Source organism: Panicum virgatum, chromosome 1N (genome assembly GCF_016808335.1).
Source record: "Panicum virgatum strain AP13 chromosome 1N, P.virgatum_v5, whole genome shotgun sequence".
NCBI lineage: Eukaryota > Viridiplantae > Streptophyta > Magnoliopsida > Poales > Poaceae > Panicum > Panicum virgatum.
The window spans coordinates 34,320,608-34,392,696 of NC_053145.1; the positions used below are offsets into that span (position 1 = coordinate 34,320,608).

At 46.5% G+C, this 72,089-nt stretch overlaps 2 protein-coding genes and 1 pseudogene across 2 annotated transcripts; 1 reads left to right on the plus strand and 2 right to left on the minus strand.

Moving 5' to 3' along the window:
• Positions 1-11,165: 11,165 nt before the first annotated feature.
• LOC120655663 (U4/U6.U5 small nuclear ribonucleoprotein 27 kDa protein-like) lies at positions 11,166-14,607 on the minus strand. Its single transcript, XM_039933606.1, has 4 exons — positions 13,843-14,607; positions 11,899-11,986; positions 11,720-11,798; positions 11,166-11,645 (listed from the first exon to the last, which is right to left on the minus strand). Exon 1 carries the CDS (start codon positions 14,463-14,465, stop codon positions 13,854-13,856), a length of 612 nt encoding a protein of 203 aa, XP_039789540.1. The 5' UTR covers positions 14,466-14,607; the 3' UTR covers positions 11,166-11,645; positions 11,720-11,798; positions 11,899-11,986; positions 13,843-13,853.
• A 15,800-nt stretch (positions 14,608-30,407) lies between these two features.
• Positions 30,408-34,010, minus strand: LOC120655664 (leucine-rich repeat extensin-like protein 3). The gene is made up of 4 exons (XM_039933607.1): positions 33,483-34,010; positions 33,284-33,381; positions 30,831-30,899; positions 30,408-30,737 (listed from the first exon to the last, which is right to left on the minus strand). Exons 1-3 carry the CDS (start codon positions 33,871-33,873, stop codon positions 30,834-30,836), a joined length of 555 nt encoding a protein of 184 aa, XP_039789541.1. The 5' UTR covers positions 33,874-34,010; the 3' UTR covers positions 30,408-30,737; positions 30,831-30,833.
• Positions 34,011-34,485: 475 nt separating this feature from the next.
• LOC120653467 lies at positions 34,486-36,501 on the plus strand (annotated as a pseudogene).
• Positions 36,502-72,089: the final 35,588 nt, after the last annotated feature.

The following is a 72,089-nucleotide window of genomic DNA, read 5'->3' on the forward strand; positions in this document are numbered from 1 at the left end:
CGTGGCAACGGGCGCCCATTTCGCTCCTCCCACCTTCATTGCCTCCCCCGCTGCCACCTAGGGATGGTAATGGGACATGGCTCTAGTAGTCTCTTCACAATTCAAGTTGATCCTTATATATATTTAGTTCAAAATTGTATAAGATTTGAGCCTGGCCCTTTTAGAGACCGGCCCTTAGATAATCCAAGTCAAATTTTAAGGCCCTTTACTAGGCCTACCGCCACCTCCGCTACTCCTCCTTTCACCATCTCTTGCAGCGTGAAGTGGCTGGCAAGCGGTGAGCCACGGGCGAGCAGGGCTGGCAGACACGCTGGTACGCGGGAGCAGCGGCGTGCGGGAGCCGGCAGGCTAGTGGGGCCAAAGACTGTGCCAGCGTGTAGAGTTTTTTTTGTTTTTTAACTGGCGTCACCGCTGCTTTTAAATCTAGTGATGTGCCACCCATCACTGCCGACCCATATCCAACGCACGGCCAAACCGCCGATGATGCCGATTTTGACCTGATGGTGATTGGGTGGTCTGTACTCGTGTAGGGGCACTAGGGAAAAGATCAAGTACGATAGTGCGAAAACTTTTGGACTATAAAACTTCAAATAATTAAAAAATAATTTTAACCAAGATTAGATCCACTGTAACTCATAGAGACCCACTTGCCAGTCCTTAGGGTTTAAGAAAACAGTGTAGATCCATATTTTGGGTGAAGGAAAATATTTCCATCCAAAACTAAACTTTTTCACACTTCCGGTCCAGTGTCATCTTTCCTTTTCATAAGCGCTTGCCAACCAAGTTTCCACTTTTCTTGTGTTGGCGTCAATCAAGCATCCTCATAATAGCATCTCCAAGAGCTCCTTATAATTTCTTCTCTATATTTGTTGTTTGCCAACTCCCTAAATATCTATGAGGAGGTAAAAAAAAAGTTCAACTCCAATAGTTCCCAATTTTTACTCCAAAAACAGAAATTATGGCACGAATCCTATCGTCCGCCACCCCTCCGCTGCCTGCAACCTCTCTGCCGCTGCGTGCAGCATGACCCCTGCTGCCTGAAGCCACCTGAAGCCCTGCCGCATGCCCCCTGCTGCATGTCCCCTGCCGCCTGCCCTTGTCTACCGCCTTGCTAGTCTCACTTGCATAATTTTGGTGCAAAGGTTTAGTGAAGCAAGAGTTTACAAACACAATGATAAAGCAAATGGTTCACCGAATCAAACTAAAATTTTTCTTTCAAACAAAATGGCAATAAACTATTTCTAATTGGACAGGCGACGAGCAACAATCTTCTCTTGCATAATCTGATAGTACTGCAGCTGCGTTATGGTCAGTGAGGATGAGGTCATGCCCATTGACATAATTTTGTCTTCCTTCTCCATGAGGTCCGACTCAACCTTTTTCTCCTCCAAGGACAGACGATACTTCTCTAGCTCTAGTGAAGCCAGGTATCTTTCCTCTTTCTTTTTTTTCTTTCTCCCTGTCAAAAGCCTCCTTCTTTGCCCACATCTTATCCAAAGCCTCCATACAAGCCTCACCACCTCCTCGCTTCAGAGCTTCTTTTGCCTTCTTCTGACCAGGCGGCCTCTTTTCTACATCTTCTTGTACAAGTGCACCTTCTTCTCCTGCTTGCATAGGTGCATCGTTATTTGCTTGTCCTCTAGTCTGTTGCCTCGGAGTGGACTATGCGTTCACCTTCTGCTTCTTGTTTTTGTTTGTTTTATTTTGCTCGCCCATCTCCCTCCTCTTTGCCTGCCACTTCTCTTCATCCTTCAACTTGTTCCAATAGTGGATTAGAGTGAACGACTTGTTCTCTTGGTCTAATCCCTTGTACATCTCTGCTGCATTAGATATCTAAAGAGGATATAAATACTTGTCAATGTGGTTGTCTTGACATACGAATGAAATGGAAAAAATAATAGAAATACAATTACCTTGTCCTGAATAGTTGCACCACTTTGATTCCTACGCTCTATTGCTTCATAGCATCCACAAAACTTGTTCACTTGACCCAAAATAGTCATCCACCGATGCATAATGGAACTCTCTGATCTTGAAAAAGGAGTGGTCTTGTTCTTCTCAAAGTAAGAATGAATCCTACTCCAAAAAGTTCCTTTAGATTGATTAGCTCCATGCACAGGATCTTTGCTCACATTAAGCCAAGCAGAGACCACAACTAAATCCTCCTTCGAGTCAAAATTTTTAGACCTCTTCGAGTTTGGCCTTGAACTGCGAGAGCGTGGAGCCACAATATCGCCTTCCACATCAATTCCTTGAACTCCAGTAGTTGTCTCATCAATTTATTGGGTCTCATTTGTTAAAGAAAAATTTAAATTCTCCAAACTAGGAATATCTTCTTCTCCCCGGACCATGTTTGTCCAAAATAAATCATCGGACACTTGATACATCCTACAAAAAATTATAAAATCAGCAATGTGGAAAACTATGTATTGAGCATCATGTATTGGGAAGAAAAAGGCAACAGCCAGCCAGGCCTGCAGCACGAATTGAGCACCAATCAATCTTCATCTTTCCTTTTGAGACGTCAATCAATCATCGAATTTATTTCTTGAGGACATCAATCACACATTGATATTTTTCCATATATGTCGTTGCTTGTTTCCTAAAGTCATCCATCACGGAGACGTCTGAAAGTGCATCTAGGTCCATATGGGTTTTGGTGAGTTGCTGAATGACAACATGATTAAAGGAATAATATTTTTGTTGAAGATATCATGACCAGGGATTCATTTATAAAAGAATTAACGGCATTGGCTCATGTAATGAAGAATCAAACAAAAAGGGAAATATCGTTGAAAGTCAAGCATATTGTGAAGGAAAAACAGAAACAAGTGTTCATGCTTTGAACAATGATGGTTTCTAATTATGGCTTAGCATAATGAAGAGTTCTTTATCAAAAGGATCAAAGGTTCATGATTACAACACAAGACAAAGATATAGAGATATGAGAATGAAAAATGAAATTCATTGTTGATGTGCAAAGCTTAAGTCAATAAGGTGAAGGTAGGTGGTGAAGACCAACCGAGATGACTAGTGCGAAGGACTAAGCAAGCATTGGTGAAGCAACGGCTTGCCATGTGCGAATTGTTAGGGTGAAGTGGCTAGTAACCGTGGGGTTTTCGAAGTATCATATCTAAACCTTGTTGGGAGAAGTAATGCAATGCATCAAATACTTTTTGGAGTGACTTAGAGCTCTAAGGACAGATTTACAAGTATGATGGAAATTCAAAGTTACTAGTTCAAGTATAGATTTTGCTCAAGAGAAGATGCAACGTTGAAGTCCCAAGGTTGACAAAGTCAAAGATAGCAAAGCTGAAGTGTTTTAGAGCTCAAGTGGTTGAATAGTGATTTATGTTTAATCTTGAGTATAGCTATGTTATACTATCAAGAGGGATGCAACATTGGTTGTTTAACAATGGTCAAAAGTGCTCACAGATCACCCAAGTGAGAAATCTGAGAGAAAATCCCATAGAACAGACTTCAAGTTACTTGGATGATCAAGTCTGGACTTGGTGGACCAAGTGGAGCATTTTATCTTAAGTTTGGGTTATCTTTGGAATAGACTGGTCTGACCGATCTAGGGGACCAGTCTGACCGGTCCTGCCTCTAACGGCTAGTTACTCAGCTAGATCGGTTTGGGGGACTGGTCTGATTGGTCTGGGGGACTAGTCTGACCGGTCTAACCGGTCTGCACTGTTAGTTCAAATGGCCAGTTTTAGGAAGTTGGGTATTTATACCCCTTGGCTCTCTCTTTCGTGGGCAGCTGATTCCCTGACATTTCTTGAGCTTCTTGAAGTTTTCCTTTGACCAGCAAGCTCTCTCCAACACTCTTTGTGAGTTGTTCGAACTAGTTTTGATATCATTTTGTTGGGTTGAGATTAAGCGTGTGTGAGCTTTGTGAGCATTGTGAGATAAGGATCAAGATAGTGGAGCGATGAAAGGGGTGGAAGAAGATCTAACTCGGTGGAAGTGAGTTGAATAGACTCACGTTCCTAAAGAGTTCCTCAACTGAGACTAGGATTCACTTTGGTGAATCTGAACTTTAGTCAAACAAATATCGAGTCTCCTTTGTTGTTTATCTCACTACTTGTGCTCTAGTTTTATTTGTACTTCCGCTTTGATCTACTTTGGGGTGTTGTTTCTGTGTTTGTAGAGACTTGAAATATACTTGATATCACCTATAGAAGTACTACACCAAGTTGTATTTGTGCTAGAGCTCGAGGAGGAGTATACTCTGATATTTGTGCAGGTTCTGAAGTAGACTGGTCACTACAACCGGTCTGACCTGTTGGGTGTTCTCTGCCTGACCGGTCAATGTGCTGACATTTCAAGTTTTGTAATTTGCAGAATTTGTAGAAACACCTATTCAACCCCCCTCCCCCAGGACATTTCAAGATCGCGGCTAGCGGCCAATCTAGCCCATACATGTAGAGGAGGCTCATCTCCCCTCTCTTCTTCTTCCTCCCATTCTCTTCTTCTTCGTCTCCCCTTCCTCTTCATTCCATCCCAGAGAAGAACTTAAGGAGGTATCCATCCCCCCCCCCCTCCCCACACCCCCCCAATCCTCCCCTGATCATGGCAACAAGGGAAAAGATGACAACCACTAATCACCTTGGTCAGTCCTTCTATTTTTTTTATTCCCTGCGATTACTCCTATCAGGCCTACAATCCTTCTATTTTCTATTTGTTATATTTTTTGTCAATCACGTTAATGGTGCACTTTCCATTACCAACTATCAATCAAATTTTCTAATCGGCGTCAATTGATATCTGTATGGTTAGTTTCCTTATTTTATAGTAGTGGACTGAAATTAAAAACTCAATTAGTGATTTGTGCAATCAAGGATTGATACCTACCTAAATTATTTTTTCATTTTATAGATATACATTATATGCGCCAAAGATTTTCAAGATCAGTGGGCTAAAATTAAGGATTGTATAGTGCTTTATACAATTGATTAGCTTTGTAATGTTCTTTCAGTTACATGGTATTTTTCCATTCGTGCATTTACAACAATCAATTGTGCTCAATTATTTATCGATTGTAAATTTGATCATGTAAGTGACCGGGTATCACTTGTCAATTTATTAGCACTATTTATTATTTGTTGCTGCATTTACTATGACCTACATTAAATTGTTGTTTGTGATTGTTTTGTTAAATTAGTGTGTATCATATCATCAAATGATTTTTTATAAATAAATTTCTTAATTCTAAATTTGAGAATTGGTGATTGGCTGACAATTATTAAGGTCCAGAAATAATTGTTCAAAAATGTTGCTTGATCCCATTGAATACAAAACTTTCTTGGTATTAACTTAATACATTAAATAATTATTAATTTATTATAAATATATTTTTTCTATTATATTTTGAAATCACGTGCATGTGCCGCGTAGGTCTCCATTGGTATGTAATATCGAGCAAATTTCATAGTTGGGTTTTAAAATAGGGCCAACTATGCAATTATCTCAATACTTTAGTGGCTGTGGATCCCACTTATAAGGCTGAAAACTCTTCGCTGGTTCAAGTTATTGATCTAGGCTTTATTCTTTATTGTTTTCAATTCTATGCCCACAGTTTTATGGTTCGTCACCCTCTTAAAACCCCGGTAGCTTTACGATCGTTTGAGAATTAATTTGCTAGGGCGAAAAGAATCAGTGTGCCCATCCTAAAAGGGAAAAGGTGAATTAGGACACTTTTCTGCGTAAAAAGGATCTACACCTACGTTACTGGAATTTTGAATTTCCCTATACGAAGGTAGATGAACTTGTGCACAAAGAGGAAAGGGTTATAGCCACTGGGCCGTGGCTAGTCGTCAGCCTATATTTTTTTTCCACACTGCAACATTGTGGTATGAATGTCCAGTTCAGGCTGCACAGTTGGCCCATGGAGTAACCCAGGCGTTGGGCTGGCCTAGCTCCGCCTCTTAGTGGTTACTAGTAAAGTGCACATGCTAACACCACAGATAACTTGCAAATTACAGGGAAAAAAACACGGGTTTCAAATATCCAACCGTCACAGCCCAAGAGTCCACGATTGGCAAAAATGTGTTGAAAGCTATACGACAAACAAAACTGCAATGTAAGTCAATTAGTCTAGCCCCTTTCTATAAGTGAAACACACAGACCATGATCAACATCACCTATCCATAACTGGAGTTTTTACAAGAATCATCAAACCAGATCATACACGGGAGTTTAGGACATGATAGGCTAATACAATCTCATATCTTCAGTTGGACATGTTGAAACTATTCAAAATTTGAATCAAGGAACTGAAGAGCAAATTAAATGGATATTGATCAAGCCAGATCATACACGGGAGTTTAGGACATGATAGGCTAATACAATCTCATAGATATTACATGAAAACCTTCTTTACACTGTTTATTGATCCACTTGTAAGGGAATGATTCACTAACCTTGTATGATTGCTGAGTGCAAGGAGTTCCTGCAATAGTGAAAATATACCACCCAAAACTATATAATATTTGGCCCTGATGCTTTATAAGCAATGCCACGGCGATAAAAATGAAAGTTAATAGGCAAAGTCCAAGAGAAATATTAGGATATTTTTTACAGTTAATTGGAAAATGGTCAGAAAATGGAGGTTCAAGCCACACGCACGAATAGTAACAAGAAATAGTAACCTTCATACCTTTGGACATAACAACTAACGAACTTCCACTGGTTAATCCAGCAAATGCTGTTATGTATTAACTTTTCTCCCACTGCTCCATTATCCAGTCTTGGGTATAGAAATAGAGTTAGGTTTCCGCAATAAACCATTTATTCAGCATTTCATGCTTGTAACAGATAGTACTGTACTTCTTTTTAGGTTGTGAAACCTGCTTCTCCAAAACATCAATATGACAAAAAAAAAGGCAATTATATTGACATAGCCATGCTCTCAATTCCAAATCTGCATCATAGATAGCAGAAATAGTGGCATTAAATAAGCATTGTAATGCGCTACGAGGCTTCTGATCACTAAAAAAAGTTGCAAATAGGGAGGGCAAGCATTTAATACCAGTTGCAAAGAGGGATAATCAACAACAGAAATAACACCATACAATGTGAGTACTTCTAACATAACAATTTAAATGGCCAAGTTACAAGCTACTTTGAATATGCATACAGAAATTTTAGGCAAATAAAACTCCACGTACATATTCATTTCTAAAATAAAATGATTGCAACCACAGCATCACTCTCACAAATTTGAGATTTGGTTAAACCTGAGAAGCTGATATGTTGTTGTTGTTGTTGAGAAGCTGATATGTTGACTACAATCAGGTCATCCAAACCCATATATGAGCAGCTCAAGAGTCAAGACTGATTGGGGATTACCTTTGCAGCAAACATCAAGAACTTGTGAAAAATAATGTGCTTAGACAATAATGTGCTTGGATACCCCTAGAAAAGAGAAGGGTAAATTATATAATCTGACAGATGTAAATATAAATCAACACCTATACACATTTTTTTCTACAGAGGTCAGGACTATATACATCAAGTACCACATATAGTTTAAGTCAAACAAAAATATCAAGAACTTCAGCTATGTGGTTAGTGGCATGGGGAAAATAAAAAACTCATCTATCACTTTGAACAAGAGGCACAACAAATTTCCTAACAAAAATTATTCAAACGGACAACCGATCAGGTGCATCTACAAATTTCACTTAACAGCGTGTTGCAAAGACTTGCATCCATAATTGATTGAGAAAAATAAAAAATACTTGAAGTGTCTAAAAAGGAAAAGAAGATAAATGATTGTATATCAAGCAGTTTCACGAACAACTAACAATGCCAAAAGAAATATTTTGCAAAGCTGAGTTTATTCTTGCATCAGACAAGAGGCATATAAGTATCTGTATGCATATGCAAGCCAAGATCCTCACTAGTTCAAGAACGTTCTCATCAATGATTAACAAATACTCACCAGAGAAAAGCATCAAGAGCATCTATGCATGAGAGGTGCCATGAGTGATGCTAATGGCTCGTTAACCACTCAGAAAATCAATTATCATCCTCTCTTATCTGCAGGCAGCGGGCAAATTTTGATTAGGATTAGGAATCAATTCAATCACTAATCGATCACTCACCATAAAATTCAAGAAAACTATTGGATTCTCTGAAACCATGCCTGTAAATTCACAAATCAATACTGCTGCTAATCTGAGTAGCAACCTTCTCTAGGGAAGAATTAACCTATAGCAACCTCACCCACCACGAACACGGAGAATCAATCATCCCAACCAAAAACAAAAACAAAAACAAAAAATCCTCCGGGCTCCGGCGAAACTGACGAGGTGTGGAGTTATCTGTACCTCATCGAAGGGACGGACGCCACGGCGGCTGCGGCTGCGGGCGGCGGAAGGTGCGAGGAGAATTCTTGGTTTGCGCCTCCGTTGGGGCCTGCTGCTGTCCCCGCAGCGCATGGAGCTCCGGCAGGCGGAAGGAGGCGCGGCGCGGGCGGCGGCGACCCCGGCCAGATCTGCGGCAGGGTGGATGATCTCGTGCGGGTGGCGCACGGCGGCGATGCAGCGGGCCTTGGCCGGCGCTGAGACGCGGGGCGGGGCTGGGTGGGAGGGGCTGCGAGCCCCATGCCGCGAGCCGCCGGCCGACCCGCACCCGGTCCCCACGTCGCACCCCGCCTTCGACACCGCGCGGGGCTCCCAAGCCGCCTGCCGCCGGCCGAGCCGCGCCGGTCAAGGCGGCCCGCGCAGCCGTTCGGGCCCCGACCGCGTCGCCGCTCCCCTACTGCCGGATCGATGCGCCCGAGTGCCGCCGCGCCGTCAGAGGCCGCAACCTCAATGCGGCGTGAGGCGGCTGCAACGGCCGGCGATTTACGGCGGCGCGGCCGAAGGCCGCATACCGGCGCGGTTGAGGGCGGCGGCGGCGCGGGTGTCACCGTCTGCAGCCGCAGTCCTAGGGCGGCGCGGGTGTCGGCGGCGTGGAACGGCAGCGGCCCGAGGCGGACGGCGGCGCGGGTGTCGGGCGGCGTCCGGCGGCCCAAGAGGCGAGCGGGTCACGGCCGCTGGAAAGAACAGAGAAGCGCGGGTTCATCCGGCTCAAGGGAGGAGCGCGGGAGAAAAAAAGAGAAAGAACAGGGAAGGGTTTTTTTGAAAAGTGAAGGGAAGGGTTTTTTGGTTGGGTGCGTGAGACGGGTTGCGGGAGGCGGGATTCGAACGCGCGGCGCTGGGTGTGCAGGAGAGGAGGTGGACGCGGGGTGGAGGCGCGCGCGTTGAAGCGGGCGTTGAACCGGATGATTCTTATAAGCTCATCCGTTGGATCGGGTTGAGGGTTGGTTTGGAGTGCTTGGAGCCGTTGATTTTCTACAGAGTTGAGAATCTGTGTACAATGTTGTTGGTGCACTGCGTGCCGAGCCTCTCAGCGGGGGTCGCGGGGTGGTGGTTTTAGCCAAATTTGCATCGATGCTTTAGGAGTAGGGATAATATTATTCATGGTCCCAAGATCATCGTAGTCCACGTCTGTCACTAAATTCAATCGAAGCTTGAGCCACAAATGCAAGGGCCTTCAAAGTCCAAATCCATACGGGTGCAAATGACTCTCGGGTGGACCTTTAACTCTCTTTAATTTAAATATTTTAAAAAATAGTACAAATATTTAAATTAAAAAAGTTGAAGGTGCATCTAAGGATCACCAATTTACGCTTCTGATCCACACCATAGAACTCATGGATGCATGACAATGGGAAAACTCTTTGTTTCAATATATGCAAAAATTGTCTCTATTCAACGCAGCTACGTACTATCTCTAGACTAGGAAAAGCACCTCAACCTAGGAGGCTAAAGCACTAGGCAAAGCCTCACCACCGACCTATGGCCGATCGCTTTTAAAAACATTATTAGTAATTTATGCTCCCTATTGAATTTGAGCGTCTACCGATCTTAGCCCACGCAAAACTCCCTTTCTTGAAACCTCTCCTGACAGCAGTTCTCACCTTGTCCAATGTACTCAACTGTAGGATACTGATGCACTGTTGAGCTTTAATTTTTTTTGTTTAGATAATCTAAGGACCGGGCTCTAATTTTATATAAATTTGAACTAAAAATATTATGAATTCAATTGGATTGTGAAGAGAGTATTAGAGTCATGGCCCTACATTCCATTTTTAACAGAGGAAAGTCTGCACCCTGTTGTCTCCGTTGCCCTCTTCACGAGCCACCGGATTACGGGTCACCTGCCGGCTGCTGCGTTTTCAAACCCTTTAATTTACGCGGCGCGCCCACCAGACAATTTTGGGTCCAAGTAATCTAGTACGGTAATCCTCCTCAAATCAAGTAATGTTTTCTTTTTATTCTAAAAGGAAAGGAAACAGACCTACTAGCCAGAGCCAGCCCCAGCCTGTGGCCGCCACTCTCATGCTTCACACAACAGTAACTGCCACGAAATGGCCGGCCACGTCTACTGATTTTCCTCGCCGTGACCTTCAAACCAAAGCACCAGGAACGAGAAGAAAAGCCGGCCGGCTCCCTTTGACATCAGATCACTCCCACACATCAGCATCCCCCAAACCCAAGCGTTTGACCTGCAAAAGGCAGCACTGGCTGAAACGATCACTACCAGCTCTATATAATAAACACACCTCACCTAATGGAGCACTTGTCACGAGCACAAACCGACCCTAATCGCCTAAGTAGTAGCCTTGCCTTGCCTAATTAGAACCACCCAGCACTGGCCAGAAAAACCGCAGCTCTGATCCTGATGGAGCATCAGAAGTCGAAATCCATGGAAATGGACAGCGCCATGTGGCAGCCGTCCGCGCAGCTGCAGGCCGCCGGCAGCGACAAGCTGGGGCAGTCCTGCCGGGTGTACTGTCCGGCGACGGGGAGGGTGCCGTTCGAGTGGGAGGACGAGCCGGGGAAGCCCAAGGGCTCTGCCAGGATGGACGTCGTCCCGCCGCTGTGCCCCTCGCCAGCCATGCAGAGCGCGCGGATCACCGGCCGGCGTGACCGGAGCCGCAGGGGCAAGCATAGCGACGGGACGGCAGCGGGCTTCGAGGGCTGCATCCCGCTGAGGTTCCATCTGGCCCGGGCGATGAAGAGGTGGGTGTGAACAAGCCCAGACTACAAAGAGCCTTCTCATCATGGAATTAGATGTGTAGTACATGTTTAATAGTAGAACGATACATATGCTGAAAGCTTGCAGCGGGTGTAAAGCTAAAGCATGTAATGAAACTTTTACGGCTTGTTATGTACATGAATCAATCAGGTTGGGAGATAACATCCAGATTCAGATGTATGATACCGTTGAATCAAAAAAAAAAGATGCATGATACTGAATCAATATAATAAAAACCTAGCACCATGTATGCAACTGGTCCTATCACACCCTCCCAACAATAAACAGCTAAATCTGCCAAGGTACTAGATCCTGCGTCAAAGGCAACAGTCTGCACTTCCGTTTTTACAAGAGTTGTTCCACATAGTATTGATTGATGGAACTGGCACTTAAGATTCCAGCTAAAGCTCAGCAAAATCTTGGAAACTTATAATGACACTGCTGCATTCACAACCATTACCAACAATTTCATTGCAAAGCATACAACTAAATGCACAAGTTGTTTCGCTTGGCAATCCATGTGGTGCATGCCTGAGGTCCTGAAACAAGTGCTAAGAAACAAACACAAATGTAAGCATAGGAAATCGAGAAACAAAGGACTGCACAATCATTGCTTGGGGCTCACCAATTGCATGGAGAAAGCCAGAAACATCATGTAAAGTTGTAAAGCCATAGTTTCAAAATGAGCCACCAAGCTCTGTTTCCTGGAATGCCGACAGAACAAACGATGACTAAAGAAGGATAATGGAGAACAGGATGTCAGTCTACATAGTTTTGCGAAGTAACTGGCCGTCGAGGTTATACATGCCCAGCAGTAGTTCATCTCCAACACTGTCCAGTAACAGAGTAACTGCGACCTGACATCAGCACATCTTTGCATTGGCACATGATCCTGTAAAACATTTAAAAAAACAGTTGATATTATGCATGAAATAGCCAACAAGTTAGCTGGCAAAAAAACTAACCCCTTATCATTTTTTTATAACAAAAGTAAATACAGATAATAACAGTTAACTCTTTATAACACTATTGTTGTCATTTGGGAATATAAAAACAATAAATACAAAATCATAGTTTGCTACCATGACAGTTGCATCATTTAGAAATAAAATAATGCACATTCTATCCCTAAAGCAGCAACCCAGATAAACTTATAAGTGCATTCACAAAGGTCATATCCCAAAAACAGCATCTAGAACATGTGCGATGTGAAAATTAAATAGACACCATACCCTTAGCTAGAGCGGGTAAAGATTATGGAGGACCACAAAAAAAATCATAGAGAAATCCTACGTACCTTCAATCAGTTGAACAGTGGATTTATGTATAAAACTAGTTTGGTTTGCTTAATATTAAAGGTGATCTGGATTGAGCCAAATCCAAGAAAATCAACACTAGATGTTCATCAGATCCATATCTAAATCCAAGCATACAAAATAAAACAAACTTTTTGGGAGGAAAACCATTGATGTGCATTAGCTTATATATTCTCTTTATTCCATTGTAGTTGGTCTTATAACATTAAAGAGATTTGATATACAAAATCATATTGCACAAACCAGAAGTAAGCTATGATTTCTTTCCCCAACTTTGTCTGCCGAAGTGAACACTTCCTCAAGCAATCAACAAGAAAACAAAAATGGTGCAGAAACGTTAAGAGATCCCTCAAGGAACCAGGTAGTATAGGAAGGATTTGGAATTTGGATGGAAATCAACAGGATTGAGTTTAAATTCAAGCTAAAAACTAGAACAATAAAGAAACAAGATATGTAGAAAAAGAAAGATCTAACAGACTACCTGCTAGACAGGAGGAATTAAGATAAAATTAAACCTGAAAATTCCTGGGGCAATCCTCTTAATCCAAACAGGGGGTGCACGTTTTCCAAATTTATTGAAAACGAACAGAAGGCACCAAAAAAATTGTGAAGAACTAGATAGATAATCTCTACATAAGTCAAAGCAACAAGTTTACTTATATCTCTATCATCGAAGGACTATATATTCTACATCAATAGTTCCTTTGTAGTCTCTACCAACCTATACAAGTGTCCTCATACTTATAGAACTGATTGGTAGACAATCAATCCAAATAAGCAAGCAACTCACAACGGTGTCACAATCTTTCAACCCCCTCTCCTCCCCTTGTAAGGTGCTAAGCTTCTATGTTTACATACTCCATACATGAGTTCGCCACTCCATCAGTTTTAAACCTTTCCACGCCTTCCATCTCTCAATAATTGTGCTAAGATTCAATTTACATACATGATCATATAGTATCATTAATACTCATTAACCATATTAGACAGGCTAATTAGAGGCCAAACAGCACGATATATGGCCATCCACGAGTTTGCCTGACACTGTCAATTGGGTATTGTACACTCCGTGTAGCTCAGTTAGCCGTAACACAGTAGTCCATAGTTTAAATAGCTATATCTCACCAGATTCCAATACACAATCAATACATGACCATTAGGGCACAAAACAAATACATCCCAGGTATCAACCAGGGAGCAGATGCCCAGGTTTGTCATACATACAAGCAGTATTCCCAAACAGACAACCAAAATCACTTCCTAGCTCCGAGATTGGAAAGCCCCCAATCAATTGAACACAAAATTCTACAAACAATAGAACCATGACTTATGTTTTTCAGCAGAGTGCAAAATCGAGCGGCAATAGCTAGTCAATTAAATGTTAATTGAAATAATTTTAACTATCAACATAGGGACATGGTGAGATTCAGACCTTTTCCATCCTCAGCGGTTCCGCTCCGGCGGCAGGGGCCGGTTGAACCCACCGCGGCGATTCATGTACTGGCGCGGCTGGCGCTTGGTGACGACGCGCACGCCGCTGACGTCGGCGTCGGGCACGTGCTTCCCCTTGGTGGAGTCGAACCCGACGGGGATGCCCATCATCTTCATCATCTCGAGCTCCTCCGCATCCACGTCCCCGTCGCCCACCGCTACGACCGCCGCAGGGTCCCCTCCGTCCTTGGGTGGCGCGAGAGGATCGGCGGACTTCTTGTCCTCCCTGTGGTGGTCGGCGGCGGTGGGGGACGCGTCGCGGCGGCGCTTGTGGCGACCGGCGTCAGGGGAGGGGGACGAGCGGCCTCGGTGGCGGTGCGAGTGGGAGTGGCGGAGGTGGGAGCGGTCCCGGTCTGCTGACGGGGAGAGGGACCGGGAGCGCTTCCGCTCGCGGTCGCGGCGGCGGTCGCGGTCCCGATCGCGATCCCTATCCCTATCCCTATCCCGGTCCCGATCCCGATTCCTGTCCCTATCGCGATCCCGGTCACGATGGCGGTCGAGGTCGCGGTCCTTTTCACGGTCGCGGTCGCGAGGCTTCTCCTTGTCGCGGCGGCGGTCGGACATTTCGCCGGCGACGAGGGGGTGGGGTGGGGGAGGAGAGGAGAAGAGGTAGGGTTTGCTGGTTTCTCGGGGCTTTTGGTCTTTTGCCTCTTTGGGGCCAGGTATTATCGAGCTTTGAAAAGCTCTTTGGCCCAAGTATATTTGGAGCTTCGAAAAGCAGTGTACTATAATAATAATAATATATGAGTTTCGTCAGGAATTTCAAAGATTGGATTGTTCTTACAAAATCATTAAAAATTCTACAGTTTATCCTTGAAATCACTGAAATTCTACAATTTACTACTATTATAGTTTAGAAATTTCACATGAATCGAATCCATTGAGCTTCATCCAAATTTTTCTCTATTGCTAAACAAGGCAAAATGTTTGCATCAAATATTATTCGGAAGGGATTGTCATACCCTAATTTTGATTATTTTGTACAAGTACGAATGCCATGCTTGTGGCTAAAAATGAAGTTTTGTCACAAAATGTTTGCATCAAAAAATATTTGGAGGACCGCATTTGGATAGAATTTAAACTCAAAACATGCATTTGTCCTAAAAAATTGTTTGGCCTAAATCAAGTGGCACTACTCTGCGTGAAAATGCTATTTTGAAAAGATTCACTCCATTATTAGCTCGGACAATCAAAGAAAAAATATTATGAATGGACAGACCAAAATACACACAGCACCATGATGCTCGCGGCTAGCTAGTGTTGAGCACCGTAGCATTGGGGCTAGGGCTACTTGGCCAAGCTAGAATTCGGCTGTGCTACTGCTTTGGTTTGTGGTCAAGATTTGTGAAACCTCACGATATTATGACCAATCAAAACGATTCCTTCGCAAAGCCACGGTATTGTCTGGACCACTAATTTCCTACAGTCCCAATCCTCCAACTCAGTTGGTTTTCATAGCATTAAATATGGTGTCATGTAAGCAAAAAGCTAAATTGGCACGAGAGAAGAAACGGGATCTCATACAAGAAATCATGTCTACGCGAAAACCATGATAAAAGAAGAGAGGATGGGAGGGAGAAAAGAGAGAAGAGAAATATGATTGGATAGAAATTTATTTTGAAGAAACTTTTCATTGGGGATGTAGTTTCTATGAGTAGTGTCTATATAGCATGGCAGGTATAGAAACTAATAGTAGTGTCTCGGGTTGGAATTGCCCTAAGAGCAATTATAATAACTGGCCGAATGATGAGGTGGAGCAGAGAGCAGAGGAGAGAGACGAAGCGGGCTGGAAGCTTACAGCCGGCTTCGATAAAAAAATAAAGAAACTTTGTGAAAGAGATAAATGGGTCATATATTAATAGAAAATAGCTAACTAAGGTAGCTATATCACTGACATTTCTCTAATAGTAAAGAGCTAACTATAATACAAGTGAACTGAGAGATATGCTCCAAAGATCTTATAGCCAGCAGTCGGCTATATTATTACCCTTTCTCTAAGAAATTTAGAGGGCAAAACTGAAGGCATGGGCTAAGATAAAGTGTATTTATTTCTCCAAGATAATAAACATATTATTAGATCTCTTCATACTTTAATTTACATTTTTTCAAGCTATTGCAATTTTTTCAATTAAACCATCGAAACAAGATCCATATTGATTATATTATACTCATTCAATTCCAAATTATAGGTCGTTTTGGTATTTTTTAGATCATAATTTTTTACTATACATCTTGATATACACTATGTTTAGCTACATAGAAAAATTATGCACTTAGAAATACCAAACCGATATATAATTTGAAATGGAGAGAGTACTTAAACTTTGCCACCTTCCAAACATCTATAAAGTGATCTAATTTTGATCATACCCTTATTTTGGTTTGGCCAGCGAGGGCCAGCATCCCAACATACCCTATGTTTCATGCTTCACGGACATCAACTAGGAAGATTGGCGCGCTTCGCTGCGCCGGTGGTGCATGTGCGTGCTGGTGTGTGCCATACGGTGATACGGAAGGCGCAGGGATGTGCTAGAAGTCATCCAAGCAACTAAAAGCAAGGCCCCATTTTAAGAGCGGCAAACTAATGCACAATACAAATAGGTATCAACTATCAAATGACACAAAAGCATAGAACATTAGAAGTCAAGAACTGGTTAAGGCCATGCAATTATTCATTACAAAGATAGGTCAATTACAATTGTAAATGATAAAGCACAAATGACTGTATATGTTATGGCTCTGAGCAGCATGTGCAAGATAGTGGCGATATGTAGTGCCGGCCTGCTTCAAAACTAATAAATGAAAGTGAATTAGAGCTGATATATTATAGCATGAGACGATATTGATGGTTTCGGCAAGGAAACAGCATGAGATGAAAAAATATGGCATCGTGCGAGAATATGTAACCATTCAAAATATGAAGAACCCAGATTACTGCCTCAATTCCTAGAACCCAAAGAACTTGCAAGAAAAGCAAGTAATGAGAAAAGAAAATGAACCTTTCACCCAAAGGGCCAAACATTTAGAATCAAAGACTAAACTGATACCGCATACCAATTTCATGATTGCACCTAAAATTTCCAAAAAGGATCTTGTTCATGGTTCTTGTTCTTTGGAATCACAATTTATAAGGTAAAGTCTAAAAAAAAGATATATGTAAACGAAAATAGTATCCCCTTGTAGCTATATGTCGTTCATGCCTTGTAGGGTTCCTTGAGCAACATTACAAATTCAATGCTTTAAAGAAATAATCTGATACTGCCATGGGAGAACATAATACTACGAAAAATAGAAGAGGAAATGAGAAAAGAATCAATCTGATTGTACGTTCTATGGTTGAAAACAAAAACGAAAATTTTCGATTACCGGGAACTGTTTTTGAGATTTTTACCGAGATTCTGGTGTAAATGAAAATAAAAACGGCTACCGAAAATACAGAAATGAAAATGGTATTTTTATCCGAAATTGAAAGCGAAAATGATTTCAGCCTCTACCAACCATTTTCGAAAATTACCGAATTTATGCAGTAATTTACCGCCGGTATTACCGTATTTTAGGGATCCTACCGTATTTGAAGCACAGCCCAACACATATTTTCTCGTCCCAATAGTGTCATACTATCGTGCAACTTTGTGCCATACTATCGTGCATGCTACTGTGTGTCAGTTATCACGGATTGGTTCGATATTTGGATTAATATCTCAATCGAATCTTCACTACTTGCATATGAGATGTGTCAAGTCATATTGTTAATGTTATGCTCTATTGTTTGATATGTTTATCGTTTTTTAAATACCATTTTGATGGGTTTCGACCGTTACCGATGTGTTCTCGACCGTATATTTCCGTTTTCGAAATCACCGGAATACCGGCACCATTTTCGTTTCCGAAAATACCGTACCGCTTTCGTTTCCGATAAAAAAATGTGAAAGTAAAAGTGGTGGAGTCTTTCGCCGACTGTTTCCGACCGTTTTCATCCCTAGTACATTCCTATCTTATGACATTCTAGTATACTAAAATACATATTAATTTGAGATAGAGCATTCAGAACATTCAGTATAGGCATGTAACTTAATTAGACATGTAATCTTTTTACTATCTTGGCTATTTCGGAACATTGAATTACCACAAAGAGCTGCAATATAGAATACTTCAGAACATTTAGTATGTTCTGAAATGTTCTTTATTTTTAATGAGGAAAAGACACAGTCTACTTAAATGTTCTAAAAAGTTATACCATTGCACGGTCTACTGAACTACACACTGCAACTTTGTCTTGTGGAAATTGGTTGTCCATGGTCCATCCTAGCCAAACAGAGGTAAATAAAGCTACAGGGATCAAAGCAACATGATGGGGAACAAAATCTACAAACCTAATAACAGTGAACTAAATAGCTTCTATAGCCAAACTATATACCCCGTTTAGCATTCAGATGTAGTCAAAACTATTCAGATGATTTTCCAATATTGAAAGCAAAGTCAAAGATGATTTATATGAGGTGATATGGAAAGTATAAGAGTTGATGTGCGGCAGGTGCTAGATTTATGGTAGGTTTCAGAGTAACAAAACTTGCCAAAAACCTCCTTAGTTAAATAAAAAAGAAACTTATTTCAGAACAATAGAAATTGGTAGATGAACATATTTAATCATGTTGATAATAAGATTTGCAACATTAGCAAAAATGATGAAATACATGTAGGTTATCACCTTTCCTTTTGCTATTCAATTTATTAATCACCCACAGAGATGCCTCATTGGGAATCGCTGCATGTGTTCGAGCACATATGCTTGACAGACCTGTAGCAAATCATGAGCACACAAAATGCTGCAGGCAGAATTGCAGATCAATTTGGGGAAATAAAAGAGTGTACAAAAAGGATTTTAATCAACCACACTACACCATTTGAGGAGAGAGAGGGCTAGTTGTACCTAGAATTGGCACTGGACTCAGTGATGAGCAAATGTGATAAGATGGGTTAGGCCTAATTAGCTGAATTGAGGCAGACAACCTTCGCCGGCACAAGTGGATCGGAGACGTAGCTGCAGCAGGAGGTTGCTTCGTGAAGGACCCTGACGACGATACGTCAAGGCAAATGAGCCGCAGCGGCCGCGGAAGGCGGTGCCGGAAAAAGTAGGGCCCGCGTCGGGCGTCCCTCCCCGTTGGCGTCCCTCCCCACTGGCTCTGGCAAAGCAAGCGACGTGGCGGCCCGTGAGCGACGGAACAGTCCCAAGAGCGCTCCCACGCCTCCACAAGCGACGTGTCGGCCCGTGAGCGACAGAACAGTCCCAAGAGCGCTCCCACGCCTCCACTTCCGGGGTGTATAGAGTATAGAGTATACGTCTATAGGTTCCACTCCACAGATGCGTGATGGTGCTAGATAGGAGAAGCCATGGCGACAACGCGGTCAATGTCAAGTCTGTCACAGCCGTCGTGGCTACCAAATCAGCCTCTAGCAGGGGAGCCGACGGGAATCGGCAACGGCGAGATTGCCGCAGATGGTTCGCTTGCTAGAGATGGGTCCGTCACCGTGAGAGGGTCGCGGCCACCGCGGTGTTGGAGTGGAAGGAGGACCGCAGCTCCGGCGGCTTCCTCGTGGTGTCCCGCCTTTCGTACGAGCTACCTCTCTCTTCTCGGCGTCTGTCGCTCAGACGGATCCACCATAGTGCACTCCTGCACTCGCACATAGACGCCACGGTGAGCTGCTGCCTGCTAGCACCGCAAGATCGAAGTCAATGAGCCCGATTTCTATGGAGATGGAGCAGGCACTAGTAGGCAGCAGAGCGGCGAGTTGAGGTTCGGTCACTTCGGTGGAGCCAAGAAAGCGAGGCACCCGCGCGGTGCGCCCGCACCCACCGTGGTGGTGGTTGCCAGGCGGCGGAGGACGGACCACCGAGATTGGAGAAGCTTGGCTGCGGCGCTGGAGGCGAGGACCGCGATGTGAGAGTGTGGGCGGCGTGTGTGGCTAGGTATAATCGAATTTTTGGGCTTCGAAGAACGACACGAAAGTTTTCGTGCAGGTGGACCGGCGGCATGAGCTCTGTGGCGAACTGCGTGGAGCCGAGATGAGCCTTGAATGGTAGACACATGGAGAAGCTGGGCCCACACCACGGGCCCCACGTGGTAACAGTAGCTGAGGCCTCCTGTTGGTGTAAAACACTCTCCGGGACGAAGAGGTCACAACAGCCCAAGTAGTTGGAGGCGAAGACTCTCCGAGAAATGGAGACGGACAATAATGACACGAAAATCAAAGCAATAGCAAGTTTGCTCTGTATTCCATAATGATTTGTACAGTTACAGGGGGTATTTATAGCCCAACGGCTCACCTACCCACTTGCCACAATTCCCATATTACCCCCTAACTGCCCCAGATACAGAATATTCCACGGGTTATTTGGTATTATCAAACATGCAGACTCAATGGATTATAGCTGGCCCGACACGTGGGTCCTAGTCTTGTTCCAGATCCTTCGCCGCCCGACATCTTCGATCAGGGCTTCGGAACCGGGCCTACGCCAAGCGAGTCCGTCACTCCTCTTTCGCTTGATTTCCATCCGCCCTTGTATCTTCGCTTCGGGACCTTCGCTTGGGTACCTTTGTGACTTCGCAGGACGTGAGTCGTCAGCAGCGACGGCGTGCGGGGTCTTCGCTGAGGCTACTTCGATTTGAGGTCTTCGCTTCGGGGTCTTCGCCAGCGCCTTGTCACGAATCGACATCTTCGCACCCCACCGAAGGTGGCTTCCCCAACAGCAGCCCCTCGAGGCTTCGGCTGCTCCTTGGGGCATTCGAAGGCTCGATCATCCGGTGCGTGGAACGCAGCCTTAAGCGCCACCCTTCGGGCGTGCGAGCGTGCGAGGACATCCTGAACTTGTGAAGTCATTAGAAGAGGCCAAAAGATAACCTGTTGTTGAAGTCAGGTATTGTTTATGTATTTTCAAATAATTGATTATTTAAACTGGAAAAAAGACACGGATAAAACTTAAGGGAAAAGACACCGCTTCCCCGCGACTCTTCGGATTCTTCTTGATTTGTGCAAGGGCAGAATCGACATTTCACACTGGCGGCGGGCTCTCCCACGCGCCACGGCTGGGGGGCCGGCACTATATATGCTGACCGCCGGGGGGCAAAAGCTCACCCCCCCAATCTTCAGCCCCCAGCCCCTGGCCTTTCTTTTGTTCTTGCTCTCCAAGACCTTCGCAAGGCACGGATTGACTGAATCGCTTCGTATTTCTTCTTCGGGCACGACGGATTCCTCTGAGGAAATGGCGTCCCGTGACAGGACTCGCTTCCCTCCAACGAAGATTCTCGACAAGAGCTACATGACCCGAGGCATGATCGAAGACCTAGAGAGGTGAGGCGTCCTCGAAGCTGGTATGGTGCGGTCTCATCCAGACGGTGAGGTTGAAGCGAAGCCTCAGCCTGATGAAGTCGTTGTCTTTCGCGACTTCTTCATTGCGGGCCTTCATTTCCCGCTTGATCCAGTGGTAGTGGAGATCTTCAAGCTCTTTGACGTCTACACTCACCAGATGACGCCGACAAGCTTCATTCGGCTGAACTTGTACATGTGGCTGTCGAAGACCTATTAATTGAAGCCTACTGCCACTGGATTCGCCCGTCTCTTCAAGTGCCACTTTTAACTGAAGACGATGTTTGTGAAGCCGAGCGAAGACACTGAACCTTCGGAGGCGGACCCCCAATTCGGTGTTTGTGCTTGCTGCGCTTGATGGAGCCGCTCCGTGAGGCATGCGTCGATTCTCTTCATGGCTCGGATGTCTTCGGCGGAGATGCCGAGGTTGTGGAGGTCGACCTCGAGGCCTCCGTCAGCGAGGTCTTCGACCTCGAGGTCTTCGCCATGGTCGTCGATGTTGTCGCTGTTTGTCGTGACGATGGTGTTGTTGTACGAAGGCAGGGCTTCGGTCAAGGCGTTGGCCTCCGAAGCCCCAGGGTTTGGCTTCTTCTTCGTTGCCATGTGGTCGTGTCGAGGACGAACCGCGGGTGGGCGCCAAAACTGTTGATGTAAGACACTCTTCGGGACGAAGAGGTCACAACAGCCCAAGTAGTTGGAGGCGAAGACTCTCCGAGAAATGGAGACGGACAATAATGACACGAAAATCAAAGCAATAGCAAGTTTGCTCTGTATTCCATAATGATTTGTACAGTTACAGGGGGTATTTATAGCCCAACGGCTCACCTACCCACTTGCCACAATTCCCATATTACCCCCTAACTGCCCCAAATACAGAATATTCCACGAGTTATTTGGTAATATCAAACATGCAGACTCAATGGATTACAGGTGGCCCGACATGTGGGTCCTAGTCTTGTTCCAGAACCTTCGCCGCCCGACATCTTCGATCAGGGCTTCGGGACCGGGCCTGCGCCGAGCGAGTTCGCCACTCCTCTTTCGCTTGATTTCCATCCACCCTTGTATCTTCACTTCGGGACCTTCGCTTGGGTACCTTGCGACTTCGCAGGACGGGAGTCATCAGCAGCGACGGCGTGCGGGGTCTTCGCTGAGGCTACTTCGATTCGAGGTCTTCGCTTTGGGGTCTTCGCCGGCGCCTTGTCCCGAATCGACGTCTTCGCACCCCGCCGAAGGTGGCTTCCCCAACACCTCCTAAGGCCAGCGTTTAGTTCAGCGATATAGATGTAGATATATGTATATTTTCTAGTATTTGTATATACTAGTCAATATGCATGCACGTTTCTACGGGTGAAGCTATATAAATATATTGATTAGTATACAATAATTCTATAAAAAATATGATATATTGTACAATATATGTACTTTATAATTATTTTTTATAACTAAAAAGGTAATAATCTAATATGTGCGGTCAAGAACTTCATTCTTTCCATGTTTTACTCGTCAAGCATAATTCTATATAGTTTCGAACTCTTAGCTCAGAGCATATGGTCTGGTTTCTGATTTTGATTCCATCTTTTTTTTATCTACTAGCATAATGCCCGTGCATTGCTACGGGTAATATAATAAATTTACATAATATCACCAATTTTGTGTTTGTTCACTCCGTGTATAGACCATGTGAGCTATTGATTGTCCGGAATCCGATTGGGATTCCGATTGATTTACCCATATTCCGATTATGATTCCGACTGATTTGTCCGGGTTCCAATTAGGATTTCGATTGATAGAAGTCTAGTCGGACTCGCATTCAGGATGGACTAAGGGCTAGGGCCCACCTGTCAATAACACAAGACAGACCAAACCAAAATTTGAGGTGGAAACCTTACTCGCTTTATTAATAGGTATAGATATGGACCCGCCACGTTATGTACCCACCAAGATGGAGAAAAGTCAATTTCGGAAAAGGAAACGGTCCTCGCTTTAGAAATACATAGAGTTTAATTTAGTCAGGCAGTTAGTATTTAGCGTGTCCACCATCCATCGGTGAATAGTAATAGTAAGAACAGGGGATCTAGAATTTGTATGATAATGTTCATAACAATGATAAACGTACATACAGATATTGATGTCCAGATGGACCACGGCCCGCAAGCCTGGCACGGAGCCCTTTATTTAGCCCGGCTAGGCTTGGAGTCATAAAACTCCCCCCAACCCCATAGCCTCCCCCCCTCCGCCACTCCCAAACCCTAGCTCATTTCATCTACCCCCTCACTCCCCTCCTACCCCCTCTCAACTTCGTGCCTCTGCTGCAGCGCACTCTTGCTCTCTCCTCCTACGCTCCCTGCCTTCTCTACTTCTCGCAGTTCTATGTGTCGTTTGGTGTTGAGAGACACATAAAGTAGTTTAAGACTTTGTTTTTCATTTGACCGTACTATAAAGGGGGGCAACGAGTCGTAGCTTAACATAGATAAGCCTAGAGTTAGGTGTGATGTACACTTCTGAAAATCTAGTACTAGGTAGCTCAGATGAAGCCATGAGAAGTAAATATACAAGTTAGAATCTCAAAGAAACTGAATTGGACGAGTTCATTTGACTAGAGTACACCTGATTTGAACTGACCGACTAATTTGGTCACTGTGAAGTAGGGTTACCGTATCAGTCAATGGTCTATGGCTTTAACTCAAAGTAGCACTGGAATGACAGAGTAGTTCGGTGATCAATCAAAGTACAGGGACCGAATCAATCGATCACCCTGTGTTGCAGCAGCTCATAACCATTGACAAACTGATTAATTCGGTGCTGACAATTGATGGTGACTGAGTCAGTCAGTCAGTATGGTGATTCTTGGAGACCTCTCTGGATTGACAGACTAATTCGACGAGAGTGAAGAAATGGCCAGTACGAATAAGTCAGTCATGTGTCAGTGACCCTTGTCTCTGTTTGAATTAGGCTGAGCGATTTATTCGATCAGTGCATTTTTGCCCGTTTCTGCCCTAACCTAGTGAGTCGATCAATGCTGCATGTGTAGCGTTTGAGGCAACGGCTAGTTTTTTGGGGGTGGGCTATATATATGTGGTCTACAGCTCCAAAGAAGATCTCTTGACACTAGAAAGCATTCAAACACACATTTGGCAGTCAAGAGAAAGTGAAGCACTAGAGTGATTTGCAAAGTTCTTAATGGAAGATTAATGACATCATTAGTGCTTAGAGAGTAGCAAGTGTGCATTCATCTTTCTCTTGGTCTTGTGCAGGTCAAGTGAGGTTCTTTGCTTGTTACTCTTGGTGATCAGCATCACCTAGATGGCTTGGTGGTGGGGTTGTTGGTGAGCTCTCAAGAAGAAGTCTTGTGAGAAGCCCCAAGAAGGTCGTGCTCGATTTTGAATTCGCTGATCCGGAGTTGGAGAATGGATATCTGTTAGAGAGCACTTGATCCTTGCGTGGATCAAGGACCGGGGGAGTGATACCCTTGTGTGGGTGCTCCAACGAGGACTCGGGGAGAGTGTCGACTCTTCGATACCTCGGGGAAAATATGTGTTCTAACCCTCTCTTTTCTTTCTGCAATTTACTTTTTGCAATTTCAATCTTAGAATTGCCATGCTAGTATAGGGTTAGAACTAGGTTGCAAAACTTTGGAATGACTGGAATAGTCACACTTTCTAAGATTTAGGCACATGCGGTGATTAGGCTTCTATGTAGGTTTTTATTTCTGCATGAAAATTTACACTACTACAGATTTGGTCATAGCAAACGGGCTATCACCGCCGGTTCGTTTCGAACCGTTGGTGATGCCTCATCACCGCTGGGTCCAGAGTTGGTGGCCGTAGTGGCCGTTGGGACCGGCGGTGATGTCCCTCATCACCGCCGGTTGGTAACGGTTGGTAACACGAGCCGGCGGTGATTATGGATATCACCGTCAGTTCGTGTTACCAACTGGCGGTGATGAGGCTGTACAGGACAAAACTCCAACCCCTTCTTCCCTTCCCTTCTTCCCTTTTTTTTCCCAGCCCATGCCCCAAATCTCATCCTGTCCAGCTCGTTCCAATCCAGTCCGCCGCGCGCCCCAATCCCCGCCGCTGTCCCCGAGACCCGGCCGCCGCCCCTGCGCCGTCCCCCGCCCCGGGATCCAGACGCGGCGCTGTCCCCGAGCCCCGTCGCTGCCCCCGAGTCGTGGCGCAGCCTCGCCCGAGCCCCGGCACCGCCTCCCCCGAGCCCCGGCGCCGCCGTCCCCGAGTGGAGCCGCCATCTGTGAGCCCCAGCGCCGTCCCTAGTCCCGGCGCCGCCCCTGCGAGGATGGTAGTTGACTCTGCATCTTAGCCGGTTAATCTCCATTGGAACATTGTGCTAGCAGAAATCTGAGCTTTGCGAGTGCATACACGTGAAATGCCATCACATTGTGCTAGCAGAAATCTGCATGCATAAATCATCAAGCGCTAGCAGATCACCTGAGCCTCTCAAGTTTTTCATTGCTGATTCCTTCTATTGTTCTGTATTTCCGTCCAGCTTGCAGGTATGCGTCTGCTGGAACAAGCTGGCTGAATGGTGCTTTTAGCAAGGTCGCCAAGGCTGGTCATATCGCTGGCTCAAGAACCAGAGAGAAGTTCCAATTAGCGGTGACAAACCTAACAGCCAAAGTAAGTGGTAACTGATAATTAGAACTGTTGCTTACTAAGTCAGTATATACATTATAGTAAAGCATGCCGTATAGATTCAGATTATGGAAATATGTAATTTTGGTAGCTAAGCATCATTGTTTCACAGTCATGGCTGGCGTTGCATAATTCATTCAATCAGTTGACGTCCACTTTATACATATGTAGTAGACCCAATCCTGATTTGGAGTTATTGCCAGGTGACCAGGTCACTGGCTCTTAATAAGCTCAATAAAATGTGACCTTGAAATGTCAATGTATAATATCTTATGGTACATGAAAACGCTTCTCTTAGTCATATTCTTCTAGCTACGAAATCTAATTTATCACATTAGTATTCCTCACCATTATAGGGCATGAGTTATCATAGCAATATAATACCATTTTACTGATAGTCTGAACTTTAAGTGGCTCATATTGTTTCCTGAATATATTTCAGGAATGGTTGGTTACCTAACTTCTTTGGTTCTATGACTTCAGTTAATTCTTGAAATACCAAGGTAACTGAACTTATATTCAGTTTTCCCTTTTTGCCTAGCTCAAGCTTTCAAAGCTGCAAGTAGAGAGTTAACGCTTAGGATCATTATTAATGCATGGTGAGCTTGGCAGTCCGGAAGATCGAATATTTCATTCTTTCTATAGGTAAATGGGATAAAGATAAATCTGGTTGCATGGTGAGCTTGGCAGTCCTAATTAAACCATCCTTCTTTCTTGCATATTCATATAGGTACTACGGTCACCAATAGGATAGTTGTAAGCCTACTAAGGATGCTACTTGCAAATCACTTAATAATGAACAAGGATAAATACAGTTGTAGTGGTTTCAGACCTTCACAGTGATAAACCATATCGAAGTAGTGAATAAAATGGATTTAGCTGTTGCTGCTGCTCTCTTGCAATTTTGCTTTGTAATTGCTCAACTGTTGAAAGATAAAATTTTCAAAGAGGAAGCTTTTTGTTAAACTTTATTTTAGTAGTTCATGTCATTTCTCTTTGCTGATTTAAGGTTATGAATTCACAAGTATAGTGTTCAAATTATATCTATGAAATGCTACCTTTGTGTCATCTATGATGTCATCTGAAATAGATACCCAAATGACTAATTTTTCATGACTAATTACATGTCTGCACTATTGCACACATCAAAGCATTATGTGCCATGGCAGCCATAGGCCATAAGTTGTTCCTTGTTATGTTATTATGCCTGCAACTAGATACCTGAAAATTATTTTTACTTATCCTTTTGAGAAAACCAAGCTTCTTTACTTAGATGTAGGTATAATTGAGTGATTTTCACGATTCAAGTCTTGTTGTGGGAAACAAGCTGAGAACAATGCGGGGAATGATAGAGGGACCCCTGGTAATGTTGAGTACAGCATATTTGTAATGCATAGATCATATCGTTCTTATCAAACATTGTAATATATTTTGTGCATGGACTCTTTGTTTTAATCTTGATGTATGGACTCTTTCATTTAATCTCGATGTATGAGCTGATATAGTTGAATTCTGCTACTGTAATTATATATTATATATGTTGTATAAATGATGCAATATTATTATATGAAAATATTTTTTTTGATGGGAAAATGGTCTTCACCGCCGGTTCCAAACACAAACCGGCGGTGATGGGTGCACATCACCAACGGTTGGCGCACGCATCACCGCCGGTTTATGAACCAGCGGTGATGGCCCCGCTATCACCATCGACTTAAATCCAACGGTACCCAAAACCGTTGGTGATGCACTTTTAGAACCGGCGGTGATAGGGGTGGTTGTAGTAGTGTTAGTTAGAGCCTAATGCCCCCCCTCTTAGGTATCTTGATCCATTCACCATCCAACAAGTCATTTGGTGTTGTATCATATTATTGAGATTGCTAGTCATTTGCATGCCAAAGAGACTAAACCATTGCTCATGAGTGCTGTTGTTCCTATTAAAATGAGGTTCCTCAAGTATTGGCAGAACATCCAACTGTTTGTATTCCTTTGCATTTATTTTGGATCCCAGAGCCAAGATCAGAGATTTTCATAATGTTATTCAACTTCTTTCTTGGATTATTGATGTTGATTACTCTTCTTACTTCAGTGAGGTAAGAAATGAATTATATAAACTATATAATAATAATGTAAACGAGTTTGGTGCAGTAAGATTGCATATGCCCTCACAACCATCAGGATCTACTAGTAAGAAAAATACAGGATGGGGTAAGATATTTGGTGCTCCTAGTGGTTCTTGTTCTTCACCTGTTCTTGCATCGCCACCTCCTCCTGCTATAGCATATGTTTCTAAATTGTCTGCTTACATGGACAACGACACGGTCACCTACTATGATGATTTCAACATACTAAGTTGGTGGCATGAGCACAAACTAATGCCCATATACTAACTAAAGATGTGATGTCTATTCCTATTGTAACTGTTTCTTTGGAGTCTTGCTTTAGTCTTACTAGCAAGATGATCAAGGAGCGACGACGATGATTGTTGCTGGAGACGGTGGAGATGTTGACCTACATCAATGCAAGGACTGGGAGCTGGGAGATGCAAGGTCATAGCATGATGTCGAGAAGGAGACCAATGAACAGGAGGAAGCATTTAGCAACAAATATTTGGATCAGGATGAAGGTGGTGATGTTGACCTACATCAATGCAAGGACCGGGAGCTGGGAGATGCAAGGTCATAGCATGATGTCGAGAAGGAGACCAATGAACAGGAGGAAGCATTTAGCAATAAATATTTGGATCAGGATGAAGGGCAAGTTATTGGAGAAAAGTAAATGTACATGTTTTGTTATTTTCATCTACTAGGGAAGATGTACGTGCCTGGCACGTAAGTATTTAATTTTTCTTCCATCAAGCAATGATGTTATTTACTTACTTTCCAAAAATAATACACATCTTTCTTTTCCTTCCATAAAGCAATGATGTCAATTAATATCCTTCCAAAACCATCAAGCAACAATGCCATTTATTTTTCTTCTAAAAATAATACACGTCTTTCTTTTTCTTCCATAAACAATGATGTCAATTATTATCCTTCCAAAAGAAAAAATGGCATGAATTATGGGTCAATGTATGTGCAAAGGAAAGTATATGTATGCTAAAAGAAAGTAATATGTGGGTACAAGAGGTGGGTATAAGAAATTGCAGGTGTAAAAAGTAATAGGATTTTGGTGGAAAATATTGACGAAACCAATCTCTCCCTCTCTTTCGTCAAACCTTTTGGCCTGACAAGTGGGGCCTCTGTGAGGGGTATGATGGGCCTAATCTTGGTGAGAAAGAGTTTCAGTTGTTTCAACTTTTATAGTATAGATATAGTATAGACTAGTATTTTTGCTTCCTACTAAACTAACTTATATTTTTTTAATATACCAACTAGGTCGGCACCTGCTAATGACAAGTAATCAATTGTCAAGGATTGCAGAGTCTAGAAGACTTTACTTAAGTTATTTGTACCTTTGTGGTCATGTGATGTAATGTTGAATAATTAAACTTGATTTCCTAAACTGGGCTCTACTCTTTTTTTCTTCCTAGGGTTTCTCATGGGGCACAAATTTTTCCTAAGAAGGTTTTCAATGAGGCAGCCAACACTTGATCATTTAAGTATTGAACACTATACAACTCAAAATAATTCAGTGTCATGTCTTATGTGATATTATGCCTGCGCCTGAGATGTGATCATGTGAACTATGACTGTATGATTATATTTTGTATGTATGACTGACTGTATCTGGTGCCTGAAATGTCAAATGTTCAAATATGTGATCATGTACATGTGCATATTAGTATGTTTTAGCCCATTCAAAGTCTGCATTGTGAAATTTAGAGGTGAGCACGGTACGTGCTTTTCACGCTAGCACGGCACGAAAATAGGCTCGTGGGCTCATGCTTAAGTGAGGACGCAGCACGACAGGCGGCACGGTAGGGCCTGCCGCATGATGGTGCTGTGCCTGGCCTGGTCAGATCGTGCCCAGGCCAGAGTGGCCCGTGCCGTGCTGCTTGAATGGCAAACTATGCATGCCGAGTACCTCTCCCACACAAGCAGCAGCAACGTACAGGGTGTGGCTATCACCTTTCCCACATAGCATTCGCCAAACCTGGCAGCCCCAGCTGGGTTGCCCAGGTCTTATTTACCCGCTTCCATGACACCCCACAAGCCCACATGCTCTATTATGGGCTCCCCTGCAAAACCTGGCATTCGCACCAAGGAATTAATCCTCGACGACTGGATATTTGCTGTACTCATCTCAGCAATTCTGCGTTCTCCCAGTCCATCCAGACAGGCGACAAAGAATGCAGGTGATCACGCGCAGCAGAACGGCCAGGACGGAAGCTCACAAGCACCAACGTTATACGTCGTGGACCAGGCCCCCGTGGAAATTACGATGGGAGATGTACGGCTTGCTTGGCATCGCATGCCCCAGCACGTCACGGGCATTTTATCGCTATATTAGTACATCATTAGCCATGCAAAACACACGTGCATGGGCGTTGGGCGGTAAACAACACAGGCAGCTTATATAAATACTATTAGCCATTTCAAATACGACTGATTTTCTGTTTTGAGATAACCTTCGGATTACAGCAGATCCTGAATGGCGGAACAAAATGACTTCGGCGTCGTCCCCCTCCTTGATTCAGCTGCGGCCTCCAGAGTCCAGATGCCTGGTGTGCGCGCAGTACAGACCATACGCCTACCTGGGGGGCGCTTTCAACAGTAGAGACGACCACCTTTCAGGTCCCCACCAAAATGCAACAAATAGTACATGCTTCCCCATACATACGCTGCTAACTACACATCTTCAACGCAAAACGAAGTTGCTGCAAAGGCCGACAGATAATGTGTAAATGATCGGTAAGACTGGTGTGAGAAGGGAAAGGCGATTTCTGTCTTTATCGTATCAAGTTGCTTACCTTTCAGACCTTTTGCACTTTAGTAGTAGTAAGCTCCTTCGGCTTGCCACCTTTTACATAATCCATTTCCTGCAATGGGGTTGTGGGGCATCAGAAAAGATGTAACCTTACCTACCAAAATTCCGATGCTCATGCAAACTATTTGTCAAAATGGTGGATTAAGTATCGTGTTTCAAAGATTGGATGCCTCATAGGCACACTCCACCAACCGACCAGTGCCTAACACCTGATACTCAACCAAGAAATTAGAAAAATATAACGCATTGCTGCACCATATGCATGTATTATAACAGGTAATGATAAAGGGCAACATATCAGGTTCTACTGATGGAACAAAAAAACTTGCATAATACATCAGCTTAATTTTGTGTTCAAACAAATTTACATAAAAACAAATAGGTGGATACCAATGAAAGATAGATGGGCAGCTGACTTGGTTAGCTCATCACTATTTACTAGGTGAAAGCTCAATCTCAGTGCAGGAGCCATATGAATTCGTGAGCTCATTACCATGCTAATGCTATAGTGCTGTGATAGAGAAAAAGCACAAACTATTCCTCTATATCATGGAAAAGTCAGTGATTTTAGATAGTATCAACATAACAAATCTGGATGCTTATGTTTTTTTTTTCAAATCTACGAAATAAGGGGGAAACAAAATAAATTTATGTCATATCAAGTTAACAGAAAACTCAGGTAGTAAATATAAAACAGATTTGAGATATATGCTACTTTTGTGCATCCCAAGGATTCTGACATTTTATTTGTCTTAAAGCCTGGACTGACAAAACAATAATGCTATATTGGTATCGTAACATTATTCCATTCATCATATATACTATGATAAGTCAAAATACTGAAGGCGTTAAGACCTAAATATCCTAATCTTCAGATCATCCTAAGAAAGATGAAATCATTTAATTACTATGCTTGTCATGTCAGTAAGATACAAAAAAAAAAAATAAGTCAACTGAACATATGAGGATTGAAATATGTTACCTAAGAAGCAAAGCTAATCCTATGAGGCTATGACCTAAAGTAACTACCACTATGTATTGTGAATCTATAATTCACCCATTGAAAGCAGTCACCAGCAGATATCTTGAGATTTGAGATGGCAATTACAACCATATATGATCAGTAGCTACATTACACCACTATGAGAACTATTGGGTAAAGCAAGTAACTGGCATATACTGTACAAAGCTTGGCTAGCTAGACAAGGGCTAAAGTCCAAATGTAACATGCACTCGTCGTGAACTGAGATGCCAACAATATAACCAAAAGATGGTGCAGAGTAAAGTTTCAATATAAACATTAAATAGAGTCGTGCTGGAGCCTAGTTTGTAACTAGTTCAATCAATAGTGTAGCCTCAGCTACCATCCCCATCTAGGCATCTACCAGATTTATCCAGTACATATAGGGAGTATAAAGTGAATTTACGCACATACTGTTGCAGTTTGCAAAGTCATCTTCATTTAAAACTAAAAAAACAGCTACCAAAATTTTAACACATTTATAATTTGCACAATTTCTGCATCAAACTGCTGAATCACACCTTCATTGAAAATTTGGAGTTTTGTCCAGTGTTCAGTAGCAGAAATGCTTAATTATAATACCAACAGTAGTGCCAGGGGGCTTCCAAGAATGCAAACATCATTGTATCTAGATAACTGTTGTACCCACTCTATTGACATCAGAATTGTTAATAGTTCATCATGTAATGCACTTATGTGTGTTGAGAGAGAATAATTAATAAAAAGCACCAGTGCACAAAAGTTAAAACCAGGGAACAACTTTTTGAAAGCTCCAAAGTGTCCCACTCTAGACAATATGACCATTCTTGTGCATAATTTATAGACCAACATAATTGCCCATCATTCTTATAGTTACTAAATACAGGGCGATTAGGCATATATTCTTGCCTTGAGTTTAATGCCTATCTTTGGTTCAACCTTTACAGATATTGCAAGACGGGGGATTGACTTGAACTTTGCTGAACAGGCACCACTACCACCACCATCTAAACACCCTTTGCATATATTCTCCAACACAAAAGCCTTTTTGGGCCCAAACAACACCTAACACCCACACAAGACACTCAAAGCATCTATCACACCGAGAAGACACTCATCCGCACTTTCATGAAGGCAAAGGTCGTAGGGACAGCTCCAAGTCTAGCACCTGTATGTAGAGCTCACGAGGCTATCTACAGAAAAGGCCACAAGACACGCATCATACCAACCAACATCGACCTGCACACAAACATCAAATGCTCCATCCACCTTCAGACATCGTCGACAAAACATCATCTCATCACAATTATAGATCCAGATCAGAGTACCAATTCGCGCAAATCAAACGAAACGACACGGATCAAACGAAATTCCCAACCAAAATTAAACGGGAAATGTGCCATGCTGTTGCAGAGGAGAAATCGAAGAGCACTCACCTTGCCGGTAGCCTCGTAGTAGTCGTTGAGCGCCCACTGGTACTTGGACTGATCCAACCCGAACCAGTTCGCCACGTACTCATCGAGGCTCGCGTGCGCTGCGGCCACAACAGCAAGAGAATCCGAGCATGAGAACTCCCAAATGCCCCAAGAAAAAAAAAACAGAATCCACCAAAATCACGAAATGCGGTTCACTCACCTTCCTGGACGCGAGCGACGGCGTCCCAGAAGAAACCGAACGCCGATCCGTCGTGCTTGCCCCCCGCGGACGCCTTCACGTACTGCGGCGGCGGCACCTGCACCGGCGGCGGCGCGACCTTCACGGGAGCCGGCGGCGGGGGCGGGGTGAACACCACCGCGGCCGGGCTCGTGGGCTTCCGCTGGGAGGGCGAAGGGGAGGGCGACGGGGCCGCCCTCTGCGGGGTCGGCGTGGAGAAATCCGAGCGCGGGGACTCGGGCGGCGGTGGCGGGGTGCGCGACGCGCCCCGCGGAGTGCTCGCGGGAGACGGCGGCGTGATGAAGACGGTGAGGTTCCCGGCCCTCCCGATCATGGGCGGCGGCGGCGGCGACGGCGAGGACGAGGACCCCATCGCCCTGAGCTCTAGCGGGAGCTAGGGTTGGGCTGGGGCAGGCGGAGGCGGCGCTGCGGAGCGCGGCGTCTAGTGGCCTGGGGAGGAGAGCGAGAGAGGGGCGCTCGTGGGAAAAGCCCCAGACGCCATTGCAGACAAGGCAGCGGAGCTTTTGTTCGCTTCCTAAATTTCCCACTTTTTTTAATATTTTTCCTCAATTAAGAAACGCGACTTTTGGCGCTGGCCCCGGGTGGTCCGTGCACCGCGCCTTCCAAGTCCTCTCGGGGTCCCCTGCGGTGGGTCCCGGGGTCAGTGGACTGGAGTTCGTGGCCCAGAGTGGTGCGCTGGAGACCCGGTGCACGCGCTCAAGAATTCTCGCACGTATTTTCCCCTTCTCTTTTTCCCTCTTAAATAACGCGCCTTTTCGCGTTGCCTCCGCGCTTGCCTAGACCGCGTCCACGAAGCTCCATGTTGCGGGAGCGTCAGTAGGGCCCGCGCGCAGCGGCAAAGTTGCGGTTGGGCCCGGTTGCGGTGTGCAAAGACCGGGTGTACGGGAAGGTGGTGAGGTGGGATCGGTAAAAGGGCTTTGTCCTTGATCCCACTTTGCGCGCAAGAGTCGATCTACTGTTGGGGATGGCGTGGGGCAAAGCAAGGTTACGGTTCTACCCCTGGGGTATGGGTGGAATAGCAGTGCCATGAGGGGCAAGTACAACAGTGGAGACAGCTGCTGTCTTTTTGACACAAACAGATAGCGAACAGACAGCTTGTACAATGAGCTGTCTGTTTAGGTGTCTGCAGGGCAATTAATTCATCATCTCACACACAAACTCATGGTGATCTAGTGCACAATTGATTTTTGTTGCTATTTTGTTGTATACATGAGAGAATGGACAATACATTCAAATAATTCATATGACTCTTAAAATAAACACGTATACAATATATATTTATCTAAAATGATATCCAAAATACATGATTTGATATAATAATAAAATCAGCTGCGAAATGACTCAAATAGTGTGGAACCAGAATTCTCTGGAGATTTGCCGGCGCGGTCCCATTGTCCTGTAGCCTCTCTGGAGATTTGCTGCGATGCCGCTTCCCACGTGCCTCTCAAGAGCCTAGGCGGAAGAAGCAGCGGAGGGTGTTGCGCGCCGAGAACTCCCGTGCGGAGGCGTGTGCCCCCATCGGATCGAAGGCGCCGTCGGCAACTCGCAGCTGCTTCTACAGCATGCGTCGGCAGCCGGCGAGAAGCCTGGGAGCACGCGCCCGAGCCGTAGCCGAACGAGACGTCGACTCGTCAGTGAATGCGGGTCGCGAGGGGCATCTCTGCAAAAGTTTTCTGCATGTCTACGACGGCAGACAAGCCGTTGTACGTGCCCTGACACTGTAGGGGATGCTATGGGACTGGGATGTACGCATGTAGTAGCTGGCCAGCGGGCAGCGGGATTTTGACATCTTTACTATTATAATATTATAATGGATGTGACTCGCTAGATTATCACTCTTCAAATGACGCCTATATATTTAATACTTTTGTTTCGCGACTCTTACATTTTTACCACTTTGCCTACATGGCATGCTACGGTGGCATGACATGCTGACACCCAGTTAACTCGGGACACAAAATGTCCTTCATGCCCTTGATCTCCTCCTCTCTTCTCCCATTCCGACAGCTGGGTCCTGCAGCCCCTCCACTGCCAGGTGAACCCCACTCGTCAGCTTCTTCTTATCCGCCCCCTCCGCTTCTCCCCTCCACTCGTCGCCGGTGAAGGACCCATCGCCGGCGGAGGACCGCCTCCTCCCGGCCGCCATCCTCGTCCTCGTCGCCGGGCTCAACCCCGAGGACCAGCGGGTGCGAGCTCGCTCGTGCTTGGCTCACGCTCGCTCGCCCGCCCCCTCCATCAAGCGCCCGCACGCGTAGCCGCGCCTGGCAACCGCCCGCCCGTGTCCACGCGTCCTCGGCCTTGCGCACGCCGTGGCCACGCCGAGCCCCGCCCTTGGCAATCACTGCCGCCTTGCGCCCGTTGTCCTCACCATTGCGCCGTCGCCAAAGCCACTCGTGTCACCGTTGGGAGTTCGCTATGCTGCTCCTCGACGTGGGCCTCACCGCCATCCTACCCGCACCCGGTCGCCGCTTCGTCGCGCTGGCCCGTCGCCCTCGGCCCTGCGCCCGGCCGCGTTGCCGCCACGGCGCCGCCGTCGGAGCAGGCGTGCAGCGGAGGGCGTCGCCGGCGCGGCCACCCGTCCCTCCTCCAAGTGCCACCGCGAAGTCCGCCGCCTCCTCCGCCACCCGTCCCTCCTCCAAGCGCCGCAACAAGGGCAAGCGCGGCAGGGCTGCCACAGCCGCCGATTCAGAGCCGCCCCAAATCGCCGGAGGCCCCGGGCGTGGCGGAGGTCGTCCCGGAGCCCGCGTCCCCGCCCCGTCCTCCCACGCCGCCCCCAGCTCCCGCGGCAGCGGCGTGCCCCTCCGAGAACAAGGAGGATGTCCCTGATTGAAGCCCCCGCAGAGACCACGGCGGAGAAATGCGGCGGCGAGGTGGCGGGGGAGGCCGAGGTGGAGAGGAGGCGCGGGTGGGCGGACGTGATGGGCTGCTGAACCTGAGCCGCTTGGGGATTCGGAGCCCCGCCGTGGCACGCGCCACCTAGAGGTAGAAGAAGAAGCTGACGAGTGGGGTCCACCTGGCAGTGGGAGGGGCTGCAGGATCCAGCTGTCGGAATGGGAGAAGAGAGGAGGAGATCAGGGGCATGAAGGACATTTCGCATCCCGAGCTGACTGGGTGCCAGCGTGTCATGCCACCATAGCGTGCCATGTAGGCAAAAGTGGTAAAAATGTAAAAACCGCGAAATAAGAGTGCTAAATATGTAGACATCATTTTAAGAGTGATAATCGAGCGAGTGACATCCGTTATAATGATAAAAATATAAAAACCCCGCGGGTTGCTCGAAGTCGCTACACAGCGGTCCAACCTCCATTATTTCTCCTTTTTTTTCCCGTGAAATGTTGCCACGCTGCTTGATTTAAAAAAAGAAGATAAATCACTCGTTAAATATCAAATAATAGCTAACTTTTATAGGTCCGATTCAGCTTTCCTTTTCGTTTCATATATACAGTATGAGGGCTATCATGAGAAATACAACTTTAGTGGTGTAATAAAAACAAATAAATAGCTTCTTTTTACACCATAAAGACAATACAACACAAGTGCCATCAACTGTGCCCAAAAAAGATGTACATGAAATATCGGTATATTTTATTTTGAGACATCATATTCTTAAATCGAGCCATTATTAGGATTGAAAAACGAGCTGGTTCGACTCAATAAGTTAACGAGCTAAAAGCTGAGGTCGGCTCGGCTCATTAAAAGCCCAAGCCAGCTCGTGAGCTACGTCACAAATACAGAGCAACGAGAAAACATAGAAAAAAAAGGCTAGAATAGAATCAATTTAAACTTTGAACCCAAGAAATGAATCGAATCAATTCAAATGTGACTTCACAAAAATAAAAAATTACCTAGCTCATGAAAGCAAGGAAATAAACGCAGTAGTAAGTAAATAACAGGATGGAAACTTTAAAAGCAAAGTTAAACCTCACCTGAGTGATTTGGAGGCTCTTCTTACTCGAATTTTTTTCTTCCTCCTCTACACCTTCTTATTCAACTCCGACAAGCAACTCCGGCAAGGTTAGGGTTCAGGGTTGCTGGGGGTGGGCTGCTGCTCACCGCCGGTCTTAGAAGAGGGCCGGCGGCGGCAGGTCGCCCTGGCGGCGGTGGGTGATCGTGTGGGGGGGGGGGGGGGTAGCAACTCCAACGAGGTTAGGGTTCAGGGTTGCTGGAGGTGGGCAGCTGCTCACCACCGACCTTAGAAGACGGCCGACGGTGGTTGTTGGCATTTGTTAACGCAAACAGATAAATCCGCAAGCGCACGGATGCCGTTGTAGCTTTCACCTTGAGTATTCCAGGGTATCGTATTTATCCTCAGGGAAGCAATGGTTAAAGAAGTTGATAAATAGCCATCACATAACTGCTAGCTAGTACCCGACTAGACAAATATGGGGTAAGACATGGAATAGGAGTTTTGGATAAGTGACACACACAGGAGAACTCCAGGGTAAGATAGCAGAGCAGACAAGCAAAGCTAGGAGGTCAACGGAGAGGTCAAGGTTCCTATTTACTTCTCCATTACTGTGGTTCTACTCTAATTCACATAAAAGGGGACAACTAAGCAAAGGTTAAACATAGCGAACACATCTTGGCACATCGGAGCGACGGTACCTTTCCAATCCTCGAAAAGACTGGGAAGGGGTGATCGGGGTCAGGCCGCCAACAGCCCTACGAAACACCAACTCGAACGTGGTGCAATACAAAGGCCTGGTCAGAGCTGTCACCTCCGGGGCTACCACAGCTATCCGTGGGCTTGGGCGCAACCTCAGGTAACTGATAGTATAGACACCACGTCTACACTATCGATTACTACTCTAGCTGCATATGACAACTAGAGCATTCGGTCGAACGGAGATCCCGTGCCAAAATATAAACACTACACTTAACCATGCTTGACTAACACACTAAGGTATGAAATAGATAACCATGAAGACATTTCAGTAAATAGAGAAGATAAGCATAAAGCACTTGAGTCTTACAAAGGGGCCGAGATGCCAGACCTCCGAGGACTCTTCCGAAACCTTGCACTACTCTCCCTAACTCCCAACTCCAACTAGTACTACTCTACTACATCTTGGAATGGTGGTGTTGCTCCTTGGTAGTGTGTCTTTTGAGGGGTGAGGAAGGCCCCCTTTTATAGCCCAAGAAGGTCGGTTCCCGTCATAATTAAATATGGAAACACTGGGCACCTCCTTCAAGAGGATAAGGACGATCTTCCCGCCAAAGATGAGGCCGAATGGCGCCGACATGGGGCCGGCCGACCCTGTTGTTCGGCCGGCCCATGAGTGCCGCCTCTCGCGCCACCTTTCGTCTTGGACACTGCCAGGTGGGTCCCCAACTTGTGTATGACTGTGCCGGGGCTTTGTACGTCAGTTTTCTATGTCAAATGGGCCCATCTTGCAAGTGTAACGCAGGATGCAATCTTCTGTGGTTTCATCTGCGTATTCTTCGTGTTTTCATCTTATTTCTGACTTGTGTCCCTGCAGTCCAAGAATCACCAAAGCTCGTGGAATTCGTTAGTAATAACTCCTACCACTACTGTTGATGTTCATTCTTTATGTCTTTATGCAGGAGTTGACGACATAAATTTTGCACTTAAGGACCGTCAACAGCGGCTGGCCATCCTGAGGTTGATGGTGGTCGCGGGGGCAGTGAGGCTGATGCCGGTGGCGTCGCCGGCCCGGGCGGTGGACGACGATGGTGCCGGGGCGGGGGCGACGGCAGCGGGAGGTGGAGACAGCCCGAGCTCGCTCGCGCCGGAGGGATGGCAGCGGGGCTGGGCGGCGGGTGGCGGGCTGGGCTGGAGGTAGAGCATGGCTGTTGGTATTTCGTAACGTCAACTTAAGATACAGGGTCATTCAGCCTGTCCCCAGTAACAGCACCAGAAATGCCTTGACATTTCTTAGAGCAATGCTGGAAACAATGCTATTCATGAACCATGGATCGTTCCGCAAGCGTACGAATTTGCCGGTGTAGCATTTCACCCAGTGAGTATTTCGGGGTGTCATTTATATTTCCGCAGGGAAGGCGGCGACTAAGTTGTGTAGGTAGGCATATGAACTAATTGCAATGAAATATTCAATTGCATAAACGGGGGTAAGATAAATATTGGATAATAGATAGTGTGGCATACAAGTGAACTCAAGCTCATGTAAGATAAAAAGGACAAGGAGCTAGGAAGAAGTTAGCATATCAGGTCTCTAATGTACTTACATTAATTGTACAGTTTTACTAAGCATTTTATACTTTGCATGAGGTTAGTCTAACTCTAGTTATCCTAGTACTACTGGAAGAACTATGCAAAATGGCTGACTGATAGGACTGCCTAACCATCACAACATTTTATAAACCTCCTATTCTGCTAATCGAACGTGGAGGGTAACGATGGCACAAAACAGGACTGTCACCATCTGCAGGCTACCTACACAAACCGTGGAAAAAGGCAACATCCAGTAACACTTAATTAACCCAGACACCATGCCTATATTAATAAATGATACTTTATTATCCCGCGCGGTGCCCCCACCCTTTTGATGGACAGACATCGTACTAGAGCAAACATTCGAATACTGGAACAGGTACAAGTAAACTAAGGATGATTGTCTAACCATGCAAAGGATATAATAACAAAGCAATCTAATCATGAAATCTACATCTGACACCGCATGACATAGATCATTCAAATATAAATAACTATAAGATAAGTCTATTACAAATGATCGAGAATTATAAAGGAGATCTAGTATCGAACTTATACCTATTCTCCGAAACACACCCAGGGACCCGACGACTACTTCGCCTAAACTCCACTAGCCTAAGAGCTACAAGAGGAGAGCTTGAGCTTGAGCTTGCACTTGGATGTGTGTCTCTATTCTCACCCCCTCTCGTATTTATAGAGGGTGCAAGAGGGGTGCTCACGGCCGAATTCCAGCAGCTCTAGCAGGTTGAACCGACTTATGGAAGGAGGGAGGAAGCTGTCAGACCCGGGACAGCGGGACTGCTTATAGGCATAGAATGTTCTAGAGTAAGGGATAGCTCATGGATGTACCTTACCTCTCTTGTAAACTACCCGAATAGGCGTAGAACTAGCTGCAGTACAAAGAAAACAACCCGATCATGCTGTAGTAGGACTCCAACTGTACTCGGCTAGGACTTTTCATGTAACCCTGTCCCCCCGGATATATAAGGGCGGACAGGGACCCCCTCGAAACACATCAACACCTAAGGCAATACAAACCACCACACAGGACGTAGGGTATTACACAACTCGCGGCCCGAACATGTCTAAATCTTTGTGTTCCTTGTACCATCGAGTTCAAGAGCCATCGATCCTTACCTACAAACCCTACTGCTAAGGGTATCCCTGAGCAGGCTTGGCGGTAAACACCGACAGCTGGCGCGCCAGGTAGGGGACTCGGCGAGTTCGATGGCCACCTTCGCTTTCAGCACCATGGCGCCTCCTCAAGGCGCCACCTTCATCTTCGGCTCATGGGTCTGCGTCGCCAATGGTTCGGGCGGCTTCGACAGCCACCTAACCAACTCTCCCGCACTGAAGATCACCACGTCGGATGATTCCAACAAACTCGCCGGATCAAACGATCACGTCATCATGTTGCTTCCCGACCTCGCCAAGGAGATCGAGGCGAAACTCGAAGACAACTCGAGTTCCACTCAGACTCAAATCAATCTCAAACCGAAATCTACTCGGATTGGGACTCCCTTTGCTCAACCCGTTTTCAGCTTGCGCAATTCATCATCTGCTTATAAACAGATGATTAAATCCATCTATGAAAATAGCTTGGATCATCTACTCTGCGTCGAAAACCACTTGGTCACCGCTAGCCGGGAGGCACCCGTTTTCGACGTATACCCAGATCCAGTCAAGTCACCTCAAGACAGCCTGGATTTCATCACCAATGCGCTGGCAAAGATCCAACTCAAATCTTGACGAAGTCATACCCTCGCGGAACTACTCGACAACCTTCGGGAAGTTGCAAGCATTGATGATCTTTCATTTCAACACGGTACTCCCCTCGCAGCCGAGAGGGAAACTGGCTTTGGAGAAACTATTCTAGCTGACTACGACTCAGATTTGGAAAGCTTCTTGCCTGAACGTTTGGTTCTAGTCATCATCCAACAACCTGAAGCTAGTCAGCATGATCCAAACGAAGCCTTGGATCAGATTTCAGCAGACAATCTGACCCAAGATGCTCCACTAGATGAAGATGAAGCCACTCGCATAGCCCGCCGGGCAAGGAATCAACGTAAAGAGGAGCACAGGATTCATGCGGCTGAACGTTCTCATATTCCACCGCGCAACCTCAACCACGAATTCTACAATGTCGCTGACCCTATCTTCAGAACACCAATTGCTGCGATGATAGAAGCGACCCTGCGACTCATGCAGATGCCTCAAAACCCGGAGATGGAACGTGTCATACACCTTGCCAAGAACTCTATTGAACAACTCGAGAGACAAAACCCGTTGTCCTCACTCCATGGCACCCGATCAAGGGCCACTGCAACAGTCATACCTCAAGCAAGTCGCACTCCTGGAGGCCATCACCGACAACAACAGTTGGAGGAGCAAAATCAAAGAAACCAGGAGGATCTAGAAGTTGCAAGTAACCATCGACCCAGGGCAAACCAAGCCCCTGGGCCTCAGCCAAATCTCAACAACAACAACCGCAGGCGCAACAGGGAGGAAGTAGCCAATTCCATAGTGGACGCACGGGACATCATCAATGCAAGATGCAGATCGTAGCTTGCAGACAACTCCGAACGCTTCCAAGCCCTTAGCAGGGTCTTCGACAATGCCGAGTACCCGAAGGATTTCAAGCCCATGAACATCCAAAAGTACGATGGTAAGCAAGACCCTGCCCAATGGTTACGTTTATATTCGACCGCTGTTAGTGTTGCAGGGGGAGACACCAACACTAAGGTCCTCTACTTCCCGATGGCTCTAGAGCCTGTACCCCTCACGTGGCTCGAAAGCTTGGCGCGCGAGTCGATACACTCGTGGGATGACCTCAAGAAGGCCTTCATCGACAACTTCCAGGGGTCGCTACATCGAGTAACCACTCGACACGACCTGTCCATGTGCAAGCAGGAGCAAGATGAATCGATCAGATCCTACGTCAAGCGCTTCTTCGACACAAGAGCCACCATCCCCAACGTCGCCGACGACGATGTCATCGACTACTTCCAGAGCGGCATCACCGTTCAGTCTCTATACTGTGACTTTGGACGTAATCGCCCCAAAACGGTAATGGAGCTACGATACATGATGCAACGCTGGGCTGACGAAGAAGAGCAGGAACGCAGCCGCTTCCCACGCTGTAACAATGATAATAACGGGAAGTGTCACAACGACAGTGGAGGGCCCAGCAACCAGTGGGATCCTGCGCGTAAATGCAAGATAGAGGACACTGTCGGCACTATGGATCGCATCCCGCGTGGTAAAAAGGGCGACAAGCCGCAGGACCAGTTCGACAAGATTCTCCACAACAAGAGATGTACAATCCACCCCAAGAGCAACCACTCGATGTGGGAGTGTACGATCCTACGCAAATCCTTCCAGTCGGCACCTATAGTCACTCCTAAGAAAGAACATGACAAAGACGACAAAGATGACAAGAAAGACCATGACGGTTTCCAGTAGCAACAAAACGTCGTCAACGTCATATTTGGAGGAGATCCTAGCTTCTCCAAGCGAGCTCAGAAGCTCCTACTCAGAGAGATCCTCTCAGTCAAGCCAGTAGTTCAGAGGACACTGAAATACAGCGAGGTCCCTATTACCTTCTCTAGGGAAGATCAATGGACTAGCTTCTCTGAACCTGAAAAGTTTTCGCTAGTACTCGATCCAGTCGTCCAGGGCTCCAAGCTTACTCGAGTACTTATCGACGGCGGAAGTGGGCTCAATCTGATCTTTGCAAGCACATTGGCAAAGATGGGCCTCAACTACATGAGTTTGCTTACTCCAAGTAAGGCCCCGTTCTACGGCATCGTCCCCGGGAATTCCTCTACACCAATCGGCTCGGTTACTCTCCCAGTCACATTTGGTATAGAACAGAACTTCTGGACAGAGTACATCAAATTCGAAGTAGCCCACTTCGACTCTTCCTACCATGCTATCTTGGGAAGACCTGCACTAGCCAAGTTCGTGGCAGTACCGTACTATGTCTACCTGCTCCTTAAGATGCCAGGCAACACAGGAGTACTTTCATTACGTGGAGACCTCCTCAAGTCCTTCGAGTGTGACAAGGAAGCAATAGATCATGCTGCCACAATTCGGGTCCCTAGCTCTGTTAGTGAAATACCTGCTGCTGCTAAGGAAATCTCACTCAAGGAGTCGATGCCTTTCAAGAAGCCAAGCCAATCATCTGTTAAACCAACTGGTGATGTGGGCACCAAGACTATCCAGCTACAAGAGGGAGACGACTCCAAAATAGCCATCATCGGAGCAGGACTGGGCGACAAATAGGAACTCGAGCTCATCAACTTCCTTAGGGCCAACCGAGACGTGTTCGCGTGGAAACCAACGGATATGCCAGGAGTGCCCAAGGAGTTGATCGAGCATGCCTTGAAGGTCGACACTAAAGCCACACCAAAAAAGCAACGGTTGCGGCGTTTCTCACCGGACAAGCGAGAGGCCATTAAGAAAGAACTGGCGAAACTACTCGCAGCAGGGTTTATCAAAGAAGTCTACCATCCCGAATGGCTGGCTAACCCTGTGCTCATCTAGAAGAAAAACAACAATGAGTGGAGGATGTGCGTCGACTACATTGATCAAAACAAACACTGCCCAAAGGATCCTTTCGGGCTACCACGTATCGATCAAGTAATCGACTCGACAACAGGATGTTTCCTATTATCCTTCCTCGACTACTACTCAGGGTATACACCTGAAAGATGAAGATCAAATCAAGACGACCTTCATCACACCCTACGGGGCATACACCTACAAGACCATGTCCTTCGGGTTGAAGAACGCTGGTGCCACCTACCAGCATGAAATACAGCTGTGCTTCGCTGATCAGCTACATTGCAATGTTGAAGCCTATATTGATGATGTTGTTGTCAAAACCAAGACCTAGGATCAATTCATTACTGACCTGGAAGAGAGCTTCAACAGCCTCTGAAAATTCCGTTGGAAGCTCAACCCAACCAAGTGTGTCTTTGGCGTACCCTCTGGAAAACTACTCGGATTCATCATCAGTAACCGAGAATTGAGGCTAATCCAGAGAAGATCAATGCCATCATGGCCATGGATGCTCCAGCTACCATCAAGGACGTCCAAAAGCTTACAGGCTGCATGGTAGCTTTGAATTGATTCTTGTCCAGGCTTGGCAAACGGGGTTTACCTTTCTTCAAGCTCCTAAAGCGACAAGATAAATTTGAGTGGACTACAGAAGCCGCAGAAGCACTCGAGAATCTTAAACATCATCTCCAGTCACCGCCGATTCTAACAGCTCCACTACCCGGCGAGGAATTACTCCTCTACATCGCTGCAACTACTCATGTAGTCAGTACGGCGATAATAGTCGAACGCCCGGAGGAAGGCCACGCCTACGGCATTCAGAGACTAGTCTACTTCATCAGCGAAGTATTCTCTGAATCAAAGGTTAGATATCCATCAATTCAAAAACTTCTGTATGGAATTATAATCACCTCAAGGAAGCTCCGACATTACTTTGAAGAGTACATGATCTCAGTCATAACAGACTTCCCATTGGGGGATATACTCCACAATCGGGATGCCACTGGACAAATTTCAAAGTGGGCAGTTGAACTAGGAGCCTTGGAAACCAACTTCAAGCCAAGAACAGCAATCAAGTCACATGCACTAATCGACTTCTTACCTGAATGGCGGGAAAATCAAATTCCAGCACCCCAGAACGTTCCAGAGCATTGGGTGATGTATTTCGATGGCTCACTTAAGCTCGACGGAGGAGGCACGAGAGTTCTATTTATCTCCCCCAAGGGAGAGCAATTGAAGTATGTGTTCCAAATCCTATTCAAGGTTTCCAACAATGAAGCTAAATACGAGGCACTGCTACATGGTCTTCGACTAGCAGTTTCTCTTGGCATCAAGCGACTACTTGTCTACGGCGATTCACTACTCGTCGTCCAGCAAGTCAATAAAGAATGAGACATCAATAAGGATACAATGGATGCATACGTTGAAGAAATCAGAGAGCTCGAAAACAAGTTCTCAGGATTGGAAATCCACCACGTGGACCACGAAAACAACGTGGGAGCTGATGTCCTTTCCAAACTTGGATCTACTCGAGCAACTGTTCCAGAAGGAGTTTTCATCCATGAACTTCATCATCCATCAGTGAAGGTACAAAACCAACAAACCACCAACACAGAGGCCCCGGCCCCACTCAGAGAAGTGCTGATGATTGAAGAAGATTGGTGGACTCAATTTGTCGACTTCACCAAGGAATTCAAGCTTCCACCACATGTTGATCCTAAAAGCGCTGAAGCTGCCCGCATCATGAGGCGTAGCAAGGGTTTCGTCCTAGTTGGCGACAAACTATATAAGCGCTCTGCTTTTGGTATCCTCATGAAGTGTGTTACCCTTGAAGAAGGCAAAGACATCCTCAGAGAAATACATGAAGGAGTTTGCGGCAATCGCGCCGCATCAAGGACACTAGTCAGAAAGGCTTATATAGTCTGGGGGCTGCGAACGCAGCCTAGCAAAGCAACTGGACAATCTGCCTTCTTCCTCACTTATAGGTCAGAAGCTATTCTACCAGCAAATATCATGTGGAAATCTCCAAGAGTAGAAGCCTATCAAGAAGGAGAAGCAGATGAAGCTCGACAACTTGAGTTAGACTCAGTCGAAGAAGCCAGAATCAACGTTTTAACACAATCGGCTAGATATCTTCAAGGAGTCAGACGCTATCATGACCGCAATGTCCAGCAAAGAACTTTCAACGTTGGAGATCTTGTATTACGAAGAATCCAAGATGAGACGGGACTGCACAAGTTAAATTCTAGATGGGAAGGGCCTTTCATCGTAACCAAGGTTACAAGACCAGGATCATACAGAATCACTGATGCAGATGGTAATGAGGTACCAAATTCCTGGAATATTGAGCACTTGCGCAAGTTCTATCCTTGATCCAAGCAATATGGTGATGTCAGTTGATTTCTTTAATAAAGCAAGGATCTTTACCGGCATATCAACTACATTAAAGGCAATTTCTCTATCTGACAGCATCACAAGTCCAGGATAGCTTACACAGTTCTCCATCAGGATAACTACACAAGCCGCATCCTTGTCCTTAATATAAGGGCGCAACCTACTTACCTAGCTCGAGAGGTTGTATGGATACCTTTACTAGTTGTCCATCTTTGGTAACTCGACGGAGTTCATCCTAACAGGTCAACTATAAGGAACTCGAGCCTTGCTGTAAAGGCAAAACTACTCGCTCGCTCGAGTATGTTATGGATACTACTACATTTTGTCCATCTTGGATAACCCGATGGGGTTCGTCCTAATAGGTCAATCTTAGTAGTTACTCCAGTCTACAAGTTAGACACCTTACTCGCCTCACTTGAGTAATTTTTGGATATCCCTTCGATATTTACGTCTTGGGCAACCCGACGGGGTTCGTACCTAACAGTTCTGTCTTACGAATTACTCCAGTCCTTGGTTAGGACACACTACTCGCTTGCTCGAGTAGTTTATGGATATCTTTACAAGTTTTATCTATTTGGATAGTCCGACAGGATTCGTCCTACCTGATTAACTTTAAGGATTATTCCATGTGAGTATTCTACTCGATTGATCGAATAGTTCATACTTGTCCTACGGTACCAGATCATGCTTCTGAAGACACACCAATAGGATACAAGTTATGAACAACGACAAGAACTCAATGAAATTACAAGAGTTGTTACAAGCAGTCTACTCTGCCATGTTCTTCAGAATTTCCTCAGCAATCACCTCTGATTCTTTACAATAGTCCCGGAATTTCTCATCAAAGTAATTGGAAGCTATTCCTTTAGCTATGGGAGCTAAAGTAAACTGAGGCAAGTAAGACTTGACAACTCCTATCATATGGGTCAAATAACTCTTGGAGGTAGCCGTCATGACATCAAAAATCTTCTTGGGAGCCTCTTCTAAATGCTCCACCAAGGACTTGCTATTTGACGACCCCTCTTCAGAATCAATCGTCTCCACAAGGACTTGAGCTGCTGCTATCAATCGAGTGTGGTCACCTGGAGAACCTGATGGAAGGATATTTCAATAATTATTATCGACAAAGCAATATCAAGACAACAGATCAAGTACTCACAAGGTTGAGCAGTCTGCAATTGTTTTTGAAGCCTGGAATTTTCTTCTTGAAGCTTTGATCTTTCTTCTTCAAGGCTCTTAATCTGCCGCTTCATATCACAAAGTTCTAGATGATGCTTTCGGTTCGCTTCATATAGCTTGTTTCGAGCAGCAAGCAATTCATCTAGTCATTTGGCAATCATGGCTTTCTGTTGTTCCAAGGTTCTCCGATTGTCAACAGTCTTATACAAAGCTTGAAATGGCTTTCAAGTAACTCCTTTATTTTTCAAGTGAGCAATGGCTTTCAGGAAGCAGTTAACTTCATCGCCACCTGGTCCAAAACTCGACCAGTTTTCTTGGACCAGGGGGGCACCTGGAATTGTTTCTGGAAGCGGAGATTCGAAGTTCCCAACATGAAACTAGAATTTTTTCCACTCGGCTCCTTTACCCGATGGATCATAAGCCAAGTACTCATCTCGGGTCTCAAGACGGAGTACTAATTCACAACCCCCGACAATGGTGGGTTTGGCGGAGTTTGGAACGGGAACAAGAGTGAAAAAATGTTGGAAAAGGAGAAAGTGGGGAAGAATGCCAAGGAATACTTCGCACAAATGGGTAAAAATGGAAAGATGCAAAATGGAATGAGGAGTCAGATGATGCAGTTGGATTCCCCAAAACTGCAGAAGGGCATAGAAAAATTCTGATACGGGAAGGGCAAGACCACGTTCCAAGAAGTCACGGAATACAACGGTCTCGAGGATATTTTCCATGTGGTAATCTTCTCCATCTCCTGCACGCCATTGGATCACACCTTGAGTCTGGAGGAGACCCAAATTATCCAATTCCTAGACTGCTACTTCTGACATTTTGCTCTTATGCAAACCGATTGACATATTGGTGATGGCTTCCTCTTCAACCTTGGATTTGTTCTTCTTGCTAGCCATCTCAAAGTCACGAGTTTTGACTCGGAGGCTACGAGAGGGGCTACAGATCTCACTGAGAAGGGACAAGTGTGAATTTGAGTTTAACGGCGGCCAGGAGTTCAAGGGGTAAAACCCTCAGAAGTTTTCAGGCGGCTTTATACAAATTCTGGTGGCAATTTCATGAATATTTGGGATGTCAACGGATTCTTTCATTTTTAGGGAAGTTTTCATTTTGCCACGAGCTTACTTTGATTCTTAAATCTAAATGGAGAAATTTAAATTCAAGACTCGGGGACTACAGGGTATACGTATCTGAGATTTATTTTTCAATTTTTTTGGAAAATAAGGAAGAAAAAGACTGAAGTGACCCTTATCCTGGTTCTACGATTCAACCTAAGCCTCAAGGGCTACTCCATATGGAGCGCGAGTACTTTGCACACCATATATAATCAAGATTTCGGGGCTTGAGCACCTCACAGCCTCGAAACAACCAGAAGTACTTGGAGGACTACTCGACGTATCTGAAGGAAGGCCCAGAAGCAACCAGAAGAATGTTCTGACTACATGAAGTACTCGAAGATGCCCAGCCAAGTACTCGATGCCTGCAGGACTCGGCTACGAAGAGCTCGGGGGCTTTTCAGACCTGGGACAGCAGGACTGCTTATAGGCATAGAATGTTCTAGAGTAAGGGATAGCTCATGGATATACCTTACCTCTCTTGTAAACTACCCGAATAGGCGTAGAACTAGCTACAGTACAAAGGAAACTAACCGATCGTACTTTAGTAGGACTCCAACTGTACTCGGCTAGGACTTTCCATGTAACCCTGTCCCCCCGAATATATAAGGGCGGACAGGGATCCCCTCGAAACACATCAACACCTAAGGCAATATAAACCACCACACAGGACGTAGGGTATTACGCAACTCACGACCCGAACCTGTCTAAATCTTTGTGTTCCTTGTACCATCGAGTTTCAGAGCCGTCGATCCTTACCTACAAACCCTACTGCTAAGGGTATCTCTAAACAGGCTTGGCGGTAAACACCGACAGAAGCTTCTTGGCGAAGGGGTATGGTCGGTGGCACCATGGGATGTTCGGCCAACCATGGTGGTTGCCCCATGGCCCACTAGGCCCCACCGCCTCTAGGTTGCTCTGGTGACCTCCCACGTGTCCTCTGGTCTTTGTTCCACGTGTCTGGTCTTTGAATATATCGGTTTGATGCTGTATGTGGGCCCTTTGATCCATGTGAACCTGATTCACACATTTTGATTGGTCGACGATTTTCTCCTTAGATCATAAGATGCTCATAACGTGCATTTTAACTCTATTTTCAATATTGTATATTTTCTAAGAGCATAGTGGGTTTAGGCATTATTTTAGATGATATAAATGTAAAATATTTAGACTCTCAAGATTTTATGATGAAATTGACGTTTGAAATTGGTCTCTACCAAATGTCACTATCACAATTCTGGATTTTGTGAGGCACTTGAAAATGTCCTCTGAGGCGTTCATACTGGCCGAACGCCTCTGTTAATGCCCATCATTAACAAAGGTGGTCATTTTTTATTAATAGAGGCGGCCATGTGTAACGTGACCGCCTCAGTTAATCGGGATATTTTCAGAGACGGTTATCTGTAAGAGGTCCGCCTCAGTTAAACATCCCAGCCCGTTCAGGCCCGACTCGGCCCGATAGATAACTCGATATATATATCCACACTTAGGGTTTTCACTCATCCCCTCCCAATCCTCCTCTCCCTCTCTCCCACGCTCTGCAGCCGCCGCGACCTCCCTCTCCTCCTCACCCTCCCTCTCCCTCCCAAGCGCCGGCGGCCGAGCAGATCAGGGCGGCGAGCCCCTCTACACGCGGCGGCCGAGTGGCCTCTACGCGCTGCGGCCGAGCGGATCTGGGGCGGTGCGCCCCTCTCTGCACGCCGGCCGAGCGGATCCGAGGCGGCGCGCCCCTCTTTGCGTCGGCGGCCGATCGGGTCCGACGGCCCATGGCGCGGCAGAGTGGCAGAGTGGAGGCCGCGGCGGGGGCCCCGGCGGCGGCTCTCGGCGCGGCGGCGCTCAGAGGCGCTACGAGGGGCGGCCACGGCAGACGGGTCGCGGAGGCCGCGGCCGGCGGCGGGCAGCGCGCGGAAGCTGCGGCTGGCGGCGGGCGGACGCGCCGCCAGCAGCGTCGGTGGGCAGCACATGGAGGCTGCGGCCGGCGGCGGGCGGACGCGCCGGTGGCACTCGATGTGCTCGGCGGGCCCGATGGTTTTTTTTTGTTTTTTAACCTATTAATAGAGGCGTGCGGAAAAACGCCTCTGAAAATATGGCATTAGCACTGACCCTAGCTTAGAGGCGTTTGGGTCTGCACGCCTCTGAAAATAAAAAATGAACGCCTCTGAAAATATATTTTGTAGTAGTGTGTCAACAATGGCGGGAGGTAGAAGATGAAGTGGATGTAGAAGATGAAGGAGAGCTTTAAGATTTCAATCTAAGGGTCCAAAAAATTGAGTGAGAGGTAAAATTTCTCTTACGTAAGGGATAGACACACCCAAATTTAAACGGGAATATATCAGGTGCAAACCAACTTCTCCGTGCAAACCATGCAAACTCCAATCTGAACCATCGGATTAACATCCAAGGGGCATGAAGAGATTCGATAATTTTATAATTAACTGCCTACTCTTGGATTGAGTAATCACACTTTTACAAATCCCTCCTCCCACTCCCCCTGCATTCCCCCTTGGATGTTGATTCCTTGGATGTTGATTTGATGGTCTAGATTGGAGTTTGCACGGTTTGTACAGACAGATTAGTTTGCACCTGATATGTTTCCAATTTAAACTATTAAAGACGGGATGTGCGGACGATCTCCTGGCCACGATGCTTGAGCATTACGTCCGTGCCTGGGAGCTTGCAAAGCTGAGCACTGGACAACGACGTCTCCATGGGAGCAAAGCAATGTGGCATGGCAGCAGGTTAAGGTCTGGGTATGCTACCCATTCTGTCACCCCTCCCTCTAGTACGCTTTTAGCGTGAAAAGAGCCGCAACGGCGTACTCCCTTCGTCCCAAAATAAATACAATTTTAGGACTAAACACGTAAATCAATGCTAGATGTAAAATTACAAAAATACTCCTTGTCTTTTGTGATGAGTGGATGAGTTGTTAGTTGTCTTTTGTGGGAATCTTCTGGAATTGCTTTGTCTTTTGTGGTAGGTAGGTCAAAGTTAGCAAATTTTTTAGGACAAATTTTGAACTCTATAGTTGTAATTATTTTGGGACGGAGAAAGTACTGGGAGTGTTATGCTAAACAAGCAGGCGCTCCCCATTTTGCTATTGCGAGCGGAGGTCGAGGAGATTCGCTATCGGCGACAGAAGCAGCATGGGGCTCATCCTCCCATGCGCCGCTCCACCGCTCAACCCCATCATGCCACCACCACTGCTACTGCCCCGAGCGCACCGCCGCAACTCCGTCCCGATGCGCATTACGTCTCCACCCCTCCACCGTGCGTCGGCCAGGGGAAGGGAGGAGGAGAGAGGAGGGGTGCACCGGCGAGGGAGGAGGAGGGACACACCGGCGAGGGAGGAGGGGGCGGCGCGAGTGGGAGATGGGAGAGAGAAAGGAGAGAAGGACGAAGGAGAGAGAGAGTGACCGGGAGGGAGAGATGAAAATAAAAATCTGATGTGTGGACCTCATGAGTTGGTAGTTGTTTTTTTAAAATAAAATAGAAATGGTAGTTGGTATAGAGAATGTGATATAGAGTATATGACGGGTGCGAGAAAATTAGTGGAGAGGAGAGAATCTCGATGGCAAGGATGGAATATTTTTTATAGGATGAAAATGAAAATAGAGTATGACGAGTGAGGACAGCCTAAAACATCGTGGCTAGATAAGTCAAAGCTCCGGTGCTACGCGAGATGGAGGAACGACCAATCGGGGAGTGGCACGACAGGAGAGGGAGAGTTGGGAGCGGTGACGGATAAGGAGGAGCGGGGTGACTAAACTTTAGTCTAATCACGTCAAAGAGAATCTTGCCATTTGAAGCCTTAAATAAAATTTAATTATAGAACTAATTGTAGAATCCTGTACTAATTCGCATGACGAATCTAACGAGGTATATTAATTCATGATTAACGGATAGTTACTGTAGGATTATTGTAGCAAATTATGGATTAATTAAGCTCATTAAATTTGTTTCACGAATTAGCACCCATCTATATAAATAAATAAATTTTATTTGATACTTCTAAATAGCAAGATTCTTATTTAATGTGATGTGAACTAGAATTTGGAAAAATTGGATCTGTACCATTAAAAGATTCTAAAATTAGATATAAATCATCGTGACTCACATGTCATTGACTCATGTGAGCTTTACATGTCGATGAGATAACTATGGTATATATTTAATTTTGGGATCTTTTAATGTTACTGATCCAATTTTTCCAAAATTTAGTTAGGGGATCCAAACGAAGATGCCTCGCTTGGGCCTCGGTGGCTTGCTGCACTTCCTAGCGCGTTTAGCTCGCGTTGCTCGCGACTTCACGAGCACCAGCTCGTTATAAACGGAGCAAAAATACCAGCTCGGCTCGTTAAGAAAATTAACAGGCTGACCCGAGCTAGCTGCGAGTCCTAAAGCCACGCACTTAAGTTCTCTCTCCCCCTCTCTCACTTCATATTTTTTTTAGAGTAAAATAGATTAGTGGTTCTTGGACTTACCCGATAGTGTCCATTATTGATATACCTATTTCCAAAAACTTGCTAAGTGTATCACTTGAGACCCAAATCATGCTAACTAGCAAGTAATTACACATACACATGGTAGTCTAGCATGGGGGTGGGGCTAGAATATTCCCATGTCATCGTTCGTGCTCCCGGCTACAACCGGTGTTTGCGTGTAGATTGACCAAATTTGTGTTAATATTCCCATATGGCACGGGCGAGCTCCTCCACCGCGTTCTCCCAGGCAAGCTCCGCTGGCCGTTGCATGCGCCGGAGCTCCGCGGCGCGCGGGCGAGCTCTCCCACCAACAACCGGCACGGGCGGGCTAACTCCGGCAGGCGCGCACGTCACCCGCTACGTACACTACTACATAAAAGGTCTGTAGGGGCGGGTGCAATAATATTTTTAGGGGCGGAAGTCGCACCCGCCCCTACTTTTCGCAGCTACAAAGAACAATTTGTAGGGACGGGTGCGTTACCTGTCCCTAAAAATGTATTTCTAGGAGTAAATTAGTCCATCATCCGCCTCTAGAAATCGATTTCTAGGGGCGGGTGATCCTATCACCCATTCCTAAAAATGGATTTCTAGGGACGGTTCACTAGATCACCCGCCCGTAGTAATCGATTAAAAAAATAAAAAAATGTGCCGGCCGTCTGGGCCAGCCGCCGTCGGGGCATCTAGGTCGCCACCGCCGGACGTCCAGGTCGTCGCCGCCGCTCGGCCCCGGCCCCGGCGCGGCCGAGCCCCGCCGCGTCCCTGCCCCGGCCGCCGCGTCCCCAGCCGCGCGCCGCCGCGTCCTCACCACGCCCGCCAGATTCGGCAAGGGAGAGAGGAGGCAGAGCAGGAGCGGAGTGCCCTTACGACGGCAGCCGTGCCACCAACCGGAGCTGCGCCGCTACGGCCGCCGCGCCGCGCCGCTCAACCCACCGCGCCGCCGCCGCAGGGATCTAGAGTTGCGCCGTTGTGCCCACCACGGAGCTGTGCTGCCATGGCCGCCGCGCCGCCGCCGCAGGGATCTAGAGCTGCGCTGTCATGCTCGGAGCTGCGCCGTGGTGCCCGCCACGGCCGCAGCCTGGAGAAGGGAGGGGAGGGGAGGGGACTCATGACGTTTATGGGTGGGAGAAGAGGAGCCATGCGGTGGGGGAGAAGAAGAGAAGGAAAGAGATAAGGGAGAGAGAAGATGCCCACCAAGAAGTAAATAGATGTGCTGCAGTTTTCCAGATCTGCCGCTACTGTTTTTCAATTTTTTTAGGAGCGGGTGATGTCACCATCCGCCCCTACAAATGGCATTTTTAGGGGCCTTCACCCGCCCCTAAAAATGAGTTATTTTTAGAGGCGGGTGAGGGGGTGATCCGTCCCTAAAAATATATTTTTCGGGGTGTGTCTATTGCTATAGTATTTCTGCTTCATTTGTAGCAACGGTTCAAACTTTAGTTTGTCTCTAAGAAAAATCAGGACGTGGTATAAATTGTTTTTGTAGTAGTGGTACGGACGAGCTCCATAGACACTGTAGGTGGAGTAACCAGTGATGAGAGAAGAGGAAGATGAATGTAGCATTGAAGGTTGAGTCAAATTGCAGGTGGGACAGACTCTTAAACGAGCCCTATTAGCTATCCCGCAAAATCAGCTGTTGTGGCCATCGATCCAGCTGCAAAATCTTTGTAGCCTAATATTGGACTGCCACAAAAGTTCATAAACAATGTAAGAAACCCACTAGACCCGTAACACTCCTAAGCTAGGGGGGCTAGAAGGGGCCATGCTCACCCCCCCCTAACGGTGCAAAAAAAAAAAGCAAACCGACATTGAACCTAAAAAATTGAAAAACTGACAATTCAATTCGGTTCGGTAAAAATATACCATCCCTAACTTTAGGTATAAACAGAAGACAACCCTGGTCCAAAAAGAGGGAAGATAGTTAAGGGGCTGACATTTAGGTCCATTTGAAGTCCATTTATCGCAACTGCAGCGATGTGATAGCATGCATCAGTACATCATTTCGTTGGGATTTGCTTGAAGGAAGAAGATTCTTGAATATCAGTACATCATTTCAGTTTTGGAAGTCAAATTTAGTACCTTCACCAAAGTTCAGAACTGTATTATTAAAGTTTTTAATTTTCATTTCGATGTGCTCCCCAAGTTTGAAGAAAAGGGCGTGCTTGAAGGAAGAATAGGCTTTGTAGCTACTTTTTTTTTGTAACTTAAAAGTGCTTGTGAGATATAGAGTTGCCTTGCTGAAAGAATCTAATGAAATGTTGTTCATCTTAGATAATGTAATTTATTCGAGTTTTTGGTTTGATTCAATCGTATAGAACCATTTGAGAATTATGAATTTTAATGCCCTTTTAGATCAGTTGTTTTTAATATTTTTACCTCTTCATCAATAAATGCTAAGCTCTTTGTATCAACGGACTAGCAAATGAATAAGCAGTGGACAAACAAGCTAGCTTTGCGGGTCATGTGAAATTATGTGTTCTGCCACCATAACCACCAAATATGTATAAACGACATCATTAAGTTAGTGGGCAGCTGCAAACCCGCAAAAAAAAATAATAATTTGGTGGCAAGCTTTGTTTGCGGTCAGCTACAGCCCGCCCCACCTACAAACAGGTTGAGCAAGCGGAACCTGGCTTAGCTAACGCGGGAATTTTTTTTTTGCCTATAGCCAGAGCCATACTAGATGGTGTTTTTTTAAGGGAACATTTCATATGCAAACTAATTTTTTCGTGCAAATCGTGCAAACTTCAATCTGAACCATCGGATCAGCATCCATGGGAACAGGGGATTGGATAATTTTACAATTAACCGCCCGCCTCTAATCACACTTTGCAAATCCCCCCTCCCACTGCCCCTGCGTTGCCTCTTGGATATTGATCCGGTGGCCTAGATTGACGTTTGCACGATTTGCACGAATAGATTAGTTTGCACATGATATGTTCCCTTTTTTGATTAGCTAAGCCTGGCTAAGAACAGCTCCAACAGTCTAGCTAAACTGATTTGGCTTGATAAATTTGGATAAGCTGGAGTAAAATCCCTTCCAACAGACTCTTCTTTTTTACTCCCCTCGTTATCACATTGCATCTATCCCACTCCGCTCGCTTTTTTTTTTCCGATAGCCGGCTCCTCGCCATCTGCTCCCCGGTGCACGCTCCCGCTCCCATCAACTCTTATTGTTGCAGCTCTCGCGCCAAATCTAGGACGCGGAGTGACGAGGGCGTAAACCCGAGACCCCTAACGGGCCCGACTCGCATAAAGGAAGCCCAGCAAGCCTCCTGAGATGGACATGGCACGGCTCACCAACTGGAGTGAGCAGTTGCCTTCCTTCATGAGCCAGCACGGCCGAAGGACTGACCTCCCAGGACACGTGGAGGTCCCCCGACCTAGCGCCCTGGGTCAGAGCCGTACCAGACGACCCAGGCCGTGCGCTCCAAGACTGCCGCCCCGCACGATGGGCGTGCCGGTCAAGCCAGGCCCCCGTACAGGCTCCACGATGCCCATTCCCCTCTTAGCACGGCGCGAACATGGGCTACAGGGCTCCCTGATAGAGGAACAGTGCCTCCCGTGCGGGTCCCGCGACACAACGGGAGAGGGCGTCAATGAGCATCGCCCCTGTGCTGTAATGATGGTCATCTCTGCGCACCACTCCATTACGCCAGCTAGTGTGACCGGACGGTCCTGCCTGACCTCGGTAAGGCACCCCTCACCGGGCGTGCTGTCCTTCGAACAGAGGCTACGCGGGGAGGACGTGTGGTAGCTGATGGAGGTAGATCTACGTACCTCCCTGCCAAGTGGGGTCCCCGAACCCGGGAGACTACCCTGCTCGGTGACTCGGCTACGACTACTCGGCGTGCAGGACTCGGCTGTGCGCGGAAAGGATCTTCAGTGGATCAGGATGAAAGGCTCAAGCTAGAAGCCCGGATATCTAGGGATCTTAACCGACCTCCTTCTTTATAAAACAACCCGAGTATACCTTCCTTGTACCCCTACGCCTCCTGGTCTATATAAAGGTGACGTTGGAGGACCCATAGAGGCTCCTTTTTCGCAGCATTCCATAAACCCTAATACAACCCCGAACACAGGACATAGGGTATTACGCTCATCGCGGCCCGAACCTGTCTAAGTCCATGTGTCTTTGTGTTAACATCGAGCTCTTGGTCCTGATATCCCCATCCTAAAACTCTACCGCCGGGTACACACCTGGTGGACTGGCCGAAATAGTAATCTGACAGTGGGCACGCCAGGTAGAGGACTCAGGGCTCATACGTCGAGTTCAATGGCAGCCAACACCGGCGTTGTCTTCTCCGCCAGCATCACCGCCCAGATGGAGGCGACAGTCGGCTTCTCCTTCACCTTCGGGAGCTTCCTGGAGGTCACGGTTCCCAGGAAACCCGCTTCCGTCCCTTCGACCGCCGAAGGCAACATCTTTGCCGAGGTTAGATCCGATCTAACTCCCCAGGCTTCCGTCACCTCTTGGATTCTCGAATCCGAGAACTTCGACGTGGCCACCATGCCAACCAGGGTGATCCGTCGCCTTGCCGAATCTGCTGATGATATGATCTTCCAGATAGATCGCATCGGTAGATCCATCACTGAGTGCATCCAACTCAGCGAACTCGCGCTTCACCACCGAGACGATCCTGACCGAGTCCTCCGCGGACTCGGCAGCACTTCTGCCTGGACCAGATCCGATGTGGCCACCCCGAGATCTGTCACACCTCGGGTTCCCGAACCCGAGGCGGACTACGTGATGGTCACTCCTCCCAGGACGACCCATCGCCCTGCCAGATCTGCTGACGATCTTATCTCCCAGATAGATCGGGTCCGCAGATCCATTGCCGAGTGCATCAGGCTCGGTGAGGACGCGCTCTGACACCGAAACGACCCGGATCGGGTCCCCTTCGGACTCCGCAACACCGCTACAACGTACTCGAATCAGATCCGAGTGCGACTATCCGACCCGGCTACCTTGGGTCAGATCCGATGACCCGGCTTTGAGAGCGGAACGTGGCTTCCAAGACGAGTTCACCCTCCCACCCAACTGCTCTTTGGTGACAGAGTATCGCCGGATCTTTGTCGTCTCCGACGACTCCGATACTCGTGAAAATGAGACCGACAAGGAGAGGGCACAACGACTTCACCGCAATGAGGTTCGCGCCGACATGAGACGCAATGACGAGGCCATTGACCGGGCCAACCGCGACCTGCAGAACACCGACCGTCGCAACCCTAGGAACCGGCGTTCACCGATCTGACTGCGCAACCTTGACGCCGACTTCGTCCTCGACTACAATGGCCAAGACGTCTTCGCCACGCCGTCGGCCAACCTTGCCACGGTGTTCCAGGTGCTCGAGGGTCTCCAGGAAACCCTCGAGATCGTCAAGGCTCCCACTCATAAATTAACAGGGTTAATTTATGGGCCGAAAGCAAGTTGGGCTTAAAGCAGAAGGTTAAGAAGGCTTGTAAATCGGCTCCTGCATGAGCATTTGGGCCACATGGGCCGTGTATCTTTAGATTTAGTTCAAGGTTAGAGATAGAGTCCGATCAGGACAAGATAGAATTAGATTGTTTCTCAAGTCTCCGGACTATAAATATGTACCCTATGTTATTCATGAAAAGGAGAACGTCATCACGTCTCGCAAACAACAACTCTCGGCGCATCGCCACCCCTAATTCTAGGGTTTCATCCAAGTAAGCGCCATGCTGCCCTGATCGCTTCTTGCGATCAGGGCAGCGTTGTTCTTGCTTTTACCTTGGTATTACTCATACTGAAGCATTTTTGATGGCGAGTAATGCTAGTTATCCTGATGTTCGTAGCATGGCTTTTAGTAGATCTATTGTGCTTTGTTGCTTATCATCTACGAATATCATGTTATTTTTCGTGCAGTCACGTTTCAATCCTATGCTAGTTCTTGTTGTGTAGAATTAGTTGCACGGAGACAACACCCTGCTTCTTTTCCATCTAGTAGATCCAATCTGTTACGGTTTGCTCTTGTTCATAAGAGCTGGCGTGATATCTGCTAGGTTAGGCCTTGCAAACGGATTGGATGATCCGGTGATGTATTAGATGCTTTGCCTTAGTCTTAACAGGGAATTGATCCGGGAATTGGCTTTAGCTTGTTCTTAGGCCTCTATTCTGGTTAAGGTTTAGTTATTTATTACGTTCATTAGGCCCAATCACATGTAGGATGTTTCGATCTAGCAGTAAAGCTTTTACCGTCGTGGATTAGATTAGTTTGATTTAATTGAAGCAGCTTTACATTTATTTGCTTTATTTATCAATATCCGGATAGATGTAGATCCAATCTGACACTGGGACTCGATCGGCTCTTTAAAGCCGATGCAATAGTCATCCCAGGGAGCCGACCACGGCTCGGACTTATGTTTCCACGTGTTTGTGTATGCAGGCAAATCGTTGCAAGCACGTTCGCACCTTTCTGATCGGGTATAGGTCAGGTGGCACGCCCGACATTCTCCGGATTCTCCGGGCGCGTGACGGAATTGTGGGCCGTCGACGAGGGAGCAGTGCCTGCCAGCGCCCCGGCGACCTCCCGGCTCTTTGTGTTGCCTGTCGCTTCTCGCCGGTGGGTTTCGACCGACAACACATTCTGGCACGCCCGGTGGGACCTTCATCAACAACAACGCCCGCCGCAGAGATGACAGGAGCTCAGGACCAAGCACCAGTTCCGCCGGTCATCAAACCTGTCACGTATGAAGAGATGACTCTGCAATATAAGCAAAAATATGATGAGGTCAAAGCTCAGTTCGAAGCCGATCTCATCGGCTCTTTTGAGAGGACCCGCAACCATGGCATCAGGTGGAAGGGGTTCTCACCAGACGGCGCTCTCGACAACGTTGATCTGTCTGTGCCATCAGAGGAGCGAACCAGGGCCCTACGCCAGGAGATGAACTATATGGTGGCTCATACGCTTCATCGGCACTCAGAAGCCTGGTGAACAAACTTGAGCGCGTGGCACATCGCGTTGTCCAGGAGGTGATCAAGAACCAGTACTCCCCGTTGGGACCAGTCCTGGGGAGCCACAAGGGGGAAGCTGCACTGCAATCTAGGCCGCCAGTGTCCTACTCGCTCACGGCAGCAGGACAACAGAATTCGCCGATCTATGTCGTTCACAAGATCGGCGGTGATCCTGGAGAAGGCCAGTTCCTGACCGAGCCACCCAAGGAGATCTCGTACGGCTACACGGGCGCATACATCCCTGACAGCATCAATCCAACACACTCGGTGTAGTTGGTAAGCCCAGGAGCTTCTGGAGCAGACACGGAGAAACAAGCATGGCTGGCAAAGTACGCTACTGGGCCGAGTGCTGAGCCATCGGCCCCAGGAGTTCTTTGTGTGGAGCAGGTTAGTGCAATACTGAGAGACCAGTTTGGCATCCTGCCCAAGAGGAAAGCGATCGGCTATTCCAAGCCGTATCCAAGTGACTACGACTTGATCCCATTGCCACCCAAGTATCGGCTCCCTGAGTTCACCAAGTTCAATGGGTCAGAAGGAGCCAGCTCCATTGAGCATGTGAGCCGATACTTAACGCAGCTTGGGATGATCTCAGTATCGGATCCGCTGAGAGTCCGGTTCTTCAGCCAATCTCTTACAGGCCCAGCTTTTGGATGGTACGCGTCATTGGCTCCATATTCGATTCGAACTTGGAGGCAGCTGGAAGATCAGTTCTATACCCAGTATCACTCAGAGGCTGCTGAAGCTGGGATTGCCGACCTCGCCCAAGTCAGGCAGAAGCGAGGAGAGACTGTGTCGGAATACATACAACGCTTCAGAGAGGTCAAGAATCGATGCTACTCATCACGCATTACGGAGAAGGAGGCAGTCGATCTGGCAGTTCTGGGACTCGCTAAGCCAATCAAGGATATGGCTTTCCAGTTGGAGTTCGCATCTCTGGCGCAGCTGGTGCAGAAGCTTACCGCGTATGAGCTTTACCATCCTGAGCTGTACCAGGACAAGTTCAAGCGCCACGTGAACATGGCCCAAGCGGATGAATCTGATGACTCCGGCGAGGAACAAGAAGTGGCCGTGGCAGAGTGGACTCGGGGGGCAAACCCCGTCCCGTGCAAATGGATCAAACAGCAGGGGCTTGTGAAGGGCTTCGACTTTGACGTAGCCAAAGCAGAGCAGATATTTGATCTGCTGCTCAAAGAAAAATAGCTGAAGCTCCCAGAGAATCACAAGCTGCAAACCGCACAAGAGCTGCTGGGGAGGCTATACTGTAAATGGCATCATTCGTTCACTCATGCCACGGGTGAATGCAAGGAGCTGCGCCATCAGATTCAATCGGCTATCGAGCAAGGCCGATTAATCCTGGCCCAGCACACGATGAAGGTTGACACGAAGCCCTTCCCGCAAGCCAACGTGGTAGAGTTGTCAGACTTCACTCCTACGGGCCAGAATTTTTCATTCCAGATCAACATGGCGGGGCCTATACGCCGTTGTGACGAGCAAAGGAGAGTGGCCGTTTCTGGCAAACGGCCCCAGGATCAAAATAAGCCAGGGCGATAGCATATCACTAAAGAGCAAGTGCGTCACATCCGTAATCAGCTTCCAGCTTCTGACCGGCTTCTGGAATAATATGAGTATCAGCATAAGCTGCGTCGCCGATATCAATCGGAAGAAGAGGAGTACGAGTGCCGCACAGGGAGGACGCTGGGAAGGCGCCAGGTTATACGCGACCACTGGTATTGCCCATTCTTCAGGTACTGCTGGAATTCTGGCATGAGCCGATTGCCCACTATAGATGATTGTCTAGAGTACAGGCCTCGGACACGACAGTCAGGCGAGACATCGGTGTTCCGGCGCTTGGGGCCCAAAGTGCGTCATGACGAACACGTTGATCGGCCGACCAAGGGTGATTTTGAGCCAGAAGAAGAAGACAGGTACCATCACCCACGGTGGTGTCCTGACGGGCTTAATCGCTCGCAGAAGTGCAGAGTGCAGCGCTTGCGCAATCTAGAAGAGGCAGAAGCAAGATACCTTGACGTGCTGAGGAAGGCACGTCCGGATCTCGCGGAACAGGTCAGGCACCCGTGAAGGGTGGAAAGGCGCCCTCCAAGAAAAGAGTGGTGCCCCAAGCAGGCAAAAGTCGATAAGAAGCCATCGGCTGATGTGAACATGGTGTTCGTGCTCCCATCAGAGTTCCGGGCACCCCAACCGGAGGATTTGCCTATTGCACAGTTGGATCTTGGCCCCCAGCCGATCATCTTCAAGAAGCCAAAGGAAAAAAGCTACAAACATTTGAAGGGGCTGTATCTCAAGGGCTTCATCAATGGTAAACCCGTTAACAGGATGTTGGTTGACACCGGTGCTGCAGTCAACCTGATGCCATATTCAGTTCTGCGCCGGTTGGGGCGTTCTTCTGCTGACCTCATCAAGACCAACGTGACACTCAATGACTTCAACGGGCAGCCATCAGAGGCAATGGGGATTCTTAATGTGGAGTTGACAGTGGGCCGCAAGACGATCCCGACTTCATTCTTCATCGTCAACAGCAAGAGTACATACACGGTGTTGCTTGGGAGGGATTGGATTCACACCAACTGTTGTATCCCTTCCACAATGCATCAGTATCTGGTCCAATGGGATGGCGATAAAGTAGAAGTGGTCCCTGCAGACGATTCCAGTGAGGTCTCGCACGCAGATATGAATGCCTGGGACACAGAAGGACAAGTGCCGATCTCAAGGATTTCACTGGAAGACTGTGATCGGATCGAGGCGACAAAAAATGGACTGAGGCTGGTCTTATCCACCGGCCTCACAGAGTAAGCACGTCCTGGCATGCTACGGGGTGTAATAGAGCTAGAGAGGCCGGTCCCAGCGACCGACCCCAAAAAATAGAAAAATCCTATTTGGGGTCGGAATTGTTACATCATGTATGCACGATGGCCTGCTCCGGCATTTGGCTACTCATTGACTATTTGGTTTCGAATGATAATGGAAGTATAGAAACGGCCAGCCCATGCGGTTGGCCAAATAATTTTTCTTGTCATTTCCCTGTGTTTGCCGCTGATCTTGTGGATACGGCAAGCTAGTTTTTCAAATGACGGCAAGCTGGGATACGGGTTCACGTCAGCCGATGATTTGGAAGAGGTTGACATCGGTCCTGGGGATAAGCCACGGCCGACATTTATCAGCAAAAAGTTGGATCCGGTCTTGCGTGAGGAGATGATTGCACTGCTGAAAGAGTACCGGGATTGTTTCGCATGGGACTACACTGAGATGCCTGGTCTAGACAGAAGCATCGTCGAGCATCGGCTCCCGCTCAAGAAAGGGTTTCGGCCGTTTCAGCAACGAGCACGTCAGATGAAGGCCGAAGTCCTAGAAGAAGTCAAGAAAGAAGTGGAGAAGATGTTGGATGCTGGGTTCATCAGGCCGTGCCGGTATGCAGAATGGATCTCTAGCGTGGTACCGGTACAAAGGAAGGATGGCCGATGGCATGTTTGCGTCGATTTTAGAGATCTCAACAGAGCGACGCCAAAGGACGAATACCCGATACCTGTTGCAGAGACATTGATCAACGCAGCTGCGGGCCACAAAATGATGAGTTTTATGGATGGTAATGCCGGTACAACCAGATCTTCATGGCCCCAGAAGACGTGAACGAGACCGCGTTCAGAGTACCAGGCGCGGTCGGCTTGTTCGAGTACTTGATTATGACCTTTGGATTGAAAAATGCCGGTGCAACGTACCAGCATGCCATGAATTACATTTTTCATGATCTCATCGGCAAACTGGTAAAAATTTATATTGATGATGTCGTAGTCAAGTCCAAATCAGCTGGGGGCATCTAGAAGATCTGTGTCAAGTCTTGGGGAGAACTCGGAAATTTGGGCTCAAAATGAATCCAAAGAAGTGCGCTTTTGGTGTATCGGCCGGTCAATTTTTGGGATTCCTGGTGCATGAATGGGGAATCGAGATCGGCCTGAAGAGTCAAAAAGCTATGAAGACGATGAAGCCACCTACTACGAAGAAAGAGTTGCAGAAGCTCATCAGTAAAATTAACTTTGTCAGACGATTTATTTCTAATCTGTCTGTCCGCATCGAACCGTTGATGGGTTTAGTGAAGATCAAATCCGATGATGAGTTTCGCTGGGGGGCAGAACAGCAGCAAGCTTTCTATGAAATCAAAGAATATTTGTCAAAGCCTCCAGTGTTGGTTCCTCCTCAGCAAGATAGGCCGTTCTATGTGTACCTATCCGTGGGTGACACTTCCATTGCTTCGGTATTGGTTCAGAAGCACGATGCCAGGAGAGGGTGGTTTTCTACCTCAGCAGGCGCATGTTAGACACCGAGACCAAGTATCCTGAAATCGAGAAGCTTTGCCTTTGCTTATTCTTTACATGTACAAAGCTTCGTCATATTTTACTCTCGGCGGAAACAATTGTCATATGCAAATCGGATGTCATTAAGCACATGCTGTCGGCTCCTGTTCTGAAAGGCCGGCTTGGAAAATGGATGTTCACATTATCAGAGTTCGATATTCGATATCAGCCTGCAAAAGCAGTCAAAGGACAGGCACTGGCGGATCTTGTTGCAGACAGGATCAGCACTGATATTGCTGCACTATTTATTCGTGCTTGGGCTATGTTTTTTGACGGATCGGCTTGTGATGATGGGTGCGGAGTGGGAATTCTGTTGGTGTCGCCTCGAGGGGTGACTTACTCCTTTTCCATTAGGATGACTGCTCCATGCACCAATAATTTGGTGTAATATGAAGCCGTTCGCAAAGGGATGGAACTGCTCCTTGAAGCTGGTGCAGAAGCGGTGGAAATATTTGGAGATTCGAAGCTGGTGATTTCTCAGCTCACGGAAATATATAGATGTGAGAGCGAGACTCTTTTTCCGATATGGATGCAGTGCTGTGAGTTGATGTCACAATTCAGGTACATCAATTTCCACTGGATACGCATGACTCTGAACAATGAAGCCAATGATTTGGCACATATGGCTTCTGGGTACAAGGAAACGGCCGACGGGGTCGATGTAGAGGTTCAGTTTCTAGAACCCAGAGACTGGAGAGCCGATATCTTCAATTACTTGAAAGATTCGACTCGGGGGGCACCCAGGAGGATAAGACTCAAGGCTATGAAGTATGTTCTGATAGGGGATGACATGTTCTACAGGACCTTGGAAGGACTATTGCTTAAATGTCTGGGACCTTCAGAGTCAAATCGGCTCTTGCATGAGGTTCACGAGGGAACCTGTGGTACTCATCAATCGGCTCATAAGATGAAGTGGCTGATTAGGCGATCGGGTTATTACTGGCCCATTATGCTTGAAGATTGCTTCAAATATTACAAGGGATGTCAGGCATGTCAGAGGTTTGGCAAAATTCAGATAGTGCCAGCATTAGTAATGAATCCTATCATCAAACCGTGGCCATTCAGTGGTTGGGCCATGGACATGATTGGTCAGATCAACCCGTCATCTTACAAGGGTCACCATTGGGTCTTAGCTGCTACAGATTATTTCACAAAGTGGGTAGAGGCAGTGCCCATTAGGTCAGTAGCGTCATGAGATGTGATCAACTTTGTCATAGAGCACATCATTCACAGATTTGGGATTCCTCAAACTATTACAACCGATGGAGGATCGGTCTTTATATCAGAGGAATTCAGGAAGTTCGCCAATGTCATGGGAATTAAGCTGATCAGATCATCTCCATACTATGCCCAAGCTAATGGACAGGCTGAAGCATCCAACCAGAGCCTCATCAAGCTTATAAAGAGAAAGATTGATGAATATCCTAGGCGCTGGCATGAGGTGTTGTCAGAAGCTTTGTGGGCGTATCGTATTTCATGTCACGGGTCCACCAAGACATCACCGTACCATTTAGTCTACGGCCAGGATGCTATGTTGCCATGGGAAATCACGGCTAGATCAAGGCGTGTCGAGTTCCAGAATGATCTGACAACTGAACAATATGCAGCCTTGATGAATGACAATGTGGAGGACCTGATAGAACTAAGACTTTGGTCATTGGAGAAGATTAAGGAAAACAAGGCTAAAGTTGCTCGTGCGTACAACAAGAAGGTCAAGCCAAAGAATTTGCAGGTTGGAGACTTGGTTTGGGAGGCAGTATTGCCATTGGGAACTAAAGATAAAAAGTATGGCAAGTGGTCTCCAACTTGGCACGGGCCGTACAAGATTAATCAGATTTTGCCTGGGAATGCATACATGCTCGAGGAATTGGACGGCGTCAAGTTTCCTGTTGCTGTCAATGGCCAGCACCTCAAGAAGTATTTCCCGAGAATGTGGGAAAGCGAGTAACAAGAACCAATTCGATCCATCTGGCTGTACCGAGAAAGGCCAACACGTTGAGTTGGCCGGTAAAAAAAAGGCCAACACATTGAGTTGGCTGGTAAAAAAAAGAGAAAGAGATAGGCCAACACGTTGATTTGGCCGGCCAAAAAAAATGAATGAGAGGCCAACACGTTGAGTTGGCTAGTAAAAATACATATGAGAAGCAAGATAGCCGATGTGTAACCATCGACTTAAGGTGTTTTAAATGAGTACAAGTTTCAGGTTTAACAGGCGACATCAAATGTTTTCTGAATAGTTCTACTAGTTCAGGAATCCTTCTATGGCATGGATGGCTTCTGCACGTACAGCGTCAGCTCTTGCAATGATTTCTTCATCGTCCTTGTCATCGCCTGATATTATCTGTCGACTCAAGGTGCTTATCTCCGCAAACTCTGCCTGTATTTGTTCAGTCATTTCTTGGGCTTTCTGCTTGGTGTTTGCGATTGAATCTTTCTCCTCTTGGATTAGTCTTTGGGTATTGCGGACCTTTTCTTCAAGTTCCGTCAGTTCCTTTTCCAAGAGGTTGAGTCATCTTGTGCTCTCGGAGATATCAGCTTTAGCATCCAGAGTTGCCTTCTTTTGGTTGAGTAGTTTGCACTTCTGAGTGATGTCGGCTTTCTGAGGGATTTGAGAATGACGCAGTTCTATCCTCTGTTGTGCTGCCATCACCTCCGCCCGAAAGAAAGGAAGATGGCCGGCTGGCCAAAGTTTGACTCGAAGTGATTCTGGAAGCTGGGATTCTATCTGCTAGAGAATTTCTTTTATCTTGCTGGAATCATCAACCAGAGCAGTGATCGGAGCAGATAGTAGATCCTTGATGAGATGAAGCTGATTTGCCAAGTTAGCCGATTGCTGCAAAGATGGTGTTTTTGCTCCAGGGGCAGTCAGACCCATTGATGCCGGGTCAAAGGAAAGTAGACTTGAAATGTCAAAGCCCTGTGGACATATCTGAAGTTAGAGCAAGGTGCATTTATGAAGCTATTGGCTGGTTCAGAATTGGTTCTCATAAAAGTTACCTGTTCTGAACAAGAAGTGATGATCGGTTCTGGTGTAGCCGATCCGGTTGGATTAGAGGTGACAACAGGGGCTTCGACTATGTCAGCCTGTTCGTCATGCACATCTGTCAGAGCATTTGAAGTTTCAGTTGCTCCAGTGTCAGCTTCATGAACGATGACTTCGTGTTGTGCTGGGCTACTAGTTTCAAGGATGTCTTTAGTTGCGTCCTGAAAAAAAATTACAGTCAACCAGAGTACATATGTATGCAATAAAGAAGAGGTTTTGGAAAAATGGGTTACCTGGTTGGTGTTAGACTCTGATGGACTCGGGGAAGCTTGTGCTGATTTCTTGATGACTCGCCTCGTGATCATCTTCCTTTTCTTAGTTGGCACTCGGGGGGCATCACTTGCAGAAGTTTGTCTTCATTTAGAAGTAGACTGGAGTAAGTCTAGTTGAACAGCCATTATTACTTTCTTCATTGATGGTGATCCCTTGCAAAAGAGGACATTAGGAGTAGTTGGTAGAAAGTGGAATGGTTCCCCGTTACTGGTCACAGGTGCTGGACCATCTTGTTGCTATAAGAAGAGGTGAGCAAGGATTAGGCAAGTAAAAGGATAGAGGACTCAGAAGAGATAAAATGCACAGATTCAGTACCTCTTCCACGGGGATTACATATTCAGGATCAATTTGCTGCAGTAGAGGGCCTAAAGCTCTTCTGAAAATGTGAGTTTTCCACATTTCCCACCAAGTGGTAAAACCGATTGAAGAGGGAGAGAAGGATAGATCGGCTGGTGCTAGAATGTGGAGGTTGTCAAACATGTTGTAGCATCTTGTGCTGGTGAGACCATCAGACAGATCAGCTCTACTCTCGACCAAGTGGTTAATATGGAAGTGGGGAGGGACTTGTCCTAAGCCAAATTGCCTGGTTTGATAATTCTATTGGAAGTGCTCATGCCAACAGGGAGGAAACCAGGTCGAATCATCAGGGAATATAGATGCCGAGTGCTGTCGTCATCGGCAAAGCTATCTAGTCTGAAGGCAGTTGGGTTCTCAAAAGCTTCAGATTCAGTAAATGGGAAATAAAGGGGATTCTCTAAGCCTTTATAGAAAACTTTGAACCATTTTGCTGCATCTGTTGAATTCAATTTACTACCAGGAAGACTAAATAAGGCTTGGCCATAGCTAGTACATCTAATTGGTTTGCCACTCTCATCAGGAAAGGAATTCTTGGTCAGGCTTTGGATGTTTGGGATTTGGTACTGAAAGTACAGTTGTGCCCACAACTGAATAAATCACCATGGGCCTCTAGTTCTCAGTTTCTTTTGGTTAAGCAAGTTAGATATCATCAAATGGAGATATCTATATGTTTCTCCAAGGAAAAGCTTGCCTAGGCCGGTGCGATTGCCATGGGCCAGGTGGTAGGCCAAAGGAAGGTAATTCTTAGTTGGAGCTAAAGAAGGACCACAAAAGATGAAATGTTCTAACCAAAGATTTAAAAAGGCTGTGTGTTCCTTTTCAGTCACTGGACCTATTGTTTTCATGTGCTGGTTCATGTAAGTGCCCCAGTTTGTGCAATTTTCCTTGGATGAGAGTTTAAAGGGTACTTCTGCCATTTTGTGGGCAGCTGGATTAGGAGATCCAATGTCTAGGCCAGTGATCATGTGACATCTAGCAGAGTAGGGGTCATGGGACTGTGGCCAAAGAGGAAACAGTTCAGAGCATCAGACCAAAAATAGCCGATGATTTTCAGAAGGTTTTCATCTTTGTCAAGGGGTGATAATGATAAGCTAAGTGCATCGTCTATGTTCAATTCCTGCAACAAGGGCATATAAGCTTTTGCTACTCTGTTGTACCATGTAATCCAGCTCTCAGGAGGGTTAGGCCAGGCTCTTAAGCAGTCGGCCCAGAGGTTCAAATCAATGTTTTGACTCACGAAAGGGATCCTATTTGCTTCACAAGAGATTAAATCTGTGGGATTTTCGTAAGCTCGTGGGCCAAGACAGAAAGATTTTGGATTGGAAGGATGCGGCAGAAGGATGTCTGACACCTAAAGTTCAGAGATTCAAAAATTTACATATGGTGTCATGTTTCAGAGTTTAATTTGTTCAGAGGCTTAATAAGCTGAAGAAAGTTAAGGGGATTGGGCTGGATGTTACCTTCAGGCCGCAGATTGCCGCATCATCGATTGAAGAATTTGTTGTCTGAGCTGCAGAGTCTGCCATGGTTCAGATCTATTGAATTAGGGTTTGGTTGCTGTGGGTTCTGATTCGAATTCCGGATGCTTGGAGAAGTTCTTGCTCGAATTTGTAGAGCTGGGTTTTCGAATTATGCTCGGATTTGAGAGTCTGTTTCGAGTTCGGTTCAAGGTGGAAGTGATACTCTACTCTTGTGCGGGTTGCTTCTAGTTTGAATTTCGTCGGCTCTTGGATATTTATAGAAGCCTGATGCGTTGCCATCGGCTTTTTGGTAAACAAATTAAATACACAGTAATTGAAGGAAATTAACTTCATTAAAAGGGAAGGTTTTTACAGAGGAAAGCCATTTGACAAAGGAATAATCCTTCGGCTTTACAATCCTACTCCTACAGTACTACTTCTACTGCTCGTAGGTACCTAGTACCTACAGCATTTGGGGCCCCAGGCCGGTGCATCTCCGCCGTCGTTGCTGTCGTCGTCGTCGTCGTCGCTGCCGAAGGCGCTGCTGCCGCCTTCAGACCCGAAGTCGCTGCTCCGACCGCCGCCGCCGCTGCTCTCTTCCTCGCTATCCTCCTCGGAGGACCCATCGGTTCATCATTGGAGGAAGAGCCGATTTCCTCTTCCGAGGAAGAATCGGCTCCCTCCGAGGAGTCTTCTTCGTCGCTCTCCAACTCCTCCTGGAACAGGAGTTGGAGGTCTTCTCCCTCGGTCTCGGGCTCGTCCTCTTCGGAGACGGTCCCAAAGTCGAACTCCTCTGCATCCCAGTGCAGAGGTGCCAGTGCCTCGTACGCTGCTGTCGGGTCCCACTCCGGCGTTGGCTCCCGACTCTCTGGGATAGAGTCGATGGAAGAAGCGGAGAAGGAAGAAGAAGAAGGAGAAGAGGAGGAGGAAGAATCTCCGAAGGAGTTGGAGCCGGAGCAGGAAGAGATCGCCATGGCTACTGGTTGCTGGAGGATTGGGGTTTTTTCTATGCTACTTGGCTTGGGAAGAAGATGAGTTTGCTGTGAAGAGAGACGATTCAGGGTGAGATTAAATAGCAAAAAGGAGGAAGACGGATCAGCAGTTTCACATTCTACGAGGAGCCAGTTGCAGAGACGTTGCGTCTTCCTTGGGGGTTGTAGTGTGTTTTAATGAGCATTAACGGGAAGATGGAGCGACGGAGTGGTTTTGGAATTAACATTGCCAAAACCAGGGGGGCATGTGTTATCGCCATAAATTATGGGCCGAAAGCAAGTTGGGCTTAAAGCAGAAGGTTAAGAAGGCTTGTAAATCAGCTCCTGCGTGAGCATTTGGGCCACATGAGCCGTGTATCTTTAGATTTAGTTCAAGGTTAGAGATAGAGTCCGATCGGGACAAGATAGAATTAGATTGTTTCCCAAGTCTCCGGACTATAAATATGTACCCTATGTTATTCATGAAAAGGAGAACGTCATCACGTCTCACAAACAACAACTCTCGGCGCATCACCACCCCTAATTCTAGGTTTTCATCCAAGTAAGCGCCATGCTGCCCTGATCGCTTCTTGCGATCAGGGTAGCGTTGTTCTTGCTTTTACCTTGGTATTACTCGTACTGAAGCATTTTTGATGGCGAGTAATGCTAGTTATCCTGATGTTCGTAGCATGGCTTTTAGTAGATCTATTGTGCTTTGTTGCTTATCATCTACGAATATCATGTTGTTTTTCGTGCAGTCACGTTTCAATCCTATGCTAGTTCTTGTTGTGTAGAATTAGTTGCACGGAGACAACACCCTGCTTCTTTTCCGTCTAGTAGATCCAATCTGTTACGGTTTGCTCTTGTTCATAAGAGCTGGCGTGATATCTTCTAGGTTAGGCCTTGCAAACGGATTGGATGATCCGGTGATGTATTAGATGCTTTGCCTTAGTCTTAACAGGGAATTAATCCAGGAATTGGCTTTAGCTTGTTCTTAGGCCTCTATTCTGGTTAAGGTTTAGTTATTTATTACGTTCATTAGGCCCAATCACATGTAGGATGTTCCAATCTAGCAATAAAGCTTTTACCGTCGTGGATTAGATTAGTTAGATTTAATTGAAGCAGCTTTACATTTATTTGTTTTATTTATCAATATCCGGATAGATGCAGATTCAATCTGACACTGGGACTCGATCGGC

What these genes read in the sequence shown, in the direction of transcription:
- LOC120655664 (XM_039933607.1), bottom strand. Translation starts at nt 33,873, where the DNA reads ATGGGGTCCTCGTCCTCGCCGTCGCCGCCGCCGCCGCCCATGATCGGG. An exon ending in CGTCGCTCGCGTCCAGGAAG is followed by an intron (nt 33,382 to 33,482) that starts GTGAGTGAACCG and finishes TTGTGGCCGCAG; the next exon opens with CGCACGCGAGCCTCGATGAG. An exon ending in ACTACGAGGCTACCGGCAAG is followed by an intron (nt 30,900 to 33,283) that starts GTGAGTGCTCTT and finishes ACCCCATTGCAG; the next exon opens with GAAATGGATTATGTAAAAGG.
- LOC120655663 (XM_039933606.1), bottom strand. Translation starts at nt 14,465, where the DNA reads ATGTCCGACCGCCGCCGCGACAAGGAGAAGCCTCGCGACCGCGACCGT.